This window comes from Abramis brama, assembly GCF_963993115.1.
Source record: "Abramis brama genome assembly, chromosome: 12".
Lineage (NCBI taxonomy): Eukaryota > Metazoa > Chordata > Actinopteri > Cypriniformes > Leuciscidae > Abramis > Abramis brama.
In genome coordinates, this window is record NC_139974.1 from 2,383,825 (window position 1) to 2,455,913 (window position 72,089).

At 38.0% G+C, this 72,089-nt stretch overlaps 1 protein-coding gene and 1 long non-coding RNA gene across 2 annotated transcripts; one reads left to right on the plus strand and one right to left on the minus strand.

The window, feature by feature from the left end:
- Positions 1-7,893: 7,893 nt before the first annotated feature.
- On the plus strand, positions 7,894-36,011 carry LOC311093930 (uncharacterized protein). The gene is made up of 12 exons (XM_084131604.1): positions 7,894-8,108; positions 17,071-17,142; positions 17,484-17,600; positions 19,343-19,459; positions 20,926-21,042; positions 25,526-25,585; positions 25,675-27,468; positions 28,231-28,290; positions 28,378-30,171; positions 32,014-32,205; positions 34,071-34,244; positions 34,708-36,011. The coding sequence occupies exons 2-12, from the start codon at positions 17,093-17,095 to the stop codon at positions 34,712-34,714; spliced, it is 4,482 nt and encodes a 1,493-aa protein (XP_083987730.1). The 5' UTR covers positions 7,894-8,108; positions 17,071-17,092; the 3' UTR covers positions 34,715-36,011.
- Positions 36,012-68,218: 32,207 nt separating this feature from the next.
- On the minus strand, positions 68,219-70,194 carry LOC311094047. Its single transcript, XR_014608549.1, has 3 exons — positions 69,411-70,194; positions 68,970-69,085; positions 68,219-68,352 (listed from the first exon to the last, which is right to left on the minus strand). It is a non-coding gene; the product is annotated as an uncharacterized lncRNA (long non-coding RNA).
- Between the last annotated feature and the right edge of the window lie 1,895 nt (positions 70,195-72,089).

The following is a 72,089-nucleotide window of genomic DNA, read 5'->3' on the forward strand; positions in this document are numbered from 1 at the left end:
AAAAAAAACACTTTTCATTAAATGTTTAATAAAAGACAAATATGCTTAGTTCCTTGAGTTTTATTTCAATTGTTCTTTGTAAAGAAAAGCCACTGGTCAAGTGCCTGCAACAAGAGATATTAGACACATGCCTCATGCAACAAATAAAAAGGAAAAGTTGGCTATACACTGCCCACCTGTAGGCCTATGTCTCCTCTGTGTGTGCAGACTCTTCTGTAGGCCTTTCTGTAGATGTGGAATCCTGCAACTTATATTGCAGCCATAAAGCACACAAGTATAAATTAAGAAAAGTTATTTATGCACTTGCAGGTAGGCTAGTTCCTCCATATGACAGTTATCTGAGAGGGGTTATTCAGTGCAATGGAAACAAATGGACATTACAAAGGCTTATACTTTCTTTCCTTTGGAAAGTTAGAAAATGTCCACTTACAGCACATATTTCAGCCACCACTTTCTTGGGAACAGATACAAGTGTTGGTGTATTATGTAAAAGTGCACAAAAGAGGAAAACACAATGTCATTACAATGAACTACACTCGGGAAAAATGTGATCAATAACTCATGGCAAAATATTTCTACATTAACATAAGTTTATCAGTTTTCACTTTCACAAGTCAAAGCAATTCATCATTACTCAAGATTTAACAGTTGAAATGACTATACGGCCTTAATTTAACGCAGCAAAAATTATTTTACAGTGTACTACTAAGATCTTTTCTATTTGTTTCTCAGCCTTTTTCTTGGTTGCTTTTATAAACAGACAACCATTTATTTAACAGTGTCTTTTATAAAAGAGACTATAATATAACTAAAAATTACCATTATGTAGAATATTTTTGTACTTCACTTTTATTAGTTCACATGTTCTAGTGTGGTGACTGACATTACAATGAACAAAGTAATTATGCAATTATTAAAATACAAAAATATAGGTGATATTAAGTAATAAAAACATCTATGGCCACTTCTAACGGATTTAAATTGTCTGCTACTTTTTGCCAGCCCTCTCTCCTGGCTTTTGCAGACTTTGAGGTGTTCCCTGGCGTTTTGATTAAACATTAAAATTCCGAATAAACTTCGACTATTAGTTCTTGCTCTGCTGAGGAGAAAAACAGTTTTTCTCCTCAGCAGAGCAAGAACTAATATAATATATAATATATACTAATAGTCGAAGTTATATTTTAGTCGAAGTTAATAGTCGAAGTTAAAAAAAATATTTTTTTGCTGCATTAAATTAAGGCCGTATAGTCATTTCAACTGTTAAATCTTGAGTAATGATGAATTGCTTTGACTTGTGAAAGTGAAAACTGATAGACTTATGTTAATGTAAAAATATTTTGCCATGAGTTATTGACCACATTTTTCCCGAGTGTAGTTCATTGTAATGACATTGTGCTTCCCTCTTTTGTGCACTTTTACACAATACACCAACACTTCCCAAGAAAGTGGTGGCTGAAATATGTGCAGTAAGTGGACATTTTCTAACTTTCCAAAGGAAAGAAAGTATAAGACTTTGTAATGTCCATTTGTTTCCATTGCACTGGACAGTGAATAAACCCTCTCAGATAACTGTCATATGGAGGAACTAGCCTACCTGCAAGTGCATAAATAACTTTACTTCATTTACACTTGTATGCTTTATGGCTGCAATATAAGTTGCAGGATTCCACATCTACAGAAAGGCCTACAGAAGAGTCTGCACACACAGAGGACACAAAGGCCTACAGGTGGGCAGTGGATAGACAACTTTTCCTTTTTATTTGTTGCATGAGGCATGTGTCTAATATCTCTTGTTGCAGGCACTTGACCACTGGCTTTTCTTTACAAAGAACAATTGAAATAAAACTCAAGGAACTAAGCATATTTGTCTTTTATTAAACATTTAAAGGGATAGTTCACTTTGAAATAAAATTTTGGTATGTTTTAGCTTACCTCAAAGGCATCCAAGATGTAGGTGTCTTTTTTTCCACAGTAGTTTCAATTTTGATATTTTTAGGCCAAACCGTTCTTGTCTGTCAGTCATATAATGCAGGTATAAGGTCACCACCTCAAAGAGCAAGCACAGTCCAAATTAAAACAATTCCCCATTGTCCAAATTAAACAATTCCCCATCGTAAGTACACATTGATGGCCTAAGACACGAAACGAGCGGTTTGTGTGAGAAAACGAACAGTATCGTTGTTACCTCTTGAACACAGCCGCGTCCAAATGATCTGAGGGCGCGGGCAGGTATAGATATATACACTAGACAATGTCAATCAAGAAAAGAACCAATGGGCCGCTGATCTACGTGTTTAATGAAAAATGTCAACAAAAAAAAAAAAACTGACGCTGACTTTTTTTCTCTTTTTTTTTTGACCAATGCATTACAAACAGTGGTGTAGTGCAGGTACGCAGGTATACGGCGTATACCCACTTCTTGTTCAGTCGGCATTGCGTATACCCACTTCTAAATCCCCTCTGATGTGTGTGTGAAAACACCCAGTCAGGGTCGTACCCACCATTGAGGTCCCCGAGGTCCGGACCTCAGTAATTGTTTTTAGTTTAGCCTATATAATGAAAGTTGTGAAATAATTGCCTAATATTAACTCTAATTTGGTGCTGCAATGATTTGCCCATCGCGGCGATAACCGACCTTCTCATCTGAGCTGCTTCAGCACTCAAACACCCGCTCGTCAATGTCAAAATGTTTGAGACCAATCAAAGCAAGCGGGATTTGTTCACTCACAGAAGCGCGAATCCCAACGCGACGCTTCACGCTTGAGTTAACGATAATTGTAGCTAAACTGAACAGCTGTTTTTCGATCGAAGTTTTAAATGACCGACAGAAATAAACAGTTTGATCAAAGACAGTGGAAACTATAAGCTCAATTTAACAACACAAGCACCATATTAAATATATTGCCATTATTATTAAATACAATGTATAAATGTACTATTTGTATAACGTTACCTCGAATGTATTTGAATATTTCCCCAGTATCAGCACTTAGACTTTTCACTGTTTGTATCACTCCGCTTGTCTGTGTTTGCGCAACTTGCATCATTAAGCCAGAAGGTGGCGACAAGTGACTGTCTTTATGAATGAGCAATTGAACCATTGATTAAATGAACATATTAGTCCAAAAACATTGATTAATTTAGGAAAGAAAAAGTAGCTGAAACTGATCTTTGATACTCATATAAATTGCTCATTGCATTGGCGTTTGTTTGAAATGTAACATCTATGCAAAATAATCCTTGAACCATTTCTTATTTAAGGCCATTCAAATATGTGATTGTGTATTGTCAACAATAAGCATAAACATTCTGCATTTCCATTTTGTAGTGTGGATCGTTCATTGCGACATTTAAACTGATTCTCATATTTAAAAATATCTGATAAAATACTTCATGCTACTGCCCACATGCTTTTAAAGGAACACTCCGACTTTTTGGAACTTTAGCTTATTCACAGTATCCCCCAGAGTTAGATAAGTCCATACATACCCTTTTCATTTCTGTGCGTTCTGTAAGTGTTATTTGACGCACCCACCGCTAGCCTAGCTTAGCACAAAGACTGGATGTAAATGGATAATGGTAGCATACTAATCCCAATAAGTGACAAAATAATGCAAACATTTTCCTATTTACATGTTGTGATCTGTATAGTCACAGCGTGTACAAATAACAAGGCTATATGAGACAGAGACCATTTTTAATCGTATAAATACTGGGAACTATATTCTCACTAGGCGTAGGAGCACAGCTACTTGGGCGGAGTGGCTACTTGGGCGGAGTGATTAGCGCAGCACACGAGACGCCCTGTTGTTGATTTAGCTGTGCTCCTACGCCTAGTGAGAATATAGTTCCCAGTATTTATACGATTAAAAATGGTCTCTGTCTCATATAGTCTTGTTATTTGTACACGCTGTGACTATACAGATAACAACATGTAAATAGGAAAATGTTTGCATTATTTTGTCACTTATTGGGATTAGTATGCTACCATTATCCATTTACATCCAGTCTTTGTGCTAAGCTAGGCTAGCGGTGGGTACGTCAAATAACACTTACAGAACGCACAGAAATGAAAAGGGTATGTATGGACTTATCTAACTCTGGGGGATACTGTGAATAAGCTAAAGTCCCAAAAAGTCGGAGTGTTCCTTTAATACTGTTGTCCATTTATTTTGGCCTTCAAAACACCTTAAAATGCACATGTCGATATCAGGAAAATCTATATTTTCTCAAGGGGGCATGCCCCCGAACCCCCCTAGCAAAATTATTTTTGGGACCTCGGTTTTTATAAAACCCTGCATATGTCCCTGCACCCAGTAAGGACATTGTTGCAGTGATCCCTTGAATAGTCGTCCAATTTTCATATGTGGATGGACTAAGGAATAGTCACTCAAATTTCATAATTATTTAGTTTTAATAAATAAAGCCAGTATTAATTACAAAAACTGCACCTCTACTGTGGCTAATATTAATTTTATAATGATCCTTTTTCTGTGAAGTCAAGCAGCAAAAGTTAAGTGATAATGTGTAAATACTATACTGGCCCATTTTGGGGTGAACTTATATGCAAGACTATCTTACATCACTGTTTATAACACAGAGCGTTCATCCTTTGCTGGGGCGCTTAAAAAAATATGAGGCATAAATTAAGAGTATACCCACTTCTCCAGGCAGCACTACATCACTGATTACAACGGCACTAACCCAGCACCGCCAATTAAGCAAAAGCAAAACAAAACAAAACAAAACAAAACGAATGGGCCACCGATGTACAAGTTTTATGGGCCGTTAAGACAAAGACAAAAAAAAAAAAAATAGCCTATTAGATGTATCGGCCCAAAAAGCACGTCGGCCCACAGGGAATCTCCTATAGCCTACATGCGTGGACGTCACACTTTAAATCCTACCTGTTGCCTTTGACCATCCACTTATTTAGCTGCTGGCGCATCAATTGACATGCCATCTCCTTTTCCCTCTTTCTTTTTCTATTTTTAGTCTCGACAGCTTTTTTGCTTTATCTTTTTCGACTCGTACCTGCTCGCTTAGCGCTCACGGCGCCCCCGCCTGCTCGCGATATTATCCCCCCTACCCCCATGTCAAAATTCTATGATGGAATCTATCCTACTCTAGCATGTTAGTCCTCTAAAAAGTTATATAACATTGAGGAAATGCAGAAATTATTTAGAAACGCACAACAGCAGCTACGTATAAAAAAAAAATAATAAAAAAATAATTACCATCGCTTTGGCGCCCCCTGGTGGTGCTGCGCGCCCCTATGGGCCGCATAAAGCGCATACCAGAGCCCGTCTATGGAGAGCCTGCCCACTCCCTATTAAGTCCTATTGTACCGAATGTTGGTTGTAGTTCCACCAGAGTTCCACTGGGGGTGATCGCCCATGAGTGCAGAATGAATGGGAGTCAATGGGGCTAGACGGCTAAATTTGTCTCTTTCACCCGATTGCCGTTGAGAAATCTCAGATCTGATTGTAGATTTTGCAAGTTCAACATGGGTTTTAGGTCGAAAGTTGAATAAACGAGTACTTATGTCCTTTTGATTTCTTACAGGTTGAGTTGTTGTTGCCCATAACACGCTAGCATTCTGCTAATGAACGCTGATTGGTCAGTGAAGGACTGATTACTACCAGAGATACCGCTTGATGGCTTAGTGTCATCCGCAGCGGGACCAGAAACAAACAAAACAAAAACTCTTCTAGCACGTGTGTTTACCTGTGTCAGCTGTGTTGTCGATGCCTCGAGTGAAAAGAAAGTGCAGAGCACGAACGCACCAGAGTGACTGAAGGATTGCCGTGAAGCAGTATCTCTGGTCGTACATGTGTATGACGTCATTGACACTTTAAAAGACTTTTTAAAGCAAATAAGTGACTCAAAAAAATCTAACACCCAGCAATGTGTAATTTACTTGCATCTCCTTTCGAATACAACATTAAAATTACTAGAAAAAAAATTATATCCTGAGAAAAGTGGATTTTTATTGGTATAGCGCCATAGACCTCCATTCATTCTGCACTCGTCCTGTGAGCGCCCTCATATGGAATCAGAGAGGAACTGCAACCAGTTCAAAAGCCGGAAGTGTACTGAGAGTGAAACTTCTCGCCATATTAGACATTCTCTGCGCATACCCACTTTTTGCGCCACTGGTTCTTGCTCTGTCTGCTGAGGAGAAAAACTTTGCGCGCTCTTTGGCCACGCTGAGCAGCCAATACATAGTTCCCACATGACGTCACAACATACGGGCATTTGCCGACCAGGCGCCATTTCTGAGGGCAGAACACAACATTCTTACAATGCAGAACATGAGAAGAAGAAGCTGAAACGGAAATTTTGTGATTAAAAAGTGAAAATAGTCATCTCCTGCTGGGTCAATGGATGTTCCAATCGTGCCGGAGGTTCAGTTAAATTTAGTTTTTTAGCATTTGCCGACCCGGCGCCATTTCTGTGGGCAGAACAATAGTGGAAGAAGCTGAAGCGAGTTAATTTCGTGATAAAAAGTGAAAATGGTGATCTCCTGCTGGGTCAATGGATGTTTAAATCGTGTCGGAGGTTCAGTTAAATTTGGATTTTACAGTATACCCGTCATTAGACTTCATGAATGTGAGAAGACTAAGCTTTTGTCAGAACAACGACGGAGGTTATGGCTGGCGAGGATAAACAGGAAAGAAACTCCCTCAAAACACGCAAGAATTTGTTGTTTTTAATTGCGAGTGTACACAAATATAAGTTAACACTTTGCAGTTTGAATTATGTCCTGTATGAACAAAATGACGAGATATTAAAAACATACAAAAACAACATTGTTTCCACTGTTCGATTGCGCCCGCGACTCTCTCACACACACACACACACTCACACACACACATTCCAGCACGGCAATCTCAGATTATGTCCCTAAAGAACCCGCGTATAAAGTAGTTCCGCATTACATTAATTAATTTGCACGCGAGTTTTATTTATTTTCATACCGTGTATATTACCGTGTATATTCATATTCATGCACATATTTCCAGGCTCGGAATTGCTCACATGTATTAAAACTCCTTGCCAATACCAGATAATGGCACACATGATAATACTGTATCTGAGGCAAAGCTGCATAATCAGTGCTCAGTGCTTCCTTTGTTAGCGCATACGGATCCACACCATTTATGACTGAAATTTTCGCATTGTACCTCTCTCTGTCTTGTGTTAATAGAGTCTCTTTATAATCTCTGTCACTTTGTCTCTTCATGATTTTTGTAACATTATAAATGGAAAGAAATATTCGAAATTTGCTTGTAAAACTCATAGACAGTATGGTAAAACATTGTAAACACAGCAGCTTTTGCCCTCAAAGATGGCGTCTCCGGGGAGGTCACGTGACATTAATTGGCCTGTGGGAACTATGTATAGCAGCGTTGCTGATCAATGTTTCTACTATCGATACATATCCCCTTTTAACCAGCGCATGAACGGAAATTATCTCAGATAACTCAATCCAGCTATACTAATCATAAACAACAGGTGAGTTCGAAGAACCCAATTAGCCGGATCATGATTCGCACGATGATATCATCTTGGATGTGTCATTTGATCTCGGATGTAATAAGCAATACGAAGAACGAGCCCCAGCAGTGATGTGTGAACTGAATTTGGCAACAATACAGTGAATTACAGTGAAGTTATTGAATATTTTTCATAATATTTATATTTCAATATTTCAATATATTTCAATATTTCAATATATTTCAATATTTCATAAATTTTATTTTTTTCCAAAAAAAGTGTTGTAGTATAGCCAACAGGACAGCAGTGGTGTGTAAACTGAATTTGGTGACACTATAGTGAGTGACATTGAAGTTATTGACTCTTTAACGCTTTTCGGGTTTTGCACTTTGCAGACGCTCCCTTCAGCTCTGTCTCTCAGCCTGCGCATAGAGGCCAATATTTTGTCTACTGCGAATAAAAGCTCTTTTCGAGGAAAATTATGTTGTAGCTGCTTGTCTACGTTACTACGATTAAAACATATGTTATTTGTGTATTAACGACGTTTAGCTCACGAGTTATTGACCCAGAAAGTTCGGATCTGTGAATTTATTGGCAACTTTACTGAGGTGAGTTAGTTGTTTACAAGCGCCATTTTACACCCGGGTTTAAGAATCTTTAAATAAGAACAACGGATCATCCAAGTATAAAGTGATGTTTGTATAATGTAAGTTTGATTTAACGTGCTGTTGATGGAAAACTCGAGCCTCAAGGTGTTTAATAACTTTATTCAGAGCAAGTTCGTTGTGGCGCATGAAAATTAACTTAACTTCCTCACTAACCATGAAATATTAAAGTAACGTTATATTACACACGAAATTTTTAATGCATTTTTTTTACTTATCAATTATTGGACATAGACATATAGCCTACACCCTATATGTTAGAATACACTTTTACACTTTTTATGTAGGTCTAATTTTCGTTTTCATTACTAAAAAACAAAGTTTCTAGAAACTGCAGTGTTGTAACACTTTTCTCTTTAACATCTGTAGTGTTTGTTTTAACTTTTTTTTGTGCTGTGTTTCTTAAACTTTGATATAATTGTCTGTGTAAATGAATGTCAATTACAAAGAGTGCTGTTGTTAAAATCTCCCTTAATGTAATGTCATTTTTATTGAACATTTAATACCAATAAATACATTTATTGGTATACATAAAAACCAATAGGAAACATTTTATTTTAAAATAGTTGGAAAAGATCTTGAACAAATATCTGTGTATGTTAGTCAGTTTCACAGATGTAATAAATGTGGGTTTACAGTAAACTGTCCCATTTGTACAATATTTGAGGCTTCAGTGGAAGAACATTAAACTCTAGTGTTACAAACTTCCCAGTCCGTTCAGCCGAGATATTTCTGTATTAAACACACACAGATGAAATACTGGAGCAAACGCTACAGATCTGACTGAAGAAGAGAATCTGCTGATTCAGATGATACCAGTTCTGAACATTCATTTACATGATTGAATATCACATTAAACCAGTAATGAAATGTTGATAATGTCTAATAATTAATGATAAGAAATCATAAATCTGATTTGTTTGGTCTTGTTATATTGGTCCAATTGCCGGTTTGCCAATACACGGGGAAGGTATCACGTGTTACTGTCCTTTCCTCATGCGAAGTATTGGTTGGTTAAATTTACAATACATTTAGTTATGTATTCTCTCGTTTATTTCATCTGACTCCATAAATGAAAAGGTTTTAATGATATCTGTGGATCATTAATCATGAGTGAATGTTTGACTATTCCTTTTAACCATTGAAGGAACAATGTCAAGATCAGTTAGAATAATCTCATGTAACAATTTAATATTTCAGATATCAGAGATCAATTCCACAATCAATTCAAATATCTAGTACATGGTTATACATTGGTTACACCAAATAATCTTACCCAGTTTGCACCTGAGATAGAGAGAGAAAAAGGGAAAGAGAGAGAGAGAGAGAGAGAGAGAGAGAGAGAGAGAGAGAGAGAGAGAGAGAGAGAGAGAGACCACCTATCCCATTTCTGTCCAGCCAAGAAGAAGAGACCCGATAGAGCAAGCACACCTTCCTTTATACTGTTTGCCCAGGTGATATGGGGGATGGGGAAAACCACCCTCAAATGGCTTTACCAGTTTTCTTTAAACTTCTATAAACCTTATTACCTTTTATTTGATCTATCTGGATATGAGATATCTGTACCACTCACTTTGAGACATTTCAAATGACACCAAAAACATAAGTCATTGATAAACATTCACATTCAACCATGTTCTTGTGTGAGTTCTTTGTGGTTTCTGAGAGGAAGTCAGGCTGTATGGGGGAGGTCGAATGCTAATTAGCCAGCAAGGCCCTTTTGTCTCATAGACCAGGCCCCAACCAGTATTTTCAGTCTTACAGTTCCCTCCTTGATCCCGTGGGTCACATTCTGATGAACACTTACGGGGTCACAGTAAGACGTTTGTTATAATCCTTGAAGATGTAGCACAAAAATTGTCTTTGCAATGTTGGCATCTGTAGAAGTTCAGTGGGCTATGTTCACCTGCAGAACACCTGTTCTCATCAGGTGTATAGCTTGAGTCCAGCAGGGGGATGGATGCGTTCAGGTTCTCTTCCTGTAATCCTGTGACGTGAGCAAAGTTCATAGAGTCAATCTGGACCTTTTGTGACTTGTTCAGTTAACGTGTCATTCCTTCATGGAGAAACTTCCGCTTCCCTGGCACCTTCTCCACGATGATGATCTGACCCTTCTTGACCAATCCTGTCACCTCCAGCAGTACGGTGGTCTGGGCAGATCTCAGTGGATGAAGGGGTTCTCCTTCGATCCACACTGCTTTGTGTGAGACACCTGAAAAGCATCTTAAATGTCCGCTTCACGATTGAGCACATATGAACTTACAGTCGTAAGGAAATGCATAGGAACGCATAGTGCAATAAAGCAAAATCATGTCATGTTCAATGTAAAATACCATGTTCATGTCAGCAAATGTGAGTGGTACATTTGGTCTCATTAATTACCTGATTTTAATTACCACACCAATAGTACTTCTATAGAGGGTCAAGGAAGGGCAAAGGAAGATCCTACAAGCTCTTACCCTGTTTCTAGAAACATTTAAATAAATGACATTCTAACAAAACAACCAGTGCTGGGTTAAAACAACATTTCATAAAGAGTGTCAGCTAAATTTTGGTGTAACCAAACATAGAGATTCAATTGAATTGATGTCCAAAAACATTGTTGCAAGTAAATTGGACAATATACAAATATGCAGAAAACAAAATAAGTTTCAGAAATTAAATCAAAATAAGTTTCAGAAATGTTTTTCTGAATTACGCAAAGAAAATCAAAATAAGGTATTGAAATCAAAATAAGGTATTGAAATCAAAATAAGTTTAAATGCAAAAATCAAAATAAGTTTCGTGGATCAAAATAAGTTTCAGAACTGTTTTTCTGAATTACGCAAAGAAAATCAAAATAAGTTTCAGGGATTAAAATCAAAATAAGTTTAAATGCAGAAATCAAAATAAGTTAAAAAAATTCAGCAAGAGGTCGGTGTAAACCAAATAATCAAAGAAATGGTATAGGATCAATGGTTTTGTGTGTGTTTTTGTCTGTGAGAGAGTGTGTGTGTGTGTGTGTGTGTGTGACAGAGAGTGTGTGTGTGTATTGATCTGGCTAAGTCACAGTCGATGACAGAGTTGAATTGTAAATTTTGTAATTGATTGAAGCGGTCACACTTCAGATTTATCCTTTTTAATTATGTTTCTGTTATTAGTAGGTATGTTGAGAAATCAGGGGCCCTCTGATTTTTCAACTCCCACCAACAATCATGGAGTTTGAAATTTTAATGGCAGGTCTGCCTTATAATTTGTCTTGATTTGTGACTGTAGCCATTCAGTTGTCCATGTGTGTTGCATTAGTTGGCAGTGTGTTGTGAATAGCGTATGCTATGTTTGTCTCTTTTAGACTGTCATGACCAACCTATGTGTGTGAAGCTATCTGGATCTGTTTGTGTGAAGATGACACATCTTCGTATTATGTGTAGTGTTCATTTGTGAGGGTATAGTGATGGAGGTGTGTGTTCAGTGTTCACTTCTAGGAGATGGGTGGAATATAATCTATAACAATTGTGTTGCAAATTTAGTTCCAGTTCTAAACTGGGAGGCCATATTTATTCAGTGATGTACTATTGTGAGTGTGAATGGCCTCTTGAAGTGTCTTTTCACCCATCTCCCGAGGTTATGTTCTAACAATTCCGCTGTCCTGGCCTTGATCCAGGTGGGGTCCGGCCCATCCTGGCGTCCGTCCTTCGAGGAATTTGCAGAAGTAAACCTGAGACATAAAACAGAGGAGAGCGAACCACAGACAGATAATTCCAATATTTCAAAAGCATTAAATTCAGACGTGTGGAATTCTTTTACTTGTTCCATTATCATGTCAGTTGCAATTTTAATTCCAGATGTCACATGAAACCGAGTTTCATTGACCACGTCTGAATTGTTGCTGTTATTTCAGTGTGTTGTGACACCTGAAGCTACTTTTTCAGTTCAGCCTTCAGTCTGCTGCATGTGCAATGCTCATTGCTTTCTCTCATTACAGCCAGATCTCTGGGTTGTCTGGTTAGCATTTGCTGTTTATGGTGTCGTTCACACATTTTAGTTAGTGCAGATATTTTTTGACCTGCAAAAAACTGTGGTACTTCTGTCTGCTGTTTAGCATTTCACACCCTCCTTGTAAATTTACTTCTCTGATTAGATTACATTTTAGTTGTTGCACAATTTGGTTTGCTATTACCTGTGCCACAATTCTAGCCGTGTTTTCTAACGGTGAAAAATAAAGGCATACCCCTCCGCTTTTTTGGCACTGGGTAGCACACAAATAAAATTCTGTTTCAGAAATTCAATTTTAATGACGAAAGTCACACTTCTCCAATTATTATTATGCTCTGCGAGTGTAATATAATGTTTATTATAATTCAAGTTATAATATAATTATATTCTTTAACAATACAAGTCAAATTATATTGTTTTCGGTCTCTGAAGAGTCTCTGGAACAACAACGCATGGTCAAATCTCAGCTTGTTCTCATGTCAATACATTTGAATATGAAAAGGCTTTTTTGGCTCTGGACTGATAAGATGTACATTCGCTATTGCTCTTTTTTCTTTGCTAGGTTTCAAATACCTTTTCTTCTCATTTAGTCTTTTTAAATGGCCATTTTAATGTTTGATTATTCTATTTGCTCTTACTTTATATTTTCTTTTTATAGATGCAGGAAACTATATCGCTTTGCAGTCCTTCTCCTAAGGATGCACGACACAATCTCGCCAGTCTGACTTACCAAAACAGAGGTAATTGGCTAAATATCTGGAATCTGCCGTATTCACACGTACAAAGTAACAGACACTTAAATAGCCCCCTTGAATGCCACCTCAGGAACTTAATTCAATCGTTTCAATTAGTAGAGGTCAAGACCACCATTAAAAGACGTTAGCCGATCAACTTACTTTTCTTAAAATGGCTTTGGTTTAGTCAAGCCCGTGGGATATCCACGTACACTTATCTAAAAGAACATCAAATTAGAACAGAGGTTATGGAACGCACCCGAATCCAGGTTGATCAAACAGCATTAGCTGATTCTGGACGGAAATTAACTCGTCCCCCTCATTCAAGTACACTTGAATCTGATATCCAGTATTAGTCATCACTAATGTCTGGCGCAAAATTGTGGAAATATACGAATCCGGTAATCTATTTGGGAAAAATAATTGCAGAGCAATCCAGAATGAGTTCAAACGTGACAATATTTAGTTCTCTGAAGCCTTAAATATGAAAAGGTTTTTTGTTTCAGGATTAATGAGATGCGTTCGCTGTTTCTGATTTTCAAATTCATTGTGAATCACATTATAGCCACCAAATTTAGCATAGACACACGTGTTTAATTCAGTTAAATACACAGGACACATGGCCTAGAATACAACATCTACAACCTTTTACCTAAGTGTTCCAAATACACCCACAGCAAAGCAATAGAATACAACATCTATATCACCTTTGCCTAAGTGTTCCAACTACACTTACAGTAAAGCAATCCTGTGTTTAACGAATAAACTTTAAATTAGCCTATGTGCATGTTGTAGCACAAACAACCAAATTGTGTTCTATGTGCACAATGTGTTAAGCACAATTTGAATTTTGAAAATGCAGACAGGTTCAATGAATTTAGATGTTAAACTATTAAGCCATTTGCTATTGGGCTGCTACCCGACTAGCAAATGACACTAATAGCTGAAGGCCTTGAGCGTCCAAAGTTGTTAGGTCAGTAAGAGTTTTAGAAGCATTTGAGCTTTGCTTACTTGCAGAGTGCTGGTTTGTGTCATTAGATTGTGATTGTCTGCGTTTTATGAAATAGGGTGGAGGTCTGCCTCTGCCCAGTGACCAACACTTTTCCTCTGTATGGCCTTTTTTGTGACAGGAATTACAGAATCTGTTCAGTTTGCCACAGTGTGGCTTTCTGAATTCTCCTGCAGATGGAGGATCTTCATGACATTCTAACACAGCTACCTCACCATGCATTTGCTTCCGTGACTCAATTCTTGTTGCCCAGTTAACAATACCTTCGAATGTATTTTGTGCTGGAGAAGCACCACACATGAGTGATTGCTGTACACGCGGCCCTGCATTTGTAAGTAGGAATTCAAGGAGAATTACATTGTTGTGGTTAACACCTTCAATTCCAGAATACTCCTCAAAAAGTTCAAACATATTTTCTGCATATGTCTCAAACGATTCTTCAGTACTCTGTTTCCGATTGAGAATCAATTCCCATCCAACAGCACTACAACCACGCAGCTCGCGAAGGCATTGTTTTAGTCTATTCAAGATTTCGCTCTCAGGCTCATTTTGATGCATTGACTGCACAATGGTGCCTGTCATCAAAACCTGTGGTATCTTATAGATCAGAACATCTGGAATTGAGCTGATAACAATTTGCCAAATATCTTTTGGTTCGAGTTGAAATGCATGTTTTAGACTAACAATGCGTCTCCACCATGGTTCGAATGGCCCTTTCAAAGGGAATGGTCCGATCTCTGCTTTAAACAAGCTACATTCAGTTACTGTTAAAGGACGCCGAATGGTTGACTCTGTGCCGTTTGGGTGCTGTATCACCTTAATGGCTGAAACAGGCACTCTTTTCATAACTTTGTCACGTGCTTCATCTGTCTGAAAAGATACAAGATTATTAGAGCAGGCTGCCTCATCTAAGAAGTGTGCATTTTTAGCCCAATCGCTGTTAAGCTTGTTGGGAGACTTGCTTTTAGCATTTAGCTTATCCTTAAGATCTGCAATGGTGTCTTTGTGATTTTTACACTTTTTAGTCAGGGCTAACAGCTCAGCTAGTAATTTCTCTAGCTGTGTTTGAAGATCTTGAATCTTTTCCTCAGACTTTTGTGCCTCTGCATTTTTAGAATGCACTTCTTCACATTTAGAATCCATAAGCGAAGATAGAAATTTTGTTGACTCATTTAGCCGTTTATAACTTATGAAGTTTAAAGCCTCAATTATTTCACCATGTTTTGATTTCTTCTGTTTACTGCCCACTGTTCTCCACCAAGTGAAAATTTCATTCTCAATAGCATCCATGTTAAGACCTTTTCTACTGAGTTTGTACAGTGTAGGCTCAACCTTTTCAGCCCATAATGTAAACAGGACATGATCAGTACACATGATTTCACAGCAAATTAAATTGAATTACTTAATTTAATTCCATCGGTGTTAAAGTTTAAGCTTTTAAATGCAATATAGAGTTTGTCAAGATTAGTTTAGGTTTAGTATAGGATACTAATGTTTTCAATGTGGCTTTTGGGCCTACCAGTCAGCCAGTGAGACAAAACAAGGGTTAGCATGGCTTTAGCATTTAGCATTAGCCTTTGACGCAGCATGGCTTTAGCATTTAGCATAGCCTTGAGCGTTTTGAAAGCAACATGGACAATAGCATTTAGCATTAGCCTTGATATTTGAGTTTTTTTAGCCTGTAAATCATATCATCCTGTTTTCCCAAAATTTTCCCTTCATAAACAATGCATTGATCTGCCTTTTTATTTATAAAATCACGTGTTTTCCGATCGTTTACAAACTTAGATTTGTCTTTCTGTTGTTTGCTCATTGTCATCAAGTGTTGCTAGTGTTTAAACAAAGCCAACACAACAATGGCCAGAAAACATGCTTCTGATTTTAAAACTTTTTAGGCTTTACTTTTTCAGCTCTTCATCGAGTTATTAATTATTTGGGAGATGTTATTCTCACTTTAGGTTTCGTTTCTTGTTGCTTAGGCAAAACAAGGCGATCTTTAAAATCTAATACACAAGGTTTTTCAGTCTTCATCTGGCTGCCGCATCACATTTCTAAACAAAGCAGGGCTTTAATTCCGACCAGTAAACAATGCAAACATTTCTTCAAAACTTCTATAAAGGGCAGAAAAGGTTTACTTACCATACCGGCGGAAGAAAGAGAAGATGTTTCAAAACCTCATGCTGATTTTAGAATCCCAAATACTTGCTGGAAAGGACGTTTTCTCGTGAAACTGTTTTTATCTGTTTAGAGATCACGTCGAGGTCACCACTTTGTAAGGCCCGTTATATTGGTCCAATTGCCGGTTTGCCAATACACGGGGAAGGTATCACGTGTTACTGTCCTTTCCTCATGCGAAGTATTGGTTGGTTAAATTTACAATACATTTAGTTATGTATTCTCTCGTTTATTTCATCTGACTCCATAAATGAAAAGGTTTTAATGATATCTGTGGATCATTAATCATGAGTGAATGTTTGACTATTCCTTTTAACCATTGAAGGAACAATGTCAAGATCAGTTAGAATAATCTCATGTAACAATTTAATATTTCAGATATCAGAGATCAATTCCACAATCAATTCAAATATCTAGTACATGGTTATACATTGGTTACACCAAATAATCTTACCCAGTTTGCACCTGAGATAGAGAGAGAAAAAGGGAAAGAGAGAGAGAGAGAGAGAGAGAGAGAGAGAGAGAGAGAGACCACCTATCCCATTTCTGTCCAGCCAAGAAGAAGAGACCCGATAGAGCAAGCACACCTTCCTTTATACTGTTTGCCCAGGTGATATGGGGGATGGGGAAAACCACCCTCAAATGGCTTTACCAGTTTTCTTTAAACTTCTATAAACCTTATTACCTTTTATTTGATCTATCTGGATATGAGATATCTGTACCACTCACTTTGAGACATTTCAAATGACACCAAAAACATAAGTCATTGATAAACATTCACATTCAACCATGTTCTTGTGTGAGTTCTTTGTGGTTTCTGAGAGGAAGTCAGGCTGTATGGGGGAGGTCGAATGCTAATTAGCCAGCAAGGCCCTTTTGTCTCATAGACCAGGCCCCAACCAGTATTTTCAGTCTTACAGTCTTCATAAACACACTGAAGAAAATGTCAAATGAAATGTATTGTATTTGAGTGTGTGTGTGAATGAGTGTTTCTGATCTCTTACTCGAGCAGATCCACAAAGACTGAATGAATCATGGACGACACACACACATTCAGACATGGAGATTCTTCTCCAGGATTCAGGTACTTCAATCTTCATATGATCTTAATGTTATAGAAGACTCATTTTCTGCACATAACAGGGTGTTGTGTGTGTTTGCCAGGGTTGGTATAGTGATCTGTTGTCTCTATCATATTCTGGTGCCGGATATACAGTAGTTGGAGACACTCAGGGTCTTTAAACACTGTCCAAAGACACACAGATACAGTAGACAGCTAGATGATATATGACATTATCCTTGGACAGTCTCATCACTCTTCAACACACTGTCTTAATAGACAACCTTCTCATGTGGGATTTATTTTCATGTTAAATCAGCCAAGTTGATTCTTGTCTCTATTCTGTTATCTCTGTTCTATTAAAGTCAGTTTAAGGGTGACAGATCAATCTCACCGGAGTCCAGCTGTGTGTCCATGAAGAGTGATGCATCTATGATGGAGCCAGCAAACTTTAAGGGAAAACACACATCAACAGATCTGAGGTACAACATTTCATAGATAGATAGATCTTACATGCATGCAGACTTTGGAAAAAGGCTATTGTTTGTCTCTCAGACAGGTTTGTTCTATCCATTTATTTTAATAGAAGAAAACAAGATATATTTATTGAACTGAATCACATAGGCCCTCAAAAATTAAAAAAAAAAAATGCTTTGTATTAACCCTTGTTCACAAAGCAGTCTGGTGTAATATGATTAGCGCAGACATTAATGATTTTAGGTAACTTGAGCGGCACTTTCCCATCATAATCAAAATGAATCCACTGTGTCTTCAGTGGCCGGGAGTAAATGAAGAGTCTGATGCTCACTCTTACATCCAACAACAACACAACTGGCTTTCTTAGTAGGGAACTGGGGCATTTCTCTCATCACTACAGCTGCTCCAGCACGTGGAAAATGGCGGACTGTGTTCAGGTCACTGAGGGCGGGGTCTATCAGCATTAGTGGGCGGGGCCTATGCATTTTGTAACGTCACAAAAAGTAGCATCTGCAAATGGCCTTTTCTGAGACACAGATTATGATTTATGGAGATTCAAAAACGAGGAGTGGATGGATTTTTACCATTATAGGGTGGTTGTGTACACAGGGGTACCAGGCTCCACCCACAAAAATAATGTGGGAAACACATTAGGCTATATGATGATCAACGAAAAAACTAATTTAATTACCTTATTATTAAAATGCATTATTAGGATTTTACCACCTCCGCCTCATTTTGAGCCTGGAAAAACCCTGATGAAGCTCGAGGAAGACCAACAACGACGGTCTGAACGTGCAGAGGCTACATTGCAGGACTAGATAGTTGTTGATGTCAACAGCCTCCACTGTCGGCTAATCCTGAAGTTCTACTGAAAACTCACTCATCTTCATGAGGAACGGGTCACGTCCAACATATCTGTTAATTAACTCCTTGTATATATGTCTTGAACTGGATCTAAATCCGTACAATACAGACTCTCCGCAACGGTTTCCTCCATAGACGTATTCTCCATGTTTACTTCCTCCGTCTAGAGTCGCTGTGACTGAAACCCAGCAATTGCACACATTTACCTGGATAATCCTTGAGGTTCCTCTCTCTGTTATGATGCTTGCTGATGCACAGCGGTGTCCAATCTTTCTACATTTTCATGTACGTTATTATGACTCCTCTGTGTGTACACACACATTTATGTTCAAACACCACGTAAAGGAGAATTTTGCATTATAGCATTATTATATTGTATCTTTAACTCTTTACCCGTCACTGAGGGAATGTTCCGGCTTTCCAAGTTTTCACTGTTATCCGGTAGGGGGCGCTATTACACATCTCCTGAAAGAGTATTATCTCCTGATCAAAGCACAGACGACGAAGGTGAAAAAACAAGCGATCTCATATGTAATCATATGCTTATGTAAAATAACACGATCATCAACATTAAACAGCATATAAATCAAAACTAGTATGCAAATAAAACTTTTTTTTTTTTTAAGGGAGAGGGTCTGTTCTTTCTTTTGATATATTGAATGTTCAGATATTCATTCAAAAAAATATTCTGGGGACCATGAAAATGTTGTGAAAATGGTCAAAAACGCTGGCGGTGGCTGGTAACTTTAAACAGAAAAAGCTGGCAGAGAAAGAGTTAAAAGACAACGTTCTCATGTAGAATTTATTTTCATGTAAAATCAACCATATTGGTTCTGGTAGAGAATAACTCTATTATTTCTATTCTGTTGTTGTATTAAAGTCAATGTGAGGGTGACAGATCAATCTCTCCGGAGCCCAGCTGTGTGTCCATGAAGAGTGACCAGTCTATGGGAGAGCCAATGAGATTTGAGGGAAAACACACATCAACTGATCTGAGGTACAACATTTTTGTTTAGACAGACAGAGAGACCACAGACACACACAAATAATGCATGTATGGCATAATTAGGCAAATATCCACTTATTATCAAAATACAGAAATAGGTGATGATATTGTGTAAGCATGTATAACTCAGAGACTCACACTATTATAAAGCGCTGCAATAGCAGGAGTCGAGCACAGGATCAGGTCTCCTCTCACAGCTGATCCAGAGCTTCAGTCCTGATGTTTCACTAACATCTACTGACACACAAAACACTGATAATCTGGACCAGAACAATACTGACAAACTCAACCAAACTAAACACAACTACATCACTCAGTGTTTCCCCTACAATGTATTCAGCAGCGGCGCTGCAAAATCTTCACATGATCAGTAATATCACGACATTAACTTCATTCACTTACACACCTAAAAACACTGAGATATGACAACCGGCGGCGCTGCTAATGTGGTGGCTCTGAATCCACTTGTTGACAAGAAAGGAGGAAAGAGCCACATCCACATATGGAAATATTTCGATTAGGCTAATGTCACATTGCCATAAGAGGCCGTTCATATAGCGCGTTTTTTGCGCGTGCAAATTCGTAATTTAAAATGTAGATGCGGCAAGCGCGCTCATAACAGAAGCGCTCGCTCGTTTTTCCAGGCGCGCCTCTGTTCATGGTTGCATAGCAACGACAGACGCCACGGGAGAGCAAGCGCTTGTGGAAAGGAGAAAGCGGTACGAACTGCAAAATTGGTACCGAGAACCATGGATTTTTACAGAATATTAAAAATTTTAAAAATATTAAAAACAGACCTGAGGAATAGGCTACAAGGACAGCATCTGGCCACGTGTATGCGTGTCAGCATTAATGCCCCCTTAAATAGCATTAAGTTACCAAAGAGCCTTAGAGATCTTCTATGAAAAGCCCAGAAAAATTGTGCTCACAGATTGGGTGTGGCCTTTGCCATTAAGATAAAATTTTCAATAAATTGTAAATAATCTTTTTCTGGGTTGTGCCGTTTCATTTTTCCTTATCAATTTCTACCTTATAGCTGAAAATTAACACAAAAGAAAAACATGAATAATCCGGTCTAAAATTATAAAATGAAGGTTTCTGTTTGTGACCAGTTCAAGGTGTGCTGCAATAATCATGCCTTGAATCTGCTGATGGTATATTTGTATGTCTCAAAATGTTCATTTCTATCCACAAAACTTGCCAGAACTCATGGTTTAAGGGGTTATTTAAAAAAAAAAACAGGGCGTTTTGCCCTCGTAACAAAACGTAACAGCACCGCTGCTGGAAAAATTTCAAGGGAAAACACTGTCACTTACTGGGAAACACAAACACAACAACAGATTAAAAAGCAATTGTAAACGATGGATGGATTGATTCTCTATGTGAGGTTTCTCTACATGTTCTGTAATATAATTAAGAATTCTTGTCTCTGTTCTCTTGTTTCTATTCTATTGAAGTCAAAACCACAGGGAGAAATCAATCTCACCGGAGTCCAGCTGTGTGTCCATGAAGAGTGACCAGTCTATGGGAGAGCCAATGAGATTTGAGGGAAAACGCACATCGACTGATCTGATGTACAACATTTCATTGATAGATAGATCTTCTCGAGTTACATGCATGCACACTCTGGAAAAAGACTATTTTTTGGCTCTCAGACAGGTTTGTTCTATCCATTTATTTTAATAGAGGAAAACAAAATACATTTATTGAACTGAACCACATAGGCCCTGAAAAATATCAAAAAAGATATCAAAAGACAGTTTTGCTAAGAACTGAAATCTAAAAGGATATCTTTAGAACTTCTTGAGTTACAGACATGCAAACTTTGGAAAAATACACATGACGGTTTCTGCTTCAGAGTCCCAATTTTAAACTGTCACCGTTTGGCATATGATGCAACAAAGATAAGCATAATTTGCGAGTTATGGGACATGTGCCCACCACTCTTTTCCCGGGTCGATATTGTCCACACCACTTTTTGAAACATCTCGCAGCACAGATGTACCTAATACACACGAAACATCTCCAGTTGACTAGCAAGAGTATTAATTTCATTAGTTTGTGTTAATTTCATTCTGGTGCTGGAATGTGGTGTTTTTGAACTCATGCTGAGTGTGTGTTGCCACTGTTATCAGTGTCAGAACGATCTCTTGTGTCTAGGCTTGCATAGACTAGCCGGGTAGTCGATAGATCATCTACTTCAACCACTGGTCGACGCTGTCGGAAACAATCGACTACTCGAGCGTCCATTAACCATAAATTAATAAAAAATGACGAACGTCACCAACAGACAGATGTGTGGAAGTATTTCATCAAAAATATTGACAAAAATATTGTAATTGGCCAACTCTGCAAGAGGCCGTTCACATATTGTGCCTAAAAACGCGTGAAAAGCGTGGCTGTGCCGCTGTCTCCTACAAGCGCTTGCGCTCCCATGGCGTCTGTTGTTGCTATGCAACCATGAACTGCGCTCTCCATGATGACGACGAAGAAGTATTTGCATTAGCTTTACTACTAGATATATTTCTGGAGATGAGAAGGAAAAACCTGCCCTGTATAGCTACTATCAGCTGTTCGGCCGAGCTTTCGATGATGTTATCGAAAGGCCGAAGCTGATTGGTTTTTGTCACATGACCTGCGGTGCGCTTGAGGCATTCTGAAAATTTGTAGGGCTGGTCCGAATACCATTTTTTGAGCTTCGAAGCTTCGGTAGTAATGAACATCGAATATTCGAAGCTTCGGAGAGAGGGGGCTGAAAATATTCTTCTCTCTAATAAAGGCAGGAATCTCTATGTGTCTGTTTGTCCGTTTGCATTTTGATTATTTCAAGAACCGTTCATCCAGTCGACTTCACAAAGGAGTGCAGTGTCGCATTTGGTGCAATATTGATGGACACACGAGACGCGACACATTCAGAATTAATAAACTTTTAGTAAACTACAGAACAGCGCGAGCGGGAAGCGGCGCGCCTCACGCGGGCAGGGCTTATATTCTCCGAGAACCCACTGCACAAGTGATATAAAATGCACACACACAGGTTTGTTAAATTTAGCAATACTTTTAAGGTAGTCTAATATTTTTCTGTCTAACAAATTGACACAGTAAAGGGGAGATTTAAATAAAGAAAAACTAAATTTAAAGATGGTTTATTTAGCCACATGACAATGCCGGTGGAATTTGTTTTCGGTACAGTATGTTTAAGCTCTACATCAGGGGTCGGCAATAGGCGGCCCGCGGGCCAAAACTGGCCCGCCAGCAATATTTCCTGGCCCGCCGGATTATTTTGGAAGTCCGTTTTTTTTTTTTTTTTCAGCTTATTTTTATTTTACAATAACGGTTTACAAATAGGCCCCGCCCCGTGTATCATTCGTTACTTATTATTTACTCGGGTAGCCTATAACACACTGATAAATAATATGTATTAGCCTACCTGATAAAAAATATTTGCACTAAATGCTGCACAAAACTCTTCCACTAGGCTACTTGAGAAAAGCCATAGCCGCGCGGTGATTTCACCGCCGCATACTGTGTAAAACGCGCATGAATCATGCGGCGCGGGATTCAATTTTAAAATATAAAGACGGTAGCGGTCGGAACTCTGTAGCCTACCTATAGCTTTGGACGGAGCGGGCGGTCTGACTGACAATAGCCCACTCCCGACATCTTTTGACAGCGTATCCGCACTTCATTCTGACCACCAGGCTGTTTGGTACTGAAACCATTGTTAATAAATAATAAACAACATTATTTTTTTGCAAGGATGTTTGAAATAGTTGGCAGAAAATAGCATGCTTCATTTGTCAGTAGGGCAATATGGTTTTTGTTTATGTTGCTTAACAATTTGAGTGATAGGCTTTGTCCTATTTAATTTATGTTATTTATGACATTTTTTTTCTCTGCTGACAGTAGCCTACAATGTTAAAATAATATTTTATGTTGACACGAACACAAAGCATTTATAATTGTTATAGGCTGCTACTTAATCTCTCTCTTTCCGTTAGAGACATTTGAATGTGAGATTCTGGAAACTAGATCTAAATTTTGCGGACTCGTCAGGTCGGGAAATAATGCGGGTGAACACAGAGTGTATTTTAATTGCTGAATTGAACCTTGTGGGAGCGGGACGAAAAGAAAAAAAAACAGTCCCGCGCAGACCTCCTTAAACCATAGGTGTGTGTGTGTGTGTGTCCCGAATAAATAATAATAATAAAAAAGGAATAAAGTTCAAAAGTCGGACTGTAAGCAAATTAGGCATTGCTATTCACACCTTTATTAAAATAGCTGTAATATGTTAACACAATAGTACTTGATCTGTTTAAAATGATTTCATTGATATGCAATGTAGACGTTAAGAGTATAATAATTAATAATTAATAGTTAAGAGTATTTAATTTGTACCCATAGGGCTACTCCGTGTAGCTGGCCCGCCATCTACTGGCTAAAAGAAAAATTGGCCCGCGGCCAAAGTTAATTGCCGACCCCTGCTCTACATCATCATACATTACAAATAACAAATAGACAATACATGTATGATGATGTAGAGCTTAAACATACTGTAACGAAAACAAATAAAATAAATAAAGAAAAATGAAATTTAAATAAATAAAAATGAAATTTAAATAAAGAAAAAAATGAAATTTAAATAAATAAAAATGAAATTTAAATAAAAATGAAATTTAAATAAAAACGAAATTTAAATAAATAAAAAAACGAAATTTAAGTAAAGAAAAACGAAATTTAAATAAAGAAAAATGAAATTTAGATAAAGAAAAAACGAAATTTAAATAAAGAAAAGACGAAATTTAAATAAAGAAAAACGAAATTAAGTTAAATTAAAAACGAGATTAATTTAGATTGATAATAACGGGTAAAAAGGGTAATACATTTTGTTTCTATTATTCTATTTTCCACAATGTCAAAGCAACATAGCTTAACCCAAAACACAAGCTCAGACACTTCGGTCCATACAAACTGCGTTCTAGCCAGAGAACACTCCCGTTGCTGGAACACAGGCGTCGGTTCTATTGCTAGCATGCACGCGTTTTCCGCATGGCTCGAGCTGAGACGCGTGTCTCACGCAGGCAGTGTGCAAACTCCAAACTGTTAACATGGGAGCCGAAATAACGGACACACCACGCAGTCAGTGTGTCGCTGGGCTTATTGAAGTGCTAATGAGAACCGTTTCGTGGGGGATCCCAGGTGTGAAAAAAAAAAAAAAAAAAACGAATATTCGAATGTCAAATTTTCAAATCGAATACCAACCCACCGAACGAATATTTCGAATATTCGGGTCCAGCCCTAAAAATTTGAGATGTTTTCATCTCGCCATGGCATCGGCGCGCCTGGAAAAACTAGCGCACCACGTTGCTTCCATTATGAGCGCGCTCACCGCGCGCCTACATTTGAAATAACGAACTTGAGCGCAAAAAAGACGCGATATGTGAAGGGCCCTTGAAGCAGACATCTGAAATGAAAGGCAAGAACGGCTATTTATTTGGCTTTAGACTGTTACATGAAAATTTAAAAATGAAATGTCATAATTATAATGTTTTAAAAGTTTACTTATGTAATCTATGAATTAATAAATGTTTATTGATGAGATCTAGCTAGTCTTTTCATTTACAGTAGCATGAACCACGAGTAGTCGATTAACTCGAGTATTGTTTTGATAAGAAATCGACTAGCAGAAATCAGGAGTCGTGCAACCCCTACTTCACACAGACAACAGACGAACACTTCAATTAAATGATTAAAACATTAAATACTGACAGGGCCATTTCTGACCATTTTATTAATTTTCCCTTACAACTTAAACACTCAACTTAAATGTTTCTGATCATTGTCCATATTATTAAAAATTTAGTTTTTATACTAATATTCAGCTACAAAATATACTTGTGCTAAAATACAGTGTTATGTTAAAGTGTTAACAGGAGCGTTGAGGCGCTTATTGGCACCGCTCTATCTGGCTCTATATGAACATTATATGAATTCTTGTCTCTGTTTTCTCGACTCTGTTGTATTGTCTCTGTTCTGTCCGTGTTTGTCCACAATTAGTGAACAGTCTATGGACACTCGAGGAACATTTAGGGGAAGACACATGTCATCTAATCTGAGGTACAACATTTCTGTCTAGACATAAAGATATTTTACTATCACTTTTACTTCTTCAATTTACGTTTTAATCTAATGATTTATTATTTTAGTTGTAATACTCAACTGGTCCAAAGCACATGTAAATCAAAACTGCTGAAGAAGTTTCAGTGTGTGTGTGAAGGAACAGCAAAGCAGGGAAACCCAACACTCCTGAATGAGATCTACACAGAGCTCTACATCACAGAGAGTGAAAGTGGAGAGATCAATAATGAGCATGAGGTGAGACAGATTGAGACACAATCCAGGAGAGCAGCAACAGAGGACACACCGATCAAATGCACTGACATCTTTAGACCTTTACCTGGACAAGACAAACCCATCAGAACTGTGCTGACAAAGGGAGTCGCTGGCATTGGGAAAACAGTCTCTGTGCAGAAGTTCATTGTGGACTGGGCTGAAGGGAAAGAGAATCAGGACGTCCAGCTCATATTTCCACTTCCTTTCAGAGAGATCAACTTGATGAAGGACAAAACACTCAGTCTTTCAGATCTTCTTCATGTCTTTTTCCCTGAAACTAAAGAAATGGAAATATCCAGTGGTGAATATAAAGTGTTGTTCATCTTTGATGGTCTGGATGAGTGTCGTCTGTCTCTGAACTTTAAGAGCGAAGTGAAACTGTGTGATATATCTGAATCAGCCTCAGTGGACGAGCTGCTGATGAACCTCATTGAGGGGAATCTGCTTCCCTCTGCTCTCATCTGGATCACCTCCAGACCAGCAGCAGCGGATCTCGTCCCCTCTGAGTGTGTCCATCGAGTGACAGAGGTACGAGTCTTCAATGAGCCACAGAAGGAGGAATACTTCAGGAAGAGAATCAGTGATCAGAGTCTGGCCAATACAATCATCACACACCTGAAGTCCTCGAGGAGCCTCCACATCATGTGCCACATCCCAGTGTTCTGCTGGATCTCAGCCACTGTTCTTGAGAAGATGTTGAGTGAAGCAGAGAGAGGAGAGATTCCCAAGACTCTCACTCAGATGTACACACACTTCCTGATCATTCAGACCAACATCAAACATGATAAGGACTATGAGAAGAGAGTGAAAGATGAAGACATGATTCTCAAACTGGGGAAACTGGCTTTCCAGCAGCTTGTGAAAGGCAACCTGATCTTCTATGAGGAAGACCTGAGAGAGTGTGGCATTGATGTGACAGAAGCATCAGTGTACTCAGGATTGTGCACTCAGATCTTCAGAGAGGAGTTGGGCTTGTATCAGGGGAAAGTCTTCTGCTTTGTTCATCTGAGCATCCAGGAACATCTAGCAGCTCTATATGCACACATTCACTTTACAAACGAGACCAGAAATGTGTTTGACACACCCATACAACGTTTCTTTACTGAAATCTTTAACCAGAAGAAATATCCTTCATTATCTGAGCTGCATCAGAGAGCTGTGGATGAGGCTTTACAGAGTAAGAATGGACAGCTGGACCTTTTCCTGCGTTTCCTTCTGGGTCTCTCATTGGAGTCCAATCAGACTCTCTTACGAGAACTACTGACACAGACTGGAAGCTGCTCCTACAACAAAGAGGAAACAGTTCAGTACATCAAACAGAAGATCAGGGAGAATCGCTCTCCAGAGAGATCCATCAATCTGTTCCACTGTCTGAATGAACTGGGTGATGATTCTCTGATGCAGGAGATCCAAGATTATCTGAAATCTGGAAAAATAAGAGGAACCAAACTCTCCTCTTCACAGTGGTCAGCTCTGGTTTATGTGTTGCTGACATCCGCGCAGAAGATGGATGATTTTAATCTAAAACAGTTTATTGGAGCACAAAATACAACAGGTGAAGTTCTTCAGAAGCTGATGCCTGTGGTTAAAGAATCCAGATCAGTTCAGTAAGTCACTCTGATAACAATCATTACACTGATAAAACATGATCATATTTATTATTTTAGCATGTGTTTTCTAACCAAAGCAATTCTGTAATAGGAGAAATTCATATATATCGTAGGTAACCCTTTACAATAACAGTACATGAATAATCATATCCTAGTAACTGAATTAATAGTTATTTCAACATGAACTGATGATTACCGAAGATATGAACTAATCATGAACCAATGAAGAGCTATCCTTAACTACAACAGCAGTCATAAGGATTCATACATGAATAACAGCAGCCTTAACTACATGTTAGTACATGTTTGATAATTAATGCATTAATTAACATATAGGGGTAAACTAAATCAACCAGGCTCCGTAAGAATAAATAAGTACTCTGAATTTGAATCAAACATGATTTAATACTCTCAACGTTGTGTGTTTCTCTCCTGTGGCGAATAATGAATGCTATACAAAAATAATATATATAAAAAAAGTTTATCATCAAGTAACTGAAAAGGATGTTCAATCTTCATTAGATTCTTTCCAAAGCTTCTGAGTTCATTTTACTTTTGATAGTTTTTGATAGTGTTTTAATATTCAGCTGCAAAATATACTTATGCTAAAATACAGTTATGTTAAAGTGTTAACAGAAGCGTTGAGGCGCTCAGTGGCACCCTCTATCTGGCTCTATATGAACACTATATGAATTCTTGTCTCTGTTTTCTCATCTCTGTTATATTGTCTCTGTTCTGTCTGTCTTTGTCCATAATTAGTGAACAGTCTATGGACACTCGAGGAACATTTACGGGAAGACGCATGTCATCTATTCTGAGGTACAGATTTCTGTCTAGACATAAAGATATTTTGCTATCACTTTTACTTCTTCAATTAAGTTTTAATCTAATGATTTATTATTTTAGTCGTGATTCTCAACTGGCCCAAAGCACATTTAAATCAAATCTGCTGAAGAAGTTTCAGTGTCTGTATGAAGGAACAGCAAAGCAGGGAAACCCAACACTCCTGAATGAGATCTACACAGAGCTCTACATCACAGAGAGTGAAAGTGGACAGATCAATAATGAGCATGAGGTGAGACAGATTGAGACACAATCCAGGAGAGCAGCAACAGAGGACACACCGATCAAATGCAATGACATCTTTAGACCTTTACCTGGACAAGACAAACCCATCAGAACTGTGCTGACAAAGGGAGTCGCTGGCATTGGGAAAACAGTCTCTGTGCAGAAGTTCATTGTGGACTGGGCTGAAGGGAAAGAGAATCAGGACGTCCAGCTCATATTTCCACTTCCTTTCAGAGAGATCAACTTGATGAAGGACAAAACACTCAGTCTTTCAGATCTTCTTCATGTCTTTTTACCTGAAACTAAAGAAATGGAAATATCCAGTGATGAATATAAAGTGTTGTTCATCTTTGATGGTCTGGATGAGTGTCGTATGTCTCTGAACTTTAAGAGCGAAGTGAAACTGTGTGATATATCTGAATCAGCCTCAGTGGACGAGCTGCTGATGAACCTCATTGAGGGGAATCTGCTTCCCTCTGCTCTCATCTGGATCACCTCCAGACCAGCAGCAGCGGATCTCGTCCCCTCTGAGTGTGTCCATCGAGTGACAGAGGTACGAGGCTTCAATGAGCCACAGAAGGAGGAATACTTCAGGAAGAGAATCAGTGATCAGAGTCTGGCCAATACAATCATCTCACACCTGAAGTCCTCGAGGAGCCTCCACATCATGTGCCACATCCCAGTGTTCTGCTGGATCTCAGCCACTGTTCTAGAGGAGATGTTGAGAGAAGCAGAGAGAGGAGAGATTCCCAAGACTCTCACTCAGATGTACACACACTTCCTGATCATTCAGACCAACATCAAACATGATAAGGACTATGAGAAGAGAGTGAAAGATGAAGACATGATTCTCAAACTGGGGGAACTGGCTTTCCAGCAGCTTGTGAAAGGCAACCTGATCTTCTATGAGGAAGACCTGAGAGAGTGTGGCATTGATGTGACAGAAGCATCAGTGTACTCAGGATTGTGCACTCAGATCTTCAGAGAGGAGTTGGGCTTGTATCAGGGGAAAGTCTTCTGCTTTGTTCATCTGAGCATCCAGGAACATCTAGCAGCTCTATATGCACACATTCACTTTACATATGAAAACATAAATGTGTTTGACAAAACCATACAACGTTTCTTTACTAAAATCGTAAAACAAATGAAATATCCTTCATTATCTGAGCTGCATCAGAGAGCTGTGGATGAGGCTTTACAGAGTAAGAATGGACATCTGGACCTTTTCCTGCGTTTCCTTCTGGGTCTCTCATTGGAGTCCAATCGGACTCTCTTACGAGAACTACTGACACAGACTGGAAGCTGCTCCTACAACAAAGAGGAAACAGTTCAGTACATCAAACAGAAGATCGAGGAGAATCGCTCTCCAGAGAGATCCATCAATCTGTTCCACTGTCTGAATGAACTGGGTGATGATTCTCTAATGCAGGAGATCCAACATTATCTGAAATCTGGAGAAATAAGAAGAACCAAACTCTCCTCTTCACAGTGGTCAGCTCTGGTTTATGTGTTGCTGACATCAGAGCAGAAGATGGAGGTTTTTGAGCTAAGAAAGTTTATTGGAGCCAATACTACAGCAGATGAAGTTCTTCAGAAGCTGATGCCTGTGGTTAAAGAGTCCAGATCAGTTCAGTAAGTCACTCTGACAACAATCATTACACTGATAAAACTTGATCACATTTATGAGTTTAGCATGTGTTTTCTAACCAAAGCAATACTGTAATAGGAGAAATACATATATATCTTAAGTAACCAATGTAGAGCTATCCTTAAAGGTGCCTTATGCAACTTGTTCCATCATAAAATATCCAATAATAACCCTTATATGTCATCAGCTAACGTTAAAACATAGTATCTGGCAGAGTGTCAGAACTGACATTCCCCCCACTGCCTTGGTAGCCAGCATATATTGGAGTCGGGACGTTTTGGGGCGTGTACATTTGTAAGGGTGTGTGTGAGGTGATAGCCAATGACAGGCTTTGAGGGCAGATACACTGAGAGTTACAAACACGCCCAATATTTTGTTAAAGTAATGGCGGACGCAAGCCCTACTAGCGACGGAGCTTGCCAAAAAAATAAGAAAAGAAAATATAGCAATGCAAAGAGAGCATCGGATAAAGCCCGGAGTAAAACCACAGTAAATCTGGGTTTGGCGTTTGTCAGATGGCGGCAGATGAGGTTTGCATTTGGATTGAAGAGCGATGCAGAGTTGGCCACGTTTCTATTGGACAGGTACAGTAATGTAAATACCTCATTTATCAGGTTAGCTAGTTAGTTCGCAAACATTCATTGTGATCTCTGCAAAAGAGACAATTTCGTTGCTTTTTGGAGTTTTCAGATTTAAAAACGTCAATAAATTCTCGTTCGTTCTGCTCTCACACGGAACAAATCGATTATAATATGTTTATACCGTCAAATGAAATCCTGCAGGTGTCGGCGCTTTCTCCGTCCATGCTATAAATGCACATCCTTGAATGAGCGCGGATTTTCTAGCGCATTTACTTGAACTTCATAGGCAATATGGTTTAACCCATTTGAGAGGCGGCCAAAATCAGAATTTAAAATGGACTGAATAAGCTACGAACTTGACGAGTGATGCCGCGCTGACATGTATGCACAAATTATCACACACACTCTCTCAGATGGTCTGTCTGACTGCAGCCTGCAAGCAAAAAGTGTCTCCGCCAAATGGGAAGCAAAGCTGTCAATCAAACTCTGTTAGTAACCGTTACCAGTGTGATTCAACTAATTGCCTATAGGTGGCTCCAAGTTGCATAAGGCACCTTTAACTACGACTAGACCTAAACTAAATCAACCAGGCGCCATAAGAATAAATAACTACTCTGAATTTGAATCAAACATGATTTAATACTCTCAATGTTGTGTGTTTCTCTTCTGTGGTGAATAATGAATGATATACAAAAAAGAAATATACCAAAAAAGTTTACCATCAAGTAACTGAAAAGGATGTTTAATCTTCAGTAGATTCTTTCCAAAGCTTCTGAGGTCATTTTATCTTTAATAGATTTTGATAGTGTTTTATGGTGCGTATTTCTAGACACCTTTAACCTTATTTTGATTATTCTCAGGTTAGGGAAAGTACATCAAATCTGTCCTAAATCATAAGCATCTGAATTTTCATTCTCACAATCTATAGGTCAGAAGACTTCTTCATGATCTGTTCAGTTCAGTATTTTAGAAATCAAAAACTTTTGGTAGACGAGCTTCTTAGTTTCAATTAAATATAGGTTTATTATTTACAGGTTAACTAGATTACAAAAAGGCATACATGTAACAGGACAATTGCATATTTTCCACAACAATAGTTATAAGCATGATTGGATGATGTGAAGAGGTGACAACTGCTTTCATATACAAATCTGTTGAGGAGAAAGGAGAAATTCATATATATTTTATCATTTATATCAGTGTTTCCTGAACTGAGAGACTGAAGAGTGTCATTGTTCTCTACAGGTTGAGGGATTGTGGTGTTACAGATGAAGGCTGTGCTGCTCTGACTTCAGCTCTGAGATCAAACCCCTCACACCTGAGAGAACTGGATCTGTCATTTAAGAATGATTCTGTGGGGAATAAAGTAGGAGATTCAGGAGTCAAGCAGCTTTCTGATCTACTGCAGGATCCTCACTGTAAACTGGAGAAACTGTGGTAAGATTTTATAAAATGTCCCAACATAGTCCTCTATTTAAATGGTAAATAATGACTGCCATACAAAAAAAATTTACTAATGTACATGTTGATTTTATTTTCATTAGATTTTTTCCAATGTGTCTGACATCATTTTACAATATTAATGATAGATTAAACATGACTGGATGATGTAAAGATGTGACAGCCGTGTTCATATACAGATATGTTGATGATTTTGGGGTATTTGTGTGACACTCACATAATAAGTTTTGTTGAGATTATTACTTTTTGTTTCCTTTCCTTCTATTGCAATAGTATTTTATTTTATTCTGATTTATATAATTGAATATTAATGAGAGGGTACGGAAAAAGCACACAATGACATGTGTTTCCTAAAATGGACACATGGCAGTAATCGCGAGTAGCGTCACACGGGGACATTTAGCGATGCGCAGGGCAAGATGAGCTCATAATCCGAGTCAATGGAAAATGAGCAACTGTGTTCCTTCGTCACTGATTTCTCTGTAATATTTAATATATTTCCAGGTCAGTTACACACCTTTTATGTGACTCCAGATGTTTATAAGCTTATATGAATCCCCAGTGAAGTGTGCTCCATAAGCTAAAAACATGTCAAGTGTGTAAACAGTTCAAATTGACAGTACGCAGTTGAGAAAATGGCGGCAGATGCCCGCAGATTGTTTTTTATTTATTTCTTATGGCTTCGGGGCATTTGTGGGTTATTTCAGCGTGTGTGGAAAACAGCTATATGTGTTTAAAGGGTAAAAAGTTAATGTGAATGTACAGCATAAGACCAGTTACGGCTGCGACCATGTTTAAGGGCGCACGTGTGTTAATATTACAATAATACAGAGTTCATAGAACTGAGTGCCAAAGTTATGAGGCAGAGATGTTACTTTTGAAGTGTGAGTTCTTATAGTGTAAATGTGACAAAACTTAACTGCACATGAGAATTATCCTGTTGTATAAAGTGAACACTTATAAAATGTCCATTTATTACAAAAATACTCTTTTGATAAGAGAACAAAGATGACTGATGTTAAAGAGAAAAGTGCAGATAATGATTGATGATAGACCAAAGTGATTTAAATGGAAAATGTTTGTTTTTGGTTTCATACAAATTTTGATAAGCTAATGTTTGTAAAATATGTGAGTATACATTTATGTGAAAACAGACCTTTCAAGAATATATTGCTTCATGTTATCCAAATATGGATATAACCTGTGCTTAAATGCAAAGCAGACAAAAATAACAGAAAACAACTCATGATTGCAGATACAAAGTTAAATTGAAGTTGAAAATAAATATAATCCGAGTCATTGGAGAATGAGCAACTGTGTTCCTGCGTCACTGATTTCTCTGTAATATTTAATATATTTCCAGAGCACTCCTAGGAGAGGATTATATATATATCTGCCAGCGGAGACCTAGCCGGGACCCGCTACATTTGCATAAAAAAATAATATTCGGTTACACTTTATTTTAAGGTGTCATTGTTACAATGTAATTATACAATATATTTAAGTACTGAATAATATTAAGCAACTGCATGTACTCACTATAGGGTTAGGGTAGGATTAGGATTTGGTTGAGGCTTAGTTGCATGCAATTATGCATAATTTACTGTTATTAGTTCATGTAACATATGTAACAAGGACACTGTTAAATAAAGTGTTATTGAATATTCTTGCAATTTTTATGATATGGAAACTAACTACTCAAGCAGTTTGTAGAAGCGGGTCTGAACCTTAGACTGGACCTGTTAATGGTGCCGTGGATTAAGTCTCTGATTGTGAAGTTCTGCTGATCTGAGCTGTAGATCCTGAACTGAGAGACTGAAGAGTGTCATTGTTCTCTACAGGTTGAGGGATTGTGGTGTTACAGATGAAGGTTGTGCTGCTCTGACTTCAGCTCTGAAATCAAACCCCTCACACCTGAGAGACCTGGATCTGTCAGGGAATAAAGTAGGAGATTCTGGAGTCAAGCTGCTTTCTGATCTGAGGAAAGATCCACATTATAAACTGCAGACACTTCTGTGAGTAGTGATGAATAAAACTGTTCATATTTTAATTGAAAGTTAATTTAGTTTATTAGTTTACTTTCATTGTGATGGTGAATTACTCACTAAAAACATGTTTAATAAGAGTTTAATTTTATTTATTTTTTTCATTAGAGTTTATATAGCAACAATCAAATATCTTCAAGTTTCTTTTTATTTCAAACAATTCAATATTTTGCTTTTATCATTGTCAATGTCAATTGCAATAAAATATATAATGGTAAATATTTATCACTAGATTCTTTATCATAAATAAAACTGACCCAGTGACACAGAAAGAGGACAGTCATACAGGATTATAGATAAGCTTTAACAATCGTGTATCTCAGTATTATATTATAATGTCTCACTTAATCATCTAAGTAGTTTCTTTTAGTTGTTCTAAAGTTGATAATGCAATAATGTCGCACACATATGACTGTCTGTGTTTTACTTACAGGGTTTAGATGTTAGTCTGACCTTCTCTGGATCAGCTGATGGAGAATAAAGAGCCTCTACAGACACAATCACATTCATCAGAATCAACACACACAAACCCACAGTGATCATCACACACACGTGTGTGTAACTTTACAGAATGATCCAATCCTTCATCCAAAGTCAAACCAGGAAATCTTCAACCAGATGAACTGGATACATATTCTGAATGTTCAGATCCAATCTGACCTCTGACCTGTAATGCCTGAATCATAATCATACACTGTTTGTTCGTTGGTCAGAGGAGAACTGAGCGACTGAGTCTGGTTTCTGCCAAGGTTTTCTTCTCCATTCTGTCACTGATGGAGTTTGAGTTCCTGCACTGTCGCCTCTGGCTTGCTTAGTTGAGGACACTTAAAGGGTTAGTTCACCCAAAAATGAAAATTCTGTCAGTAATTACTCACCCTCATGTTGTTCCAACCGCGTAAGACCTTCGTTCATCTTCGGAACACAAATTAAGATATTTTTGATGAAATCTGAGCCAACTTGCTGGCCCAGAAAAGTTATTAAAGAAATCTTTAATATAGTCCAAGTAACTCCAGTGGCTCAATCTTAAGTATATCAAGCGACGAGAATACTTTTTGTGCGCAAAAACAAACAAAAATAACGACTTTATTCCACTATTCATTTCCTTCTCTCTGGACCTCTAGTTGGTTCGCGTAGTGTTTTTGCGCAGCGCGTCTGTGTTACACGTCACCACGTAGGCTCACTATTGGCCGACGCCGGTCATGTGTGTGATGCGTGATGACGTGCAACACAGACGCGCAGCGCAAAAACACTACGAGGCCAGCAAGTTTCGGTCCCTCTGAAAGCCTATGGAGGAGTGAGACATGGCTCAGATTTCATCAAAAATATCTTAATTTGTGTTCCGAAGATGAACGAAGGTCTTACGCGGTTGGAACAACATGAGGGTGAGTAATTACTGACAGAATTTTCATTTTTGGGTGAACTAACCCTTTAATATTCAACAATATTATTGATCTGATCTGACACCATTATATGAGAACTGAACTGAGCTGGACGATGACATCACGGTTTTCTCCAGAGCGGCTGTATAGATAAATGAACTAAAGTAATAACTTTTTTACAACAGAAATGAATCAACACTGAACTTACTTAAGATGGACTATGGTATTATTTTCTTCTAGATCTGTTGTACAGCAGGAACAAACTTTGTTGCATTATTTTCCTGTTATCTCTGTAAAGCTGCTTTGAAAACATCTGTATTGTAAAAAGCGCTGTATAAATAAAGGTTACTTGACTTTTGTTTCTACAGAAGTGACATTTATACTGCAAACGCTGTACTACAGACATCTCCATATATAATATTTATTTAATGACTTAATTTGAGTAATTCAGCCCACCAAACATATTCAAATGCCTTTGATTGTAGTAACATTTACAATTAAATTCTTTTTTATTTAAAAGCAATGATGCATCGCCACTTTTAAGTGTCAAATGAAAAGCGTCGTGCCCTTCGGTAGTAGTAAATATAAAAAGAAATAGACTTAGCCCTCACACTGTTGAACAAGTCCTGATCCTTAATAAAAAAAACCTTTAATTTATTAATTTACCCACAAAATAAGATGTTAGCTCCCCAGTTCACAAGCACTTCACCATTCCACACAATTTTCGGTTCTATACGGTTATCCGGACCACACGTGTGTCTTTTAGTCCCGTGTCTGTATAGTCATCCCTGATTGGTCTTAACCCCAGTGACGGGTAGGTTTAGGGGCGGGGTTAGGGGTAGGCCATCGTGTGGTCCGGATAACCGTATAGTACCCAATTTTCTTTTATTTTGATTATATATGCCTACATGAGCCTTGCCTATGAACTCGTAGGATCAGGACTGAGGCTAAAGTTTATGTGAATAAGGCTGCATTTGTAGATCAAAGCAGATTCATAAATGAATTCATACAATTGTTTGTTCATACATTGTATAAGAACTACATCAACACTAACACATGAATTATGAGAATTAATTGTATTGCTTTGTGGTTTACAAAGCACAAAGTGATTTATTAAATGGGAAAAGAAAAAAAATGGGAAAAAAATGGTCTTCTGGGACAGAAAGGCAGCTTTTCCACCTTTTGACCACAAGATGTCGTTAGTGTGCAACGTGTTGAAAAACTTCGAGTAATGAACCATTTTGAGATACAGTCGAGGGGGAAAGCCCCAGTGCTTCACAAAGCTTCATTTCACCATCACTACCAGAGGGTGAGACAGGAACGGGAAAACCAGAAACATAGAAAACAGTGGAAATGCTCAGGAATGCAGTGTTACACGTACAAGACTTTGCAGGGAATTAATGTGAAAACCAGGCTATATAATAGGGTGAGTTAAACAAGGTAATGGGACACAGGTGGATGCAATCAGGGATGATGAGTCCAGGCAGAGAGTTATGGGAAATGTAGTTTGTGAGGGAATGACAATAGTCTGTTGTGGAGTGCCCTCTGGTGGCCCTCAAGGGCACTCCAGCTGCTGACCGTTACAAGTCTCACCTGTTCTTTTCTCTTCCCCGTTTAATAACAGGTCTATCAACCAGAACAGAAAAATGGCATTCTTATCATTCTGTAAGTTACACACACATGTGTGTGTGATGATCACTGTGGGTTTGTGTCTGTTGATTCTGTTGAATGTGATTGTGTCTGTAGAGGCTCTTTATTCTCCATCAGCTGATCCAGAGAAGGTCAGACTAACATCTAAACCTGTAACTAAAACACAGACAGTCAAATGTGTGCGACATTATTGCATTATCATACTCTATTTACTAAGTTCTCAAAGAATGAAGGGAAAAAAAATTGAGAAACAACAACCCCAGACATATGATAACATTGGACGTAACATCAACACTAAAATATAAGTGAATTTAACTCAATGTATATGAATTTACAGTACTCTTAAATGGTTTAAAATAAAAAAACTGTTTAAGGCAATCAGTTTCCTCAAATGGTTTGAGTTACCGTAACTTATCAGGTTTTACAGGGCACCTTTTTGGCTTTTAACAACATCTGTGATGAAAGGGAAGATTCTCAAAACTTTTAAAGCAGGAAAGGTTATTTATTAAGTTACACATTTAAATATACAGACAATAGAATGGATCAACTGCATACTTTATAGTAAATATTAAATAAATTTTGCTTACTGCTTAATTGCATATTCCTTCAATTCACAAACAGTGCAAAAATGACAATATCTGCCCTCATAAGACATAACTGCTCACATTCACACATATCTGATAATCAGCAACTTCAGTCACAGTGAGGTAATGAAAAAGACTTATCCTAAACACGTAATACATAACAATACGACTGTAAAGTCCATCAGACATTGTGCTGCTCTAAATTTTTAAGATAAATAGCACAAAAAGTAACAAAACTACAATATTACCAAATTCCATTTCAAAATACATTATTAAAAAGATAGACCAATTGTTAACTTTTTTTCCATTCATATCTATATTTGGAGAGCCTCTTGCATTCAAAGGACGGACGTGAGCTCGACGTGATTATTTTTTTAAAACTTGCGTTTACGACACACGTCCTCAAGACTCCGTCGCTATGGAAACAAAGACGATAACATGCGAGCAAATTAACTTCTCGATAACTTCTTGTGAAATTGTTTATATCAATCATCAGTTTATAAAAATTATATCAAATAATGTGAAAACTATAAAATATATACAAATAATATAAATGTGAAATAGTGCAAAGGCAATTGAACTTCATACAGGTTGAACTTCGTGTATCTTTGATATCAGAACATGAGGACGCGATTCCATCAGAAATTTCTACAACCGCATTACAAGTAACATGCATTACGTAATCAGATTACTTTTTTGATGTTACAAGTAAAGTAATTAATTACAAGTAATGTGCATTACATAATCAGATTACTTTTTGATCTAACAAGCAAAGTTTAACTGTGTTAGGACTTGCTTGATGCTGCAATATTTTTTTTTACCTACAAGAGTCTCCTAGGATAGAAGGAATGGGTGGATATTCCGGAGCAACTTGGCATTTCTGACTGACCATTGGCCATCTTGGTTTGGAGGGGGAGAAAATCGACACACAACGGCTTGCTTGGTTGCAGTGTATAGGATGTTGCACCAGGGTCCACTGAAGAGGCTGATGTGCAACTATGCAAACAAAACCCGTGCAAATTCAAGAAAATGCTTTTTTAATAGCTGTCCACTGTAGTGACCTCTGTGCATGAAAGGGTTAAAGAGGTCATGACATGAAATTAGACGAATTACATTTGCTTGATGCAAAAACAGTATTGAAAGCTATTAAAAAATACAAATGAAAATACTTTTATTACTTGTCATCATGTAAGACTTTGTGGCTTAAATTATACTTTACTGACAATAGGAAACTCTGCAACAGGAAGATGTATATATTTTGATTGCGCTGAGAAGGTCTTTTACACTATAAAACATAATATAAAAATGAATTAGAACAAAACTGAAGAGCTGTGTAACTATAGCCTACCTTTAGTTTGCTAAAAACTGATTCTGGAGAATCTGGACAGGCAAAATTATAGATTAGTATTAAAACATTTCAAAGAAAAAGGTTTAGATAGACAAGTTGAAGTGCTTTATGCATGCATGGGGACATTATAAGTAATATTATGGGCTGTTTTTATCCATTTCCTGATCCTTTCAGTGCTTCACACTACAGTTGAGACGATGGCGATAATGCAACAAAGGTTGTTGACAACCACAAATGATATAAGAAGAAGTAAAGCAGGAAGAGTTTGTCATTCACGGCTGCATTATCAGGCATGGCACCTCTATGGGTTGAACGACCAATTTGCGACAATACGGTTTCGGGAAACAGTCGTGACTAGCTAGTTGATTTCTTCAACGATGCATCATACTATGGTAGTGAACCAGCGAGTTACGTCGTTGTACGGGAAACACACCCCAGTTCATCATTGGCCTGTTCCTGCAATCTTGAGCTCTCAAACAGAGTTGAAGCTGCTGAAAAATATCTGAGTGAAACATAATATTTCTTTAATGCTGGACTGGCTGTCAGCTCCAGTGTTTCTGTCCTCCACTGTGTATTTTAATGCTGATGTGTTTTGTTGTAGAACAGCGCCACCATGTGTCATCAGCTGACTACTGCGGCTCTGAGCTTCTCTGATGCTGATAGTGATGTTGGGATGTTTTCTCTTTCTGTAGATGATGTTTTGTCCCGGGGCTCGATATGCCTGGATGACATGGTTCAGGGGGACACTATCGCTCGACTGCACTGTCTCTATGTCGTGTTCAGAACACCTCACAGTTTCACATGAGAAAAGAGCAGATATTACACACTTTACACAAATATTCTCAAATGACTTACAATCCCATGTGATAAATATTAGATATTTTAAACTATTTTCTTGAGCTAGCATGAAAACTATATCCAGTGATTAAAAAAAGACTTATTCACAAATGTGTGTATTTTTCATCTGCAGATCTTTCCAGTAAAGAAGAGCAGAAAAGGGCTCCGCTAATATGTTCTCCAGGATCTGAGCAGCTTTGACACTAGATCAGGGGTCGGCAACCTTTTTGTCATAAAGTGCCATTTTTAAGTTTCCGAGTTCATCACTGTGCCACAACACACACATAGCCTATATATATATATATATATATATATATATATATATATATATATACATACATACATACATAGGCCTATACATATACACACACACACTCATATAAATACACAAACATTTTACATTTTCATAATGGCTTACACAGAAATAGTACAGAAATTTAAATATTTCTCTTGAAATTTGTTTTAGATTTAGATAGTATTTATAACTCCTAGATGCACCGATTACAATTTTCTAGGCCGATTCCGATTTTTCATTCAGTTTGACCTGGCGCCGATACCGATTTATTTTTTTCTAACCACTTTACAACACACAGAAATATATATATATATATATATATATATATATATATATATATTATATATATATATATATATATATATATATATATATATATATTATAAAATATCATATCCTTTTACCCAAACTGAATAATAAAAACAAGTTTAAACAGATTTTATATAGGGTGAAGTCAGGTAAAGTGGGACACTTTTTGGTTAATTGCATTTTAAACAACCTAAATCAGTTAGAATGTATTAAAATTGTATGTGTTTTGTTTAAATAGATTGTAATGAAGGCCACTATGGTGAAATTTTCCCAATTTATGTATTTATTAACAAACTGTTCATCTTTAAACACCATCTGACACCCTCTTCAGCAAACTGGAAGCAATCAGGTTGAGTGGGACACTTTGTTAGGGAAAGTGGGACACTATTTTATGGTTAAAATTAACATGAGAAATACAACCCCAATTCCAATGAAGTTGGGATGTTGTGTAAAACGTAAATAAAACCAGAATACATAAATGTCTGGCGCATTATGAAGCGCAAAATACAACAACGGAGAGCTTCAAACGAATTAATACTTGGAAGGATTTTTTAAAAATGCATTTCTTGAACTAATGCAAAAATTGCAACATTGTAAACTTCACTCTACATTCAGTGAATGGAACTGTCATTAAGCCTACATCTTTTTACCACCTTTTAACAACTTCAGTGAACACATCCGAGAAAGATGAAGTCATCTGGAGGTGAGGGTGGCGCAGTGTGAGTGTGGAGGCATGGGGGGCTGAATTCAGGGTAATTCAGGATAATAAGGTTGATAATTCTGTCACTTATGATGTAACAATAAAACTTTTACTTTTACATACATTTATACTGTCTGTGTATTAGAGATTAATAACAATGTGCATCTAACTGTTTAAAATATTTGTGAAAATTAGATTCACAGCACTGTCCCACTCAACCTGAAATGCACTGTCCCACTCAACCTTACACTGTCAGGTTGAGTGGGACAGTGCTGTGAATCTAATTTTCACAAATATTTTAAACAGTTAGATGTTCATTGTTATTAATATCTAATACACATACAGTATAAATGTATGTAAAAGCAAAAGTTTTATTGTTACATCATAAGTGGCAGAATTATCAACCTTATTATTCTAAATAGATTTACACTTGCCGGGTGGCTTAACGTGAGTTCTCAGGAGTCAAGCAATTTGAAAAATAACAACTGGACCACATCTTTGATGTCACACCAATCACAACCTTTATTTCATATCCAATAGACATTCAGCTACAACACAGTAACAATTGTTGTGATTGGCTTACAAAATTAACCCTTTACAGTACCCAAAAGCTTAAGTGTCCCACTCAACCTGATGTCCCACTCTACCTGAATTCACCCTACATATTTTTGAGTCTTCATTTTCTTTTCTGACATAACCTAATCCAGTTCTTGTTAAAACACACTAGACATGCACATTCTGTGCATTTTAGGCACTTTTGTTTGAAATCATATTTATTTTGTCAATCAAATGTGTGCTTTCACTTTAATTGACCGTGAGCAGCGCAGACAAAATAGACTAGGCGGCGAAACCCTCGCTTCACTGCTGCTCACGCGACGCTCCTGTTGGGCGCTCACGCGCTGCTCCCGGTGTGAATGCACTCATTGATTAACATGCACGCCGAAAAAAATATGCGTGAAACGGCCGTAATTTTTCAACATGTGCGTTCCGTGTGCACATGTGATGCTGGTGTTGCGCGATGGTAATCATGCTGAGCCCGAGACCGAGTGCATTTGACCGGCATAAAATCGGCATATGTCAGACTGACCGGCCGGTCGCCGGTTATGGCTGATCACATGAAAATCGGCTGATTTCGGCCACCAGCGGATCAATCGGTGCATCTCTAACTTAATAAAATAAGCTTTTTTTACTACGAGGAATTATTACATCAAAATGTAGATCTGTATGCAGGTAGACTACTTTATCTGAATGAAATACACTTCTCGCACTGCCTCCGCGTGCCAGTGTTGGCACGCGTGCCTTAGGTTGCTGACGTCTGCACTAGATGATGAATCCATCCCCATCTGAGACCGATATGATCATCACATATCATAACCACAAGATGGAAAACATTTACATTTATTTATACATTATACTTTATACTCTTGAAGTACATCTAACATGCAGCACCTATTTTGGTTTAAAAAAATAATTGTGAAAAGTCGTAGAAAATATGCATTGTGGCAAGTGTCGCAAGTTCATATACTGTATAAGAACGACTGATCCCTCAATCACCATCTTTATCTGCCATCAGATCACCACAGTAAGAACTAGATTCATGTTGTTGTAAAGTTTTCTTTCATCGAAGCAGAGACCAGGAGACAGTTGGGATCGCGTTCAACGGAAGTTATTCTTTATTGAGAACTCCGCTGTACGTTGCTGTAGTACTTCCAACATGATCTGACGTACATAAATTTACATTGTGTCTTATAGGCATTTTAGGAGGAGGGACTTTTGAAGGTGGAGACAAATTCAAACAAAGCATGTAAATGAGTATACAGGTTAAGGAACCCGCCCCAGACCGGCAGTCTCAATTTAATCAGCATAACCACTCAAATGCATATGTGCTAATCCAATCAGCCAAACGATTCAACGTCTGGACTGTGGCTCTTGCTCCAAGAACCATTAAAGACAATAGGTTAGCGTCTCCGTGATCTGACTCATTTAACTTACAAAGGAAAAGTAAGTTATAATTTATAATCTAAATTAAAACCTCAAATGCTAAAATCAGTATTCTTCACCGTGATGTTATGTAAGGAAGCATATCTGAAATAGATTCTTAAATTTGTAACCCTTCAATGTCAAACTCAATTTGCTACTGAGATTTAACAATGTCTTGGTATTTTGTAATTTTAATGTTATTATTAATAACCTTTAAGTTTTGACTTGGTATGAGCAGATTTTATTCATTCTTTAATTAAAATACTTAAACTTATAATGCCTTCATCACTCCAATATTCATCAATCTCCATTTGGTCCATGTAGTTTTTCATCCATTCCTTTCTCATTTTTTTAAACCATAATGGGGAAAAAAAAGAATGATTGTATTTTAAATATCATGTTGCATAAGAATAAGAAGAAGTCAAGCTCACAAAATAAAAATAAAAATTGCTTTCCTAGTTTTTGTTTGACATTTTGCGCTTAAAAATGCACAAGTTTATATGTAAATGTTGATTTTACAAGTTTTCTTGGGCCAAATATAAATAATATTTCTCTTGCACTTTGGAATGAAAACTAGAGTCATGTCTGTGAATCATAGGAGATGCAAGAGCTGATTTTAAGATATATTGCAGAGCTTATGTTTTTCGATTCAAACAGCCACAATTTCATGTAACTGTGTATGAAAATAATAATATTAGCAAGTTTTTACATTTTTACATTGTCAGAACTGGTGCACTACTAGCTTTTCTCAACTGAACTGTGTATGAAACGGATGATATGAGCTAGAGCAGATCTGGCAACCATGATTTACTACCAGAATGAAAGTGATACTAGATTTCCCAACTTCCATATTTTTATCAACTCGTGATGTTTAAAGCTGCTTATGCAGGGATTTGAGAATCTGTGTCTATAACCTTTGATTCTGATCAAGGAGAGTCTTCAGGTGAGACGCATAAAGCCTTTCATTACCTTAAGCAGCCATGAAATACTTAAAGTATCATAGTTAAAGTTCTTAATGTAATATGAAGTTCTTGATCTTATTATTCAAATCCTTACTGTCTTTGTTGGACATATAGTTTGATTATAATTGTCTGTGTAAATCAATGTCCAGTATAAAGAGTTCTGTAACAACCTGAATACCTCAATACCAGAATAACATCAGATGAGGAGGATTTCTAGAAATAGCAAACATGGAAATCAGTTTACATTGTTTGAATTTTTTCTGTTAATGATTTTAAACTGTTTAATTAAACATTTCAAGAAAATGTAAACATTTTATTAGGGAAATAAACAAATATTGCATGCTATAGCCACGTTAACAGTTTATAGTTTATAAGTGCATTTATTTCAGTATATGTGGGTCCAGTAGAAGAGCATTGTCCAGTCGTGTTTCAACCCTCTCCGTCTGCTCAGACATGATATTTCTATTGCTCATAGACATAAAATGATGCTAAAATGTTAACATGAGCGGGTAAAGTGACATTAGCTTATCAAAATTCAGCGCAAACAATGTTTTGGAAAAGCAGCAGGAAATTCAGTCATTTTGGGCCTCAATAATCAGAAAAAAAGTCCTGAATAAATTTTTTTTTTTTGTGATACATCATCATACATTTCAGTAATAAAAGTTTACATCTTACGTACGGTGCTCGGCAGTGATCAAAAAGGATTTAAACAGTGAATTTTGAATCTCTTCTTGTAAACTCAGAGATGTGGATTCAGACGGCAATTAAATTACCACACGACCTGTTTGTCAAAAAACAGTAGGTACTAATTTGGACAGGGATTTTTACGCGGGTTGGGTGAGAAAAAACACTGATATTATGGATTCGGACGGCACTAAAATCACCGATTTACCCCTGTAAATGTTTACAATACCGGACGAGCCCATCAGAAACAATATTAGCGTCCGAATAGGACTTAACTGACAGTAGCCTATGCTTTCACTGGCCTTTAAAAGCGCTCTTTTATTAAATTAATAATATAATAATAATATAATTAAAATTCTAACAACAATCAGTGTGATTGACAATTTTATTCTTTGCATGAAAACACTTGAATTAGCCTAATTGAACACTGTCTGGGTGTATTAAAACTTTAGAATTATATTCGTATAGACCTGCAACAGTGATAAGGTAAAGCCAATAGTGGTCCAGACCAACCTTCCGAACGTATGACTTACAGAAGGTAGCCTATACTTAACTAAGAACATTTCGGGAAACACGTATTAACGATAAGGTACAGCTTAAGGTGTAACTTAAGAACGACGTAGCGTTAAGAAGGTTTCGGGAAACCCAGCCCTGCAAGTTTTGCAAGTTTTGCAAATTAATTTACATGATCCCAAATCAACTTATACACCAGAAGTATAATGATCTTCTTTTTTTTTCTTAAATTATTTTACTGTCCTGTAAATTCTTCATAATTTTTCCAGGTTGTGAGTTTTATACTAACACACCAGATGTAATATTTTATTTAAAAAAAAAAAAGTATTTATCATATTCTTGCAATTCATCATTATCACAGTTTTTTTCAACCAATAACATAATGGGGGAAATGTCATGATGGAAAGAGAATAGAAATATGAGACTTATTTTTTCTTCAATACATATATAATCAAGATTGTTGAAAAAAAAAAACTTTTTGTAATGTATTGTATTTTGTAATAATTTTGTAATGTATTGTATTTGAGTGTGTGTGAATGAGTGTTTCTGATCTCTTACCCGAGCAGCTCCATGAAGACTGAATGATGGACGACACACACACATTCAGACATGGAGATTCTTCTCCAGGATTCAGGTACTTTAGTCTTCATATGATCTTAATGTTATAGAAGACTCATTTTCTGCACATAACAGGGTGTTGTGTGTGTTTGCCAGGGTTGGTATAGTGATCTTGGTAACATTGTTGAATACTGATCCATTATTATTGAATAATTACACAGGAACAAATGCGTAATGTACTATTAACATTATTATTAACTAGCAAGAAACATCCTTAAGAAGGAACTACTATTGGATAATAATTAGTTGTTCCTTTAGAAGGATGTAGTAACACTTGAGTTATTACTATCCAAAACCGTACAAAAAACTCAAAAGCGTACAAGTGACTTCAGTTATTACTAGATAGTTATCATGTTTTTCACTTTAGAATACTGATCCAAATAAATAGTAGTTCCTTTTTAACTATGTAGTAACACTTGATTCATTACTAGTGGGTTATCATGACATTCACTTTAGAATTAATTATATATTATGCATTATTCACATTAATTATGAACCTGTATATAGTAGTTCTTAGTAGTCTTCAGTGTGGTATGAAAAAAATAGTAGTTACTGATTAGCTAATAGTGAACTACCACACTCGACTAAGCGCTATTACTTACTAATTTGTTAATCAGAGTTTCTTGCTAGTTAATAGTTACTAGAATATTAATAGTGCATTACTCATTTGTTCCTGTGTAATTATTCATTAATGACGGATCAGAATTCTAAAGTATTACCGTGATCTGTTGTCTCTATCATATTCTGGTGCTGGATATACAGTAGTTGGAGACACTCAGGGTCTTTAAACACTGTCCAAAGACACACAGATACAGTAGACAGCTAGATGATATATGACATTATCCTTGGACAGTCTCATCACTCTTCAACATACATTTATTTGTATGCCTGTTTATGTCGTTTTATGTAACTTTGCATAATTTTCCTGTACAGCACTTTGGTCAACTTTGGTTGTTGTAAAGTGCTTAACAAATAAAGTTGGTATGGTATGGTATACGATCTTAGACAATCTTCTCATGTGGGATTTATTTTCATGTTAAATCAGCCAAGTTGATTCTTGTCTCTATTCTGTTATCTCTGTTCTATTAAAGTCAGTTTAAGGCTGAAAGATCAATCTCACCGGAGTCCAGCTGTGTGTCCATGAAGAGTGACCGGTCTATGGGGCAGCCAATAACCTTTAAAGGAAAACACACATCAACTGGTCTGAGGTACAACATTTGATAGATGGATAGATAGATAGATAGATAGATAGATAGTCTATATAAAGTTTATCTACATGTAAAATTAGCTATATGAATTCTTGTCTATTATGTCATATCTGTTATTTTTAAATTGTCTGTTCTATTGAAGCCAAAGTTGCAGACAGAAATCAAACCCACCGGAGTCCAGCTGTGTGTCCATGAAGAGTGACCGGTCTATGGGGAATCCATTAACATTTAAAGGAAAACACACACCAACAGATCTGAGGTACAACATTTGATAGACAGATACATTTACATTTAGTCATTTAGCAGATGCTTTTGTCCAAAGCGAATTACAAATTAGGACTAAATTATTAGCAAGTCATCGTGGAGAGGCGAGAAACAACGCAAGAAGTGCTCAAAATCCGAAGTTCAGGCATTGTTCAGAGTAGCATAAGCCTGATAACCGAGGTTTTAAAGGAGAAAGGATTATTTTATTTTTTATGCGGTTAAGTGCTCACGGAAGAGATGAGTTTTCAGCTGTCTTCTGAATGTTGTCAGGGATTCTGCGTTCCGGATGAGGGTGGGGAGAGCGTTCCACCAGCAGGGAACTGTGAATGAGAAAGTTCTGGAAAGTGATTTTGTGGCTCTCTGTGATGGAACCACGAGACGTCGCTCTTTGACCGATCATAGGCTTCTGGTAGTGATGTAGACTCGTAGGAGTGAGTGAAAGTAGGAGGGAGCTGAGCCTGTGATAGATCTGTAATCAAGCGTCAATGCCTTGAACTTGATGCGAGCAGCGAGAGGTAGCCAGTGCAGAGAGATGAACAGAGGAGTGACGTGGGCCCTCTTGGGCTCGTTGAAGACTAGATGAGCTGCAGCGTTCTGGATCATCTGTAGAGGTTTAGTTGCACATGATGGAAGTCCAGCCAGAAGAGCATTGCAATAGTCAAGCCTAGAGATGACCAGGGCCTGGACGAGAAGTTGTGTTGCATGCGCAGTTAGGAAAGGCCTGATCTTCCTGATGTTGTGCAGTGCAAACCTGCATGATCGAGCTGTCTTTGAAATGTGATCTGTGAAGGTCAGCTGGTCATCAAATGTGACCCGATCTGGCAAAATGAGTCGGAAGTCGCAACGTTCCATTTTAAGATATGGGCCGATTATGTGGAAAAAAAATGAAATAATAGATTTTTTTAATAATTTTTTTTGTGCTAAATTTCAAAGAACAGACATTCAAAAATAATCCCCTAAAGTTTCGTAGTCCAGATAATTGAGTAAAGGTATTTAAATGACTATTAAAGTTTACAAAGTTTTACTAAATTCGCTGGAAATGAATATTGCTTTTCCCATTTGTCAATGGGAAGCCCGTTTCGACTGACCGGCACGCGATTGGTCCAGCCATCCTCCTGTCAGACTCGTAGCGCTCAGTGTAAATAAGCTAGCAGATCTCCTCAGAAAGATTAAATATTATTAATTTGAGAAATGTCGCTGTCAAAAGAGAGCAAAGTCGCCAAAAAGTCGCCAAAAGCGTTGAACTCACTGGAGGCTTCTAACCTAAGCTTTGCTGCTGGTCATCAAGAGTGGCTCAGGCTAGTCAGTGATTTTTTTGGATCTGGAGACGTGTCATCCTCTGATGACAGCGACAGCAGTGACAGCCCTGTGGTATTTATCGTGTATGGATGTGAGTGAGTGCAATTATTCTGTGAGTGTATTTATCTGCAAGGAGAATCCATTACGTGTTTGATTTATTTTAACCCAATATTTAAGTGTTGGAATCACCGTTATGAATTTGTTACACTGTTATTGTCAACTAGCCTACACAAAGATATGATTGCATAGGCTAACATTATTTGTTCTCTGTTTCCTTGTCTCTCTGCCTCTCTCACATTCTCTCTCTCTCTCACACACACACACACACACACACACACACACACACACACACACACACACACACACACACACACACACACACACAGACAAAGACACACACCCTCTCTCAAGAAAAACTGTAGCACCTATGTTCAATCTTTCTGATTTTGGTAAATATTTGTAAAAGTGCCTTTTAAATTATTTATTCAAATAAAAACTTTAAAATAATTTGAGCTTCAGCCTGGTTTAATAGCATATATTAATGTCTTTGGTCAAATTAAGCTGTACAATAAATAGTTTATCCCTTTAAATGCAATGGATTTTGAAAGATATCAACAAAAAACGGGCAAAAAAAAAAAAGCTTCGGCAAAAAGGCAGATCGAAGATCGAAAGGCAGATCGAAGCTTCGTGTAACACTGAAACAGTTTAAGCAAATGTGCCGTATTGTGTTGAGGCTTCGAAACAATCTGACACCCGTCTCCACGGTGACTCCTAGTGGCCAGAACAGTGTAAATGCAACAAAAAACCTAGGCCAAATATGTATGAAAACACCTTTTACAAATCTATTGGATTTTTAAAAAAAAAAGTAAAATCTTTCAAATGCAATTATCTAATAAGATTATCAAGTGTCTATATGTTCTGTTTATCAAATGTCAGGGTTTGTTATGAATGGCTCAGCTAACAGGTCAATTAGTCAATTAGAGACTATTAACGACCATTATTCATTTTAATTATACTAATGTCTAATTAATACGTCTACAAATGTATAAACTGATCAGAGATCAGGTAAAACCCACAGACACTTGTTCATTGATTCATGGGTTGACAGAGATCATCGCCCCCAGCGGTGAACCATTGAAATTTTGCGAAACAGTTATGATGTAATGAAGCCTCGTTTACTGAAATCACGCGACTCTGGCAGTTTGATACACGCTCCGAACCATTGATTCGGGACAAAAGATTTGTAAAGGTTTCGAAGCTTCATGAAGCAGTGTTTTGAAATTGCCATCACTATCTATGTTCTTGTTTTGAGTTCCATGCGTCGTCATATGTTTGATCACGTTTTGGAATAAACTGCATTTGGGTTCTCACTACTACTTCCCTCCAGTGGACTTAAATCGTTACAGAAGCATTTTTATGGCCTTTTTACAGTTAAAATCACGATCATTTTTTACAGTGCAGAAATATGAATTCTTGTCTATTATGTCATATCTGTTATTTTTAAATCGTCTGTTCTATTGAAGCCAAAGTTGCAGACAGAAATCAAACCCACCGGAGTCCAGCTGTGTGTCCATGAGGAGTGACTGGTCTATGGGGCATCCAATAGCATTTAAAGGAAAACACACATCAACAGATCTGAGGTACAACATTTTTGTCTAGAGAGACTAGATCAGTTCTTCCCAGATCTTCTCTGGAGCCGCTAACACAACCACTACACATTTTCTTATGTCTCCCTCATATAAAACACCTGTTTCAGCTCATCAGCTCATTAGTAGAGACTGCAAGACCTGAATAGACGGATGGATAAGTGTAGATAAACCTCATATAGAGACCAATCTATCCATGTAAAATGAACTATATATATTCTTGTCTGTATTCTATTGAAGTGGATTCCCCCAGCAGAGATCACAGGCTCCAGAGTCCAGCTGTGTGTCCATGAAGAGTGACCGGTCTATGGACAACATGACATTTAAGAGGAGACAAAAATCAACTCAAATGAGGTACAACATTTCTGTCTGGACAGACTCATCCTGATAGTAACTCTTTGTACTCAGACTATCCATTATTAATAATAGTAAATAGTAACTAGCAACACTTTTAACGCAAGTTAACTTCTTGTTTATTGAAGTATTGTTACAAGAGCTATAACACTCATGCAGTCTTGCTGTTGGTCTGAATATCAGCATGATTTTTAGCGGTGGTCATAAATATAGATTCATTCTTCATTTGAACAATCTGAAGATCATTTACCAAGATTGATCTTTTAATCTATTCTTTTTTCAGTTGATTAGTAAATAAAACTTTTCTAAAAGTTCACTTATCGCACTGTTACTTTTGTTACATTTTATAAACAGGGTGTACGCTTTCAAATTCGTTTAATTTAATCACAAAATATAAATATGTTTTGCCGCTCTTTAATGTGGAATGACAGATTCTTTATCAGACGCTTTATCAACCCTTCCTTTAAACGGCAGCAAGAACCAATCATATCTTTATTGCTAGTTATAGCATGAAATAAACATGAATGAACCATGAACACAAGAATATATGTTGAAATATACAGTACAACTCACTGAAATATGTTTCAACCATGGAGAGATAAAACAGCTTGTGAACCAAATAACATTACTATTAGGGATGTATTCATTATTTAATGTATGTTTAAATCTGTTTCAGTTATATTCTTAATTAAAAATACAGTAATATAATAAAATAATTGCAAATAATTAAAAATTAGAAACTCAAACTAAAATGTGTTTGCGTCAAAGTGTGAAAATTGAATCAGGTCATTTATTTTTCTATTAAAAAGAGTTGATTATTGTTACCATCATTATTTCAAAGACTATCAGAGCCTCTCAACTCTTACAGGAAGTTCAGGAGCTGCAGGTTATCTGAGTTCATTAAACCGGCCTTCAGATTTTCAGATTAAATTGAATGTTGATTTATTCTGTCTGAATTCAGTTGAATTAAATAATTTGGACATTGTTGCTAATTCTTACCTTTAATATTATAGTAATGATCCAAGTGAAGCAGATCCACTGTATAGTTTACTGCATTAGATGAGAGGTTTTTCCCTACAAAATGTTCATGTATCTCAAATATTTCCAGATTTATTTGAATTGAGAAAAAAATCAAATAATAAAATTATCAATATCCAATTCCCAGAGGCTTGTCCAAACGGCCAAATAACAGTTTTACTGATATATAGACCAACAGCACTGTTGCTTGTGTGATATTGTCTAATTATTTAATTAGAGAGTGTTGTTATTTTACTAAAACTTATCTCTTCATGTTGTAATCTGTCAATCTTTCCCTGGTCGAAATCAGATTTAAATCAAATCTGCTGAAGAAGTTTCAGTGTCTGTATGAAGGAACAGCAAAGCAGGGAAACCCAACACTCCTGAATGAGATCTACACAGAGCTCTACATCACAGAGAGTGAAAGTGGAGAGATCAATAATGAGCATGAGGTGAGACAGATTGAGACACAATCCAGGAGAGCATCAACAGAGGACACACCGATCAAATGCAATGACATCTTTAGACATTTACCTGGACAAGACAAACCCATCAGAACTGTGCTGACAAAGGGAGTCGCTGGCATTGGGAAAACAGTCTCTGTGCAGAAGTTCATTGTGGACTGGGCTGAAGGGAAAGAGAATCAGGACGTCCAGCTCATATTTCCACTTCCTTTCAGAGAGATCAACTTGATGAAGGACAAAACACTCAGTCTTTCAGATCTTCTTCATGTGTTTTTCCCGGAAACTAAAGAAATGGAAATATCCAGTGATGAATATAAAGTGTTGTTCATCTTTGATGGTCTGGATGAGTGTCGTCTGTCTCTGAACTTTAAGAGCGAAGTGAAACTGTGTGATATATCTGAATCAGCCTCAGTGGACGAGCTGCTGATGAACCTCATTGAGGGGAATCTGCTTCCCTCTGCTCTCATCTGGATCACCTCCAGACCAGCAGCAGCGGATCTCGTCCCCTCTGAGTGTGTCCATCGAGTGACAGAGGTACGAGGCTTCAATGAGCCACAGAAGGAGGAATACTTCAGGAAGAGAATCAGTGATCAGAGTCTGGCCAATACAATAATCACACATCTGAAGTCCTCGAGGAGCCTCCACATCATGTGCCACATCCCAGTGTTCTGCTGGATCTCAGCCACTGTTCTAGAGGAGATGTTGAGTGAAGCAGAGAGAGGAGAGATTCCCAAGACTCTCACTCAGATGTACACACACTTCCTGATCATTCAGACCAACATCAAACATGAGAAGGACTATGAGAAGAGAGTGAAAGATGAAGAAGACATGATTCTCAAACTGGGGAAACTGGCTTTCCAGCAGCTTGTGAAAGGCAACCTGATCTTCTATGAGGAAGACCTGAGAGAGTGTGGCATTGATGTGACAGAAGCATCAGTGTACTCAGGATTGTGCACTCAGATCTTCAGAGAGGAGTTGGGCTTGTATCAGGGGAAAGTCTTCTGCTTTGTTCATCTGAGCATCCATGAACATCTAGCAGCTCTATATGCACACATTTACTTTACATATAAGAACAAAAATGTGTTTGATAAAACCAAACAAGGTTTCTTTACTAAAATCTTAAACCAGATGAAATATCCTTCATTATTTGAGCTGCATCATAGAGCTGTTGATGAGGCTTTACAGAGTAAGAATGGACATCTGGACCTTTTCCTGCGTTTCCTTCTGGGTCTCTCATTGGAGTCCAATCAGACTCTCTTACGAGAACTACTGAAACAGACTGGAAGATGCTCCTACAACAAAGAGAAAGCAGTTCAGTACATCAAACAGAAGATCAGGGAGAATCGCTCTCCAGAGAGATCCATCAATCTGTTCCACTGTCTGAATGAACTGGGTGATGATTCTCTGATGCAGGAGATCCAGCATTATCTGACATCTGGAGGAATAGGAGAAACCAAACTCTCCTCTTCACAGTGGTCAGCTCTGGTTTATGTGTTGCTGACATCAGAGCAGAAGATGGATGTTTTTGAGCTTAGAAAGTTTATTGGAGCCCAAAATAGACCAGATGAAGTTCTTCAGAAGCTGATGCCTGTGGTTAAAGAATCCAGATCAGTTCAGTAAGTCACTCTCACAACAATCATTACACTGATAAAACAGGATCATATTTATGAGTTTAGCATGTGCTTGCGTACCAAAGCAATACTGTAATAGGAGAAATTCATATATATCTTAGGTAACCCTTTACAATAACAGCACATGAATAATCATATCCTAATACCTGAATTAATAGTTATTTCAACATGAACTCATGATCAGCAAAGATATGAACTAATCATGAACCAATGTAGAGCTATCCTTAACTACGACTAGACCTAAACTAAATCAGCCAGGCTCCATAAGAATAAATAACTACTCTGAATGTGAATCAAACATGATTTAAAGTAGACATAGGCCTATCATGCTTTTAAATTGTTCCTTTTTACATATAAATAATACATTTGTGGTCTATATAAAGCGGAACTGCAATGCTTGGGTCTGAATTCCTCATTATTATTGTCATGATTCTGCCATATTGTTCTTGATTTTCTCTTGTCTTGCGGCAGAATCATGACAGGCCCATGTTTTCATGTGCTTGCGTTGTCTCGTCATGTAACCCCACCCCCTTGTTATCCTCGTTTTGTAATCATTACTGTATAAGTTTCACCTGTTGCCCTCATTAGCCTCCCTTTATAACCCCCTGGTGTTTCTCTGTCCTTTGTCGGTTCATTGTCAAATGTTGTCTGACTTTGTCAAATGCTGTCAAGCTTTGTCTATCTATGATATATCTCGCTGTGAGTTTTTGTCTGGAGTCCTGTTCAATGTATTATTAGAATTGTTTTGTTGTTAGTTACTGTCTAGTCATCGTCAAGTCCTAGTCTAGTCTTAGTCAAGGCTTTTGCCTTTTTGTCTTGTTTTGCCCCCTCGTGGGCTTTGTTTTCCTGTTTTTGTCTATAATAAATCTTGTGTGAGCATTCGGTCTACTTTTGGGTTCATCAACCTCCATCCACATGACAATTATAGCTCCACAGGCCCCTTTTCTACCCCTTTTCTGATGTGCGTCTGAGAGCAACTTGTTTTGGTGCGGTCTCTTTTAATAATATTGAGACACTTCATACCCCGCCCCTTCTCCAGGTGGTAGAGGTGACACTCGGTTCAACTCCACCCCGTTCGGCCATTTTTGTAGTTTGAGAGATACGATTTTCCTGCATTGAACTTGTTTTAGCGCCCGCCAAAGCGTTTTTTTTTTTTTTTTTTTTTGTCCCGCCAAAGTCTTATTTGATCGGTGAGTAATGTAGATGAACTGCTGCGCTTTGTGACAGGGCGCATGTTTAACTGAAAGAACGAGCAGAGAGAGAGAGAGCCGGTGGAATCAAGAGAGGTGTCGTGCACGTCCTCTTCGGCCCAGGCGAAAGTGTAAACAAGACTTCACCGTCTCCAAACTAAGCACTGTCTTGCTCTCTCCCTCGCACATATTAATCAAAATAAATCGACACGGTGGTAAAAGGTCGGAAGACCAAAGTTTCATGCAGAGCCTTCGGAGATATTTTTTTCCTGAATTACCGTGTGAATTGTGCTAAATAAGTTGTCTTATCTTTTCTGAAAAGCATTCCGGGCATTAAGCTGACATAAAACAACACTTTAATAAAACGAAAATACTATCCAATGATGAAATGTTTTCTGTGTTGACACAAATCTTGGATGTCCAAAAGTTTCTGTGCCGCTAGATAAAGCCTGTTGTTGCTGAAGTAGTTATCCTTGAAGTGCTTTGCGTTCGCACACACAAAAATGATTTATGGGTAAATTTCCGTTAAAAATAAAACTCAACCAGGCACTTCTAAGAGGTTCTGATGCTGGCAGACGGTGTAATGAAGCGTGTGGGTTACTACATCCAACAACCGAACATTTTGACTTACCCTCTCGTAACTTCTGAATCCTTGAGCTTGGACTACAAAATCACATGAACGAAATAAAAATGGCGGATTGCTCGAAGTGTTGGGCCAGGAGTCGATGTCCTTATTTGGCAGTTCCTGCTGCAAATACTGAGACGTCATTGTTCAAAAAAACGTAATAGAGAATAGAAAAATCGGAACAGGTTGCAAAATATGACCAAAACAGAATATAAAGATATCAACGAAGCACCGGAAGAGACTAATTTCAACTTTTCTGTACTTCTAAACACTCCAAATATACAACAAAATGCATTTAACGGGTAAAAAAGTGCATTTAGCATGATATGTCTCCTTTAATACTCTCAACGTTGTGTTTCTCTCCTGTGGTGAATAATGAATTATATACAAAAATAATATATACAAAAAAAGTTTACCATCAAGTAACTGAAAAGGGTGTTTAATCTTCATTAGATTATTTCCAAAGCTTCTGAGGTCATTTTACTTTTGATAGATTTTGATAGTGTTTTATGGTGTGTATTTCTCGACACCTTTAACCTTATTTTGATTATTCTCAGGTTAGGTAAAGTACGTCAAATCTGTCCTAAATCATAAACATCTGAATTTTCATTCTCACAATCTATAGGTCAGAAGACTTCTTCATGATCTGTTCAGTTCAGTATTTTAGAAATCAAAGACTTTTGGCAGGCGAGCTTCTTAGTTTCAATTAAATATAGTTTTATTATTTACAGGTTAACTAGTTTACCAAAAGGCATACTTGTAACAGGACAATTGCATATTTTCCACAACAATAGTAATAAGCATGATTGGATGATATGAAGAGGTGACAAATGCTTTCATATACAAATCTGTTGCTCCGTCTTCGACCGGTTAATGAAGAGATACCTTGTTGATCACTCTGGCAGTGTTTATATTGCAATAATGACCTACTGAATGTTCACTGCTGTTCAAAAAATTGTTGGTTAGTCAGAATTGTTTTTCAGTAAGGACGCATTAGTGATCAAAAATGACCTTAAAACGTGTAATGTTACAGAAGATTTCTGTTTCAAATAAATGCTGTTCTTTTGAAAATTGTATTCATCCAAGAAACATAAAAAATGTATCATAGTTTCCAAAATATCAAGCAGCAAACTGTTTTCATATTTTTGAACCTTAGACTGGACCTGTTAATTGTGCCGTGGATTAAGTCTCTGATTGTGAAGTTGTAAAAGTTTATCCAACGATTAATACCGTTCCAAATTATTTTACATCCTACCAGGACATATAAATAATCCTGCGGTAACTAAAGAGCCTATCCTTTAGTCATACTTTTAAGAGTTAGGTGAATAGTCTCTACAAATTCGTATTTTATTATAAAGATAATAAGAATTATAAATATAATAAATATCTCCGTCGTAGTATAAATCTACCTTTTTAGGTACTCTTCAACCGTGTTTGCTATACAACAATAACCCTGTTATAAGTTGTTTCTTTAGCCAGGCTTATCAATCAATCAAAGTTCACAATGATTTACTTATCAGAAAATCATGCTCACCCTCTGTAGTTTTCCCCCGGTTGGGACCATCCTGGTCCAGAAAAGGAAGGTGAAAATGTACTCAAAAATTCCAAGTTCCAGTCAGATGATTTAGAATAAATGTTTAACAATATTTATTAAAAGAATCAAAATGAAAAGAATACTTGTTACAGAATATAATAGAGTACTTAGACTAACAGAGTAATATTAGCTAGGCGTTACAGCTTCTTGCACCCAGGAACTGCTGGCGTCCTGGGCTGTAGATTGCAAGGATGAGCACTGAGTCCCATCCAGGTCGCTTTTTTTATAGTCCAGATTCGAATACCTTTCATCATATTTACTGTAAGGCAAATCACATGTACGAATGCTGATCCCAGCATATGTCTTGACACTCCTTTCAGTGACCGCGTGACTGTCCAGTCAACGGAAATCCCCCAGAGGATACAATAGCTTCTCTGTATGTGTGGACAAAGACCCTTGTCACTGCTCCCTCATGTGACTTGAGAGTAGCAGTGATGGACAGAAAACTCTTCATACAAAATAATTATCATTAGACATTCATATGCTGTAGTAAACCAGAAAGCGCGTCTTCAGCATTATTGGTTACAGGCTTCTTATTGTGACCCTTTCTGCGTTGTCGTCGAGTTTGAGGCATCCGGGAAGTGAATGAAATGCCACTCTCAGATGGAGCCTCGTGACTCCTCAACACACCCCCTGTTGGCGTTGAATGAGCTTTTTTAATTCTTCTGAACTTGTTCAATCTAACCCTAGGTTTTCTTGGTTTTGGTTTTAGTTTATCTACAAAATCTCTTACACCAAATCTATCCATTTTGCTTACAAAATCAGTACAGTAAACACTCGGGGTAACACCATCAAATTCTATCTCGTACAGTCTATGACTAATTCCATTATTTTTACATATCATCACTTTTAATGAGTTGGCTTGATCCTGGCTCATCCCAACTTGATGACACCAGGTTTTCAGACTCTGGATAACCTGCTGCCTGTTCCAAGGTTTGAGTGCTGGCTGCCACTGAAACTCGTGTTTGTTCCGCCACACCTTCAACAGTCGGTCCAGGTTCAATTGTTTGACTGCGAAGATGAGTCCTCTTTCGGCCACTTCCAGAGTTAGCGATACCATCGTCCACTCTCCGTGGGCCTTTGATATGAGGACTTTCTGCGGAAACATACACACAGCTATAACTGAACTTTTTTCTAGCACTTCCGGGTTGGCTTGAGTTATCCAGAATCCAGTGCCTGTAAATTATTCCTACTATCATTTGTAAGTCTCCATTTTTCTTTTTCTTTTGATACACCCTTGGTTCTAGGTGATATGTGGTAGCAGTATAATTATTTTTAGTTCCAGCCTGTATGGTTAGAATTTCACTGGCCTTACAGAATTTAAATTTCATTGCCATGCACCATTTTATATAACTTTTTGACACCCAAGGACCTTTACAGTCCATTCTTCTTCCTCGCTGAGTTACAGTCACTTTTACAATTTCATCCATCTTTACATTTTGTATTGGAGTACAATTTGAACAGCGGTCTTGCCACTGATTCATCAAAAAACATCTTATTCTTAAGCCTCCTGGAAGCATTCCACATATAACACAGTTTGTCTGTTTTTTAAAGGGGGGGTGAAAAGCCCCTTTTCACTCAATCTCCTGTTAATCTTGAGTACCTATAGAGTAGTATTGCATCCTTAATATCTCCAAAAAGTATTTAGTTTGATTATATTTATAAAAGACAGATAGGCAGTACCGAATATTTCCGGAAAAAATCGATCGGCTGGAGGCGGGCCGTGTGCTAGCTGCTATACTGTCTAATGGCCGTGTGGGCGAAGCTAACGCTGTGAGCTAACGCGCCACACTAACAACACAGAGACATCTGAAGCAGATACCAGTTTTACTCACCGGTTCCTTCCAATCACGACCGCAAACCTTTATCATTGCGACTGCTCGATCCATTAGATGCATTAGACGATCTGGGCTTTGTTTGTAAAACAATCATCTCGACTCGAAATGCAGGGAAAGTCTTACACAGCTCCGTTGATGCTCTAAAAAAACAAACTCCATCCACTGGTCCGTTAACGCTGGGTTCTTTGGGAATATGTGCATGGTTCTCTTGCCCTGGCATCCAAAAACACACTTATTTGGTGACATTTACTTCCAAAAGCCGCCCTCAGCCGAGCAGAGCGCTCTGATGGCAAACTGCTTTCACTGTCTGTCTGGTGGTCTACGAGTGCGCGCGCCTGCGCAGAAGTGCCCTTTGGACCCATATAAGGAAATTCCGCCCTATCTTACGTGAGACAGAGCCATACTCGAAAAAAACTTTCCGAAACTTGTGACAAACCGGAAGGACAATTTTTGGCACAGAAATACTCCTTCAAACGTACAATTTAATTTTTTAAACTTCGTCCATGTTTAGCATGGGAATCCAACTCTTTAACAGTGTAAAAAACTCAGTATTCATGAGACAGTAATTCACCACCCCTTTAAACACATTTCTTGGTCCACAAATTTCATTTGAGATGCTGTCTATGTATTTTTTCCTCTTCCATCCAGAAGTTGTTCCCTCCTATTTATAAGTTACAAAAAGGGTTTGTCAGCTCAATATTGAGACAACATTCTTTATCAGTTTTGTTACATAAAACCAATCATTACTAACTATCAATATTGCTATACCACACATTACATGATCATCATGCTATTCTGCAATTATCATCATCATCATCATAAATGCAGTTGTAAATACAGTTATTTCATAAACAGTCATTTTTGTACTTTCAACGTCTACTCTTCTTGTGGCAAGTATACCAAATCACCAATTAGTGTAGAAGAGAGTACTATGTACTTTACAGATTGGATCTCAAGATAATACTTCAGTAAATCACATGGAAAAAAGTATTATATTAAGTGTTGCCAATCTGATTAGGCCTCTAAGTCCAAAAATGGATTTTATCTTAGGGCTTTTTTACAACTTGTCCGACTATCATGCTTGCCAGACTTAGCCTTTTCTTCAAATTAAATGAGGCTAGGTTACACATTACAATTTGAATTTTCCATAACCCCTGAAAACCCCACTAACATCAATATCCAATAAAGGATCAAAATTTACATTGTAGATTATAATTTGAAATTTATTTACCGGCAATTCAGGACAAGCTGCAGTGTAATTTTTTCCCCAGTTTGGTTTGGTTGAAGCCATGTTCAGGTTTCTCAAAAACTTCTTAGTTGGTTTGCTCAGTTCAGTCTGCTGGTTTTCAGGAGAATGAAGTGGTTTTACGAGCTACTAACTTTTTATGATCTTTGAATTAGCCGTAGGCACTTCTCCTTCACTCTCATTCTCGGACTCTGAAAGATCAGCTGACAGTCGAATTTTTCTATATTTGGCTTGGGCAGCTAACTGTTTTAGCTTCCTACAATGTAAGCATATTTTCACTAATTTAATTAGGATACCTATTATCACAATTATCATTATCGTAATTCCCACACAATAAAGAACAGTTTTTATTATCTCCCATGCGTCTGTCATTATACTCCATACCTTTGTAGCCACTGCCTTAATTTTCCCGCCTATGTCTTCGAATGCAGTTTTCACTACTCTTCCAATTAATTTAATTAGAGTTACGTCTGAAGGGCTTCTGGTTTTTGACCAGTAATCTAAACAGTGAATCCAATGAGCGCCAAGACTTTCCGATTCTGTCATATCATCGACCGGATGTAATAAGTCTTTCCACTCACTTATATATTTAATATAAGGCATAATAGCACATATTTTCCTTATCTGTGTTTCTCCGATCATTTGTTTTAAAACCAGGGGGGTAATTTTCAAATTCTCTTTTGCCCAAAAGGCGCCTTCCATGGCCTCATAATTGCATGACATATAATTCCTATCAATGCCTCCTTTCATGTTCTTAGCTGCGTAAGATTGCATTATGGGGGCACTAAAAGTTGCATGCTGCCAATTATTAAATAGCTCTCCAGTGCATAAGTACTTATTCTCTATGCGATCACTCCAAAATTCGATCTTTTTATTATCCATTCTTTCACCTACCATCAATACTTCTGTTCCTAAATCAAATTCTTTAACACACTTCATGGTATATGCTAATCATTTTCCTTTTGAAGATTTTACTATCTCTATTTCATACCTTCGGGTACATAGCCCTCCATACCAGTCTGTGACATTCCATCTTTTGCTGAAATTTCCCTTAGTGGGTCTGATATATATTTTACTCTGAGTCCCCCAGGAATAATTATCTGGATCAGATACCTTTAAATAATAACCACTTTCCCACTGGCCTATCATCTGGGATTTATAGGAGTTTAAAATTTTATGTGAACCTAGATACTTCATATGCACCGGCCATATAAGATTACCTTCTTTTCTTCCAGTATGTACATCTTTTATATCTTGATGCTTTCCGTGGTATCTTATGTAACCATTAGGTCTTTTAGTGATGGTATAATGCTTTAACGCCTCTCCTCCCTGCATCATGTATAACAACAATGCACTCCTGTATTGTTGCTCCATCACCTTCGTTGTTAGATACTTTGCTATTCCCGAGATAGTTATAAGTTTTTCTGGAATCCCTGCATTTGGAGAATATTCTAGAGTGTATGGATGTTTATAATTTCCATTTGCTCTTTTCTTTCCTTCTAATGTGGCTTTCACAGTCCACGTAGTCCTATCTGTTTCACTGCCTGTTCCTTGTGTGAAATTATAATTCTTTATTATCCATTTGTGCCATATAGTAATAGTATCTTTTTCATATTTTTCCATAAGAGTTTGATTCCATGGAGCTTCAGCTTTTATGACACAATACCAAACTTTTTTATTTTTGTTCAATCTGTGAGCACATTGCTTTTTGTGATCAACTGTTGATCTGTCTTTATTACTTGGCCAGATCATCTTCCCCACCCATGGACAACCCAGCAGCTTACTGCACATCGGCGTAGCCATGGGCCTATTATAACAGTTTATCCACTCCGTGGTTTTTGCAGGAATTATAGGTTTGCTTTCATGGATTGAATGAATTATAGTTTTATCTTGGAATTCACTCATACGAAGCCAACGATCTATTGGTTTTGGTCCTGTGCGTTGCGCTGCAGGTGTCAATGGACTTAGCTCTGGTGACTCCCTTTCTTTGGTCTCCTCCATGTCATCTGTCACTTCTAAGTCATCTGCTACTTATAATATACCTTGGTTCTCTTCGTCTAATATCTTTAATCTTTTTATGTTTGCTTTGCCTGTTTCACAATCCCATTCTAAAGTGGAGATTGTCTTTCCATGCGAATATGTCCACCATACTAGATCAAAGTTTTTTACACTAATGTTTCTAGCTGCACTACCATTTATTTCTTGGCCTGTTAATAACACATGTGTTTGGTTTAGTAGTTGTAGTTTATTCCATTTCATTACAGTTAATCATTTTTCAGTTGTTGGACCATAATCTGCAGCTGATTCTAAGAAACTTCCTTCACTAGTACAATTCCAGTATTCTGGATCTATGTCTGCTATCCAGTTTCTTATTAGCTTGGCATTATTTTCAGGATTGTATACTATTCCTGCTAAGATCAAAGATGAACCTTTAACCATTATTGTCTGATTATAGCAGTGTAATTTAACTATCTTTTCCATTTTAGTACAAGGATAGACAGTATAGATTTCCTCTGTTTCCTTTGTTCCGAATCCAGCCAAAATGCATATAAAAAGAATGAAAGCCATACTTATCCATGCTATCATTTCCTGAAAATGTTGTCTTCTCTTGATGGAGCCTTTTGCAGATGGTTTTCAGTCTTTGTCTACTCCCCCCTGTAGGCATTTTTGCTGTGGGTGAGAAAACAAAGAATTGCCTGTCTGACCCTAGAAGTGTTGTTTTAGCAGCCAGTCTCGAAGCCTTTGTTTAAAAGGTTTAACTTCTGTCATCCAACCAATATTAAAACCCTGTATGGCAAAGCCGATGCCCATGTAACCCCTGGTACAACATAGATTCACCACCAGTGTTTTAACCTGTTAAGCTGCAACCCCACTTTTGAAAAATCCCAAGAAATGACATACCCAAACTGAAACAGATACAGTTCATGAACCCTTTGTACAAAAAGCACAAGTATGATCTCATTTGAAAGCTGACACCTGGCAGTTTATTGTAAATGTAGAATTAATTATTGTCATAATGACAAAAATTGTTATAAATAGCTTCAAAGTTTTGTAAAGTTATTAGAAATTAGTTTTTATGAAACATCCTCATGAAAATAAAATTGAAGTTGGCACTGGAGCAATCTAGAAATGCACTAAAGCTAATGCCACATGTCTAAACATTTTATGTTTAAAATCTTAAGATAATAAGTCCAAAACTCTGTATTTAGTGAAATGTTTTTCAAGACCATGTCATGTGACTTTATTTTGATTTGACGCTAAAATACTACTGATGTTTATTGTCATCTTCTAACCATCTATCCAGTATATTGTCTTTATTGTTGTGTGGTGCAAACGAGCCCCATTCAGTCTCAGTCTCCCCCTGCACACATTCACACTTCTCCAGCCTGGTTATGGCTGTAAATATGCATTTCTTTTGTCTGCATTATAGTTACTAACGACTGGCTATTCACAGGCTATTCATATGGTTTCAGTCACTCATTTCTTTTCTCAAAGTTCACCTCACATTTTAAACTGTACCAAATGCATTTCTTGAATAAAGAAACATTTCAGTAAGCATTCAAAAAATAATAAAAATATAACTTCTAGGTGGCAGGTGCACCTAGGGCTAGCTAGCATGTTAGCTTAGCACACCATCAATACACGACAATTTATGAGATTAAAACCATGTTTGTGCTTATAAACTTACTTTATAAAGCAAATCGAGTATTTTAAATAATTTTCTGTGATCTAATTTGGCTTCAGATAAAAAATCAGACAGAAAATATACTATTGGATAGTGTTCTGCACAACGATTCTATATAGATTAACATTACATTATAAATATAATCTATTATTATGGAAATACCTGGCATGGATTGAAAAACACAGGTAACTCAAATATCATAGCAAACATGTTTATTGTCTTCAAAACGTCTGTATCTGCATGTTACAGCCATAGTTTTAGCGCAATCTCTTGTTAGCTGTGTGTGTGTTCGAGGCTTCCTGGATTGTCACATGATTATGGCACTTCTTCATGTTCTAATACTGTGCACAGGGCGGCGAGGGCGCCCTCAGGCTATTGGTATGAATTGAAAACACAGTATCAGAGTTATGCAAACGCTCATAATGATTACATCGACGCATTTGGGTATAAATTCAATAAATATTTTTCCTGTCTATAGAAATCTGATGTAAACCTATGAGAATATATACATTTTTCTCCAAATCTGCACATTTTTTAGCTAAAGCCTAGAAGGACGTTGTTTTGTGTATCGCTGTCATGACGACGGCACGGGAGTTTTTTTATGAATGAAAGCGGCTGACGCGCATAATTCATATCAAAGGTATCGACTCATTTTTTCATTTCATAACTCCTGACACAAATTAACCCTTAGAGGTCGACGGTATCGCCGGCGATACCAGCTCGCTTTTTTTTTATCAGTGTAAAAGAAACTCATAAATACTCTGTTGACTTTGATTTTCCATAGGAGTTCCATACACCAATCGATTCTGTTAAATGTGTATTATTTTTGTGTATACTCACAATAAAAACATAGTGTTGTGCTTTTCGACAAATAAAGAAAAATAAACACGAAGCGAGTTCTGCCTTCTCTCTGTCCGTGTAGTCCATTCTGAAACGCGTTCGAAAATGAATCATAACTCAGCGAATACTTCTCACACATACACGTGATATATGTCTTTATGAAGCTTGAAATCTCTTCTTTTAAATGAAGTAATTTATATAAAAAACAAATATTCTCATCTTGTGAAATCTGTATTAAAAGAGAGCGAGTCCAGTCGACCTCATTAGAGCTAATTCAAATGTTTTGTCAATCTATTTTTGTCAAAAATAAAGTAATCAACTAAGATGTTGGCTGTTCCAATGTTGGCTATATTTAAAGTAATGAATACATAGATAAAATGTAGACCTATAATCTTTTTTTTTTTTTTTACAAAGAAAGAGTACACTTGAAATATTGTTGAAATTGTAATTATTGTTGTAATTGTAACCTTTTTAATAAAATAGCAAAACATATGTACAAGATAGATGTAAGCAAAATCTTAAATGGTCAATATAAGTCTTCTTCTAAATATATTTTGTCCTTGCATTGTGGCTCAGTCAGTGTCACACCTGTGTGAATGGCTCATCATTATGCAGAGTGGGTGGTAATTCAGGTGTAAACCACTCCTCGTTCACGCCCCCCTCGCATATTGGCTTTCCAAGCAAAACCTGTTTTACATCAATTTAAATCAATGTATGGCTTTATGTGAATAATATAGCAAGACTATTTTCACATAATTTTGAAGAAAAAATTCTAGGCGAGGACATCCATTAGTCAAAAGTCTTATTGACACATATTTACTATGTGTTTTGTGGCCTTATTTCAGAAATTTTAGTTTTTAGTTTTTTCAATATCCATGCATAAACATTATTCTCTCAAAAATGAAAACATGTACATACATGTGGCTCACATATTATTGTAGCCCTGTTTGTGCTTTATAGAGTGAATTTACACCTTTGCCATTAATATGTTTATAAGCAACTGAAAAAAGCACAAATGTCAGGGCATGTCAGAACATCTCAAGGGCCCAGAAAACCGCTCAGACTCCAGAGGGTTAAGAAATAACTGTCGCTATAAATTTCTCAGAATACAATAGTGGTCAAATTCTGAAACTTGAGTCTTATATCTTTTTAATGATGTATAGTTTGTCAAGGTATAACATTAAATCTGATAGTAACTTTGAACTATATATAATTAAAACCGCTTCAGTGCGCCCGCGCTCTGGCAACGGTTAACAGGTTAATCATGGATGCATCATTTTCCTCATGTTTAATTTTGTAACTGGCTTCCCCGGTCATAATTATTTGACTTCTGGACATTCTTGTGATGTCTGTCTCTCTTACACCCAGTTCCCATGTTCTGGACTCGTAGTTATAGTCTGTAATTAGGAAGCTCATATTTTTAATTTCAGTAATAATTAATTGTTCGGCTGAGCTGCGTTCATACTGTCCCTGTCATTTCACAAAGATGGTTTGCTTTGGGTCATTTAGATTATGTGAGACAACTCTTTCCCACACATCCAAACAAGTGATTTGTCCCAGTACCTGACCTAATACAGATCCAATCTCCAGCGGGTCTGTATAGGAGGGGCTACCAAGCCCTGACAACTCACAGTATCGATATAGCCATGCTTGTTCATCATCCTCCATTAATTGGATCGGATTACTAACCCATGCGGTCATAATTTTACCCTGTGAAACGCATCCCATGGCTAATTTCGATTTTCTGGTTAACCAGACTTCTTTCTTACTGACAGTCTGGACCCATTGCTGCTCTTCTAGCTGTTCACATCTGTTGCACAGTTCCAGTTTAGAATCTCTAAACTTACAGGAACATTTTGAGCCTAGTACAATTTACATTTACATTTACATTTAGTCATTTAGCAGACGCTTTTATCCAAAGCGACTTACAAGTTAGGACTAGATTAAGCGAGTCATCATGAAGAGGCAAAAAACAAAAGCAACGCAAGAAGTGCTCAAGATACGAAGTTCAGGCATTATTCAGAGTAGCATAAGCCCAATAAGTGAGGTTTTAGAGGGAAAGGTTTTTTTTTTTTTTTTTTTTTTTTTTTTTTATGAGGTTAAGTGCTCACGGAAGAGATGGGTTTTCAGCTGTCTTTTGAAGGTTGTCAGGGATTCTGTATTCCGGATGAGGGAGGGGAGAGCGTTCCACCAGCATGGAACTGTGAATGAGAATGTTCTGGACAGTGATTTTGTGGCTCTCTGTGATGGAACCACGAGACGTCGCTCGTTGACCGATCGTAGGCTTCTGGTAGGGATGTAGGCTCGTAGTAGTGAGTGAAAGTAGGAGGGAGCTGAGCCTGTGATAGATCTGTAAGCGAGCGTCAATGCCTTGAACTTGATGCGAGCAGCGAGAGGTAGCCAGTGCAGAGAGATGAACAGAGGAGTGACGTGGGCCCTTTTTGGCTCGTTGAAGACAAGACAAGCTGCAGCGTTCTGGATCATCAGTAGAGGTTTGGTTGCACATGATGGAAGTCCAGCCAGAAGAGCATTGCAGTAGTCAAGCCTAGAAATGACCAGGGCCTGGACGAGAAGTTGTGTTGCATGCTCAGTTAGGAAAGGCCTGATCTTCCTGATGTTGTGCAGTGCAAACCTGCATGATCGAGCTGTCTTTGAAATGTGATCTGTGAAGGTCAGCTGGTCATCAAACGTTACTCCCAGATTTCTGACCGACCTTGATGGGGTGATTGATGATGAATCTAGCTGGATAGTGAAGTCGTGCTGTAGAGACGGATTGGCAGGGAGGACGAGAAGCTCAGTTTTTGCCAGGTTGAGCTGCAGGTGATGTTCCTTCATCAATGTTGAGATGTCCGCCAGACAGCTTGAGATCCGTGCAGCTACTGTGGGATCATCTGGTTGAAATGAGAGGAAGAGCTGTGTGTCATCAGCATAGCAGTGGTAGGAGAAGCCGTGTGCTTGTATGATGTGTCCCAGTGATGTGGTGTAGATGGAGAAGAGGAGGGGTCCCAGCACGGAACCCTGAGGAACACCTGTGGTCAGTTGATGCGATCTGGATACCTTGCCTCTCCATGCGACCCTGAAGGACCTACCTGTGAGATAGGACTCAAACCAGTGGAGGGAAGTTCCTGTGATGCCCAGTGATGAGAGGCTGGACAGAAGGATCTGATGATTCACAGTTTCGAAGGCAGCGGACAGATCTAGGAGAATGAGGACTGAAGATTTGGAAGCAGCTTTTGCGATCCGTAGGGCTTCTGTGACTGACAGTAATGCAGTCTCAGTTGAGTGCCCTTTCTTGAAGCCAGATTGGTTGACATCCAGCTGGTTGTTTAGAGACAAGAAGGATGTTACTTGGTTGAACACAGCTCTTTCAAGTGTTTTCGCAATGAATGGTAGGAGAGAGATAGGTCTGTAATTGTCTACAAATGATGTGTTTAGTGTTGGTTTTTTAAGCAGTGGAGTAACCCGAGCCTGCTTGAATGCTGTAGGGAAGGTGCCAGTATGGAGGGATGAGTTGATGATGTGTGTGAGTGCTGGTAGAAGTGTGGGAGAGATGGCTTGTAGAAGGTGTGAGGGGATGGGGTCTAGAGGGCAGGTGGTAGGATGACTGGAGAGGAGAAGTGTAGATACTTCTTCCTTGGTTAGCAGGGAAAAGGAGGACAGAGGGTTATTGGCTGTGGAAGGGGTCAGTCTGGGTTCCTGTGTGTGTGGAGCTGAGAACTGACTGCTGATAGTTGTTGTTTTGTTGGTGAAGAAGTTTGCAAAGTCGTCAGCAGTTAAAGAGGAGGTGGGTGGTGGTGGAGGTGGACAGAGGAGAGAGTTGAATGTCTTGAAGAGTGATCGTGTGTTGGAGGAGTTGTTGATCTTGTTGTGGAAGTAGGAAGATTTTGCAGCATGAACATCAACAGAAAAGGAAGAGAGGAGAGATTTATACATACTCAGGTCAGATGTGTCTTTTGATTTGCGCCATTTCCTCTCCGCTGCCCTGAGTTCGGTCCGGTGTTCACGAAGAACCTCAGACAACCAGGGGTTGGAGGGAGTAGCGCGTGCTGGCCTGGAGGAGAGAGGGCAGATAATGTCTAGAGAAGAGGTTAGAGTGGAGCATAAGGTATCCGTTGCGGTATTCACATCCAGAGATGAGAATTGTGAGGGTGAGGGAAGAGAAGATGACACGGCCGAGGAAAGATGAGAGGGAGAAAGTGAGCGCAGGTTGCGCCTGAAAGAGACTGGTGGGGGGGTTGGTGGTGCAGGGGTAGAGAGATGTAGACTGAAAGTAATGAGGAAATGATCTGAAACATGGAGAGGTCTCACCAAGATGTTGTCTGTGATGCAGTTGCGTGTGTAAACCAGGTCCAGTTGGTTGCCTGATTTGTGAGTACCTGTGGTGATAAGTCGTTTGAGATCGAAAGAGGCTAGGAGAGAGATGAAGTCAGTTGCATGCGGCTTTTCGAAATGGATGTTGAAGTCACCGAAGACTAGAAGTGGGGTGCCATCCTCAGGAAAAGAGGACAGCAGCACATCCAGCTCCTCTACGAAGTTTCCCAGCTGACCTGGGGGGCGATAAATTACTACAATATGGATCTTATTGGGAGTTGTAAGTGTAATAGCATGATATTCAAATGAGTTGTTGTTGCATAGAGAAGAGAGTGCTGAGTATTTCCAATTGTTAGAAATGAGAAGCCCTGTACCCCCACCCCTCCCAGACTGGCGAGGGGAGTGAGAGAAGGAGAAATTGCTAGAGAGAGCAGCGGGGGTTGCTGAGTCTTCTGGACGAATCCAGGTCTCAGTCAAGCCCAAGATACTAAGAGTAGAATGAGATGCAAAGGCTGGAATAAAGTCAGCTTTATTGACTGCTGACTGACAATTCCATAGACCCACGGAAAGAGAGAGAGGTGTGTGCGAGGATGAGAGAATGGGACGTAGATTAGCAGTATTGCGCTGCATTTTGCGTGTGATGAAAGGGCGTTGCCGAGAGATAACAGGAATGTATTGAAAGCACATGTTGAGGAGGGTGAAGAATACGATAAAAAGTGGGAAGGGAAAGGGAGAAGGAGATACTTAAGTGCCTTTCTGGTGTCCTTGCTCGGTGGAGTCGCGCAGGTAGAGTCGCTGGTCTTTACCCGAGTCGGTCTTCACACGAGGAGGCTGAACACGAGAGCTGAACGCTTCTGCTGACGCTTCCGCGACAGCGCGCAAATTACATAGATATAGATATAATGCTATCACTGCTTGAGTGAGGACAGCTGTCTCAGTCGGCCAATTAAGTCATAAAGCGAGAATGGGGCAAATCGAAACTGCTAGGAGTCAATACTTAAGTGCTATTAGAACTGCAATAATAATAATAATTTCCACGCGCGGCCATTGATTAATGTAGCAACGCGTCTAAATAAAATACAGAATTATGTGAAGTTAAAAAAGGAAAGTAAACAGAGAATCGAAGATAGTCTTACCTTGAGTCAAATACAACACTGAAATCGCTGCCTGCTGCCTCGCTGCCTGCTGTGAGTGTGTTTGTTTGCTTCGGTGCTGTAAGCTCCGTCTTAGCCTTGTATTTCTTTGTTTTGAACCATCATTTACTACCATTTCTAGTTGTTTATACTACTACATTTTACCCAACATCTCTGATTAAACTGACATCGCTAGCTTCTGCTATTAGTACTACTAGCACAAAACGCTAGTAATTCGCTAGCCTGTTAACGCGCCACCCGTGCGCTCGGCTATTTTTATTTATTTATTTTTCTCTCGCGCGTCCGCGCCTTTGAGTTCATAAAAGCTCAGGTGAGTAAGAATCAGTCAACAAACACGGTGAGTAATGTCTTGTCCTGTTATTGTCACCTGCACTTCATGTCACATGTTTAGCATAGACTTCTCTGTTGGCAATATAGGATTTATATGTGATAAATGTAAGGAGACAGTTAGGCTGACAGAGAAGATTTCAGAATTAGAAACACGCATCCAAACTTTAATTGAGGATAGTAAGAGTGCCAGAGCTTCAGATGTTTTGGATGCGCATAGCATAGTGAACTCTTTACATGAGTCGGTTCCGGCTGAAGTAGAGCCTGTGCAGCCGGGCAAATGGGTGACAGTGAGGGATCGCTCTAGTCGCGGATCAAAAAACCACTCTTCCGTTCCGATTACCATAACAAATCGATTTGCCCCGCTCAGTGAAACACCCACTGAGAATGATTGTGCCCTAGTTATTGGCGATTCTATTACACGGAACGTGAAAATAGAGACACCAACCACCATAGTCACATGTTTGCCGGGAGCCAGAGCGCCTGACATCAAAGCAAATTTAAAAGTGCTGGCTAATGCTAATCGTAAATTCTCTAAGATCATTATTCATGTCGGCACTAATGATGTTCGACTCCGCCAGTCGGAGATCACCAAAATTAATATTAAAGAGGTGTGTGAACTTGCAAGTACGATGTCAAGGACTGTAATTTGCTCTGGCCCCCTTCCTGTTCGCAGGAGTGATGAGATAGTTAGTAGATTGTGTTCGCTTAACGGTTGGCTGTCGAAGTGGTGTCCGCTTAATAATATAGAATTCATAGACAATTGGAAAAGTTTTTGGGGCAAACCTGACCTGTTGAAAAGAGATGGTATTCATCCCTCCTGGGATGGTGCTGCTCTTCTCTCTAGTAATATGGCACATAGTCTTAGAGCTCAAACATGACAATCTGGGGCTCAGGTCAGGAAGCAGACAGACTGGCTAAACCGACCGTCTGCTAGCGGCCTCGCGTTACCAAGGTCAGATAAATCCCATCACATAGAGCCTCTTTCACCTAGCTATCATCATATAGAGACTGTGTCTGTTCCCCGAATTTGGAAATCCAAAAAACGTTTTAACCCATCTAAGGTTAAAAATTTAATTGATGTTCAACAAATAAAAAACAGCTATAATACAGATGAGCAAATGCTAAAGCTTGGGTTGCTGAATATTCGATCGCTTACTTCAAAAGCACTCATTGTTAATGATATGATTTCAGATAATAACCTAGATGTTCTGTGTTTGACAGAAACCTGGCTAAAACCAAACGATTACATTACTTTAAATG

Coding starts and splice junctions, on each gene's coding strand:
- LOC311093930 (XM_084131604.1), top strand. CDS start 17,093: ATGGACGACACACACACATTCAGACATGGAGATTCTTCTCCAGGATTC. Junction 21,043..25,525: donor CGCACATCGACTGATCTGAT/GTACAACATTTC, acceptor GTCCACAATTAG/TGAACAGTCTATGGACACTC. Junction 32,206..34,070: donor TGTAAACTGGAGAAACTGTG/GTAAGATTTTAT, acceptor TGTTCTCTACAG/GTTGAGGGATTGTGGTGTTA.